The sequence below is a fragment of the Capricornis sumatraensis genome, chromosome 8, assembly GCF_032405125.1.
Source record: "Capricornis sumatraensis isolate serow.1 chromosome 8, serow.2, whole genome shotgun sequence".
NCBI classification, from domain to species: Eukaryota; Metazoa; Chordata; class Mammalia; order Artiodactyla; family Bovidae; genus Capricornis; species Capricornis sumatraensis.
Genome location: NC_091076.1, coordinates 101,912,261 through 101,973,186, shown reverse-complemented (window position 1 = coordinate 101,973,186; position 60,926 = coordinate 101,912,261). Strand labels below are relative to the sequence as shown.

Here is a 60,926-nt window from a genome sequence, read left to right as displayed (position 1 = left end):
GTCGTGTGGTACAGCCAAAAGCTTTTTTTAAAATATAGGTACTTGACTCCAGCTGCTCCACCTTGCCATTCCAAATGAAAAGAACCAAATCATATGAATTCTCAGGTCTGAGAGAAACTCTCCCACCTGTGCTCAAGGTGACATACATGGACAGTCACTGTGGCACTGCGCGTGTTGGAGAAAAATGTGAAACAACCTAAGGCCCATCCACTGGAGCACCGACTGTGGTTTCTTAGTGTAATTGAATTCAGTACACAGTTTAAAAATAGATCAAGTCAATGTATGGCAAAACCAATACAGTATTGTAAAATAAAATTATATTAAAATAAATAAATAAATAAATAAAAATAGATCAAGCTGCATGTATCCATTTGCTAAACCTCAAAAAACAGGCTGAGGGACTTCCTTGGCTATCCAGTGGTTAAGACTTGGGCTATCACTGCCATGGACCCGGATCTGATCTCTGGTGGGGGAACTAAGATCCCACAAGCCACGTGGTATGGCAAAAATAACAAAAAAATAAACAGGCTGAGTGTAGAGCCATGCCCAGTACCACACTGTTTATGGGGTTCCCGGGGACACATGACAAGATGCCCTGTGTAGACACAGTCATATGCATCACGTGGTCCAGAAGTTACCTGCAAGAAGAGAGCAAGGGACAGGACCTGGAGACACCAGAACTGAGCTGTCTCTAACTGCTTGTCCTTAAAAAGGAGACCAGGTACAAAGTGTTAAGATGGGTTGAGTCTGTGTGACTGGTATATGGATATTTTAAATCATTTGAAGGACTTTTTTTAGGATGCTTAAAACAGGCTGCAGGTTAAAAGCATCTTATTTAGATGGATCAGTGAGCTAGTGACTTTGTGCCAGGGCTGGAGGGAGGAGAGGGGCTCAGGTGGGGGCACACCTGTGGAGGTGACTCATTACAAAGCCAGGGAGCATCTGTGGCTGGCAGTCTGGGCAAGGGGTCCTCTGAGGTCCTCTTCCCTTTCATGAGATTTTTTTTTTTTTTACTTTATTTTACTTTACAATACTGTATTGGTTTTGCCATACATTGACATGAATCCACCACGGGTGTACATGCGTTCCTTTCATGAGATATTAACCTCACAGATAAACTGTCTGTTTATGTACATCTGTGCTTTATACGGGCTTCCCAGGTGGCGCTAGTGGTAAGGAACCTGCCTGCCAAAGCAAGAGACGTAAGAGACCTGGGTTCGATCCCTGGGTTGAAGGTCCCCTGTAGGAGGAAACGGCAACCCACTCTAGTACACAGAAGGGTAAGAATTTTTGCTCAAGAATCAATTTTTGACCCCTTGAGGGCTCTGTCACACCTATTAAGAAGACATGTTCTAGATCCATCTGGTTTGTTTTGTCTTTTCAATGAGACAGATTTTTATTTTATTTTTTATTTATTTGGCTGTACCAGGACTTAGCTGTAGCATGCAGGATCTTTAGCTGTAGCATGTGGGATCTAGTGCCCTGACCAGGGATTGAACCTGGGCCCCCTGCACTGGGAGCACAGAGTTTTATCCACTGAACCGCCAGGGAAAGCCCCATCCATCTGGTTTGTAATGTCACCCTCATTCAGTACACCCATTCCCCAGGCCAGGGGCAGCTTCCTGAGATTTAAAGGCAAATCCAGTCTCCTGAATCCAAAAGAAACCCCATTCTGCTTGCTCTGCTCCTGGCTGAGGGATTGACTTGATATCAACAATAAGGATGGACAGCATCCTCCTGCTGGTCTCAGGACACCTGGGCCAGAGCGAGTGTCATGACCTCTCTGAATTGGTCATTTCCTCCCTACTGCTGACTTGGGGAAGAGGGTTTGGACGGAAAGACCTCCTGCACAGGAAGCTGTGTCTCTCTGACCCCAGCCCTCCGTGGCCACCCTTCCCATCCAGGGTGCTGAGGCCGGGCCATGGCGGAGCTGTGCCGCACGGACTCCTCGCTGACCTCCCTGGACGAGGAGGTGCTGTGGGAGATGATGGAGGACCACCGCTGCAGGATTGTACGCAGCATCTGCCCCAGCCGTCTCACCCCCTACCTGCGCCAGGCCAAGGTGCTGGACCAGCTGGACGAGGAGGAGGTGCTGCACAGCCCCAGGTTCAACAACACAGCCATGAGAGTCGGTGAGGACCTGTGTCCCAGCCCACTGCAGAGCCAGCTTGGCGCAGGTGGTGCTGGAAAGGCCTGTGTGAGGGCAGGGAGTGCAGGACCTTGAGGTGACCTGAGGTCAAGTCATGGGACTGGGTTAGTGCTCCAGAAATGCCACCACAGACGACCACAAACTGGGTGGCTTAAAACTGCAGAAACATCTTCTTTCACACTGTGGAGGCCAAAAGCCTGAAATCAAGGTGTCAGAAGGGCTGAACTCCCTCTGAAGGCTCTAAGGGGAAAACCTTTGCCTTTTTCTGCTTCTGTTGGCCCCAGCATCCTTGGTTTGTGGCTACATCATTGCAATCTCCGCCTCTATCATCACATGTCCTTCTTTCTGTCTTTTCCTTTTTTGTCTAAGAATGTTTGTGATTGGATTATGGCCTACCTGCATAACTCAGGAGGACCTCCTCTTGAGATCCTTACCTTAATTACATCTGCAAAGCCTTTTCTGAACAAGGTCCCACTGGCAGCTTCCAAGTGGACATAACTTTGGGGGCCACAACTCAACCCACTCCAGATGTCTTTGGAGCTGATTCTAATTGTCTGACTAGCTGTGTTTATTCGTTCAAAAACAGGAAAGCTTCATCATATGAAGTTGTTAGGAGAATGGAATGAGTTACTCTTTATCAGATACTCATCTCAAAGCCTGGGCCTTCAAAAATAGGCAGTAAGTGGTAGCTATCAATGTGGTACTATTTGTGCCTGTAGCCTAATGACCATTATAGGGGAGAAATTAATTCAAGCTAATTCAAGCTGAGAGTGATAGAATCTAGGTGGGCTTGGAAGGCCTGAGCCTCTCTAGCACCAGACCCTGGGCACTGCTATTTGCTTCTTCCCTCCCACCTGCTTTGTACATGTGTGTCTTCATGTGTCCACAACACACCTGGGAGAGGTCTGGAGAGCAACGATTATCCTTTTGAGTCTTTTATTCTCAACTCTTAACACTTGGGTTGTAGCAGTTCCTCAATAAATATCAGCCTGACCCCTTTCGAGTCTTACCACCATCATGGAAGTAGTAAATCGACCCTGGAAAACTGCTTTGACCTCCTGATTCCTAGATGTGCAAGGATGACCGCCACCCCACTGTACTCTGCTTCCTTCATGGGAAGCCCACCCAGTACCTGGCTAGCTAAGACTGTTCTCTCTCCTAAGGGTACTTGCTGGATTTGCTAAAGACTCGAGGCAAGAATGGGGCCGTTGCCTTCCTGGAGAGCCTCAAGTTCCACAACCCTGATGTCTACACCCTAGTCACGGGGCTGCAGCCCAGCGTGGACTTCACAAACTTCAGTGGTAAGATCTGGGGATATAACCAGGGGTGAGGAGGTGTCCTTCCTTGACTGTAGGCTATTCCAAACTGGGCAGACATTCCTGTCCCTGTGCTCCAACCACACCCTCCAGACTGTAGGGGGTGAGGAGACCCCACACACACACACACACACACACACACTAACCCTAGTGGGGGTGGGTAGGCAAAGCCCATGACCTTGGGTTATAAATGAAAAACTCTGTCCCTAACTATCCAACACCAAGAGCAGACCCCTCACGGGGCATGGATCCTGCATCTGAGAGGCACAGGCAAAGAGGAAGTGTGGCCTTTCTTAGAAAACCTTTACCTTGAGGTGCTTGAGGCAGAAGGAACCGGTTCCTACTCGGTCCTGCCCAGTCCTGCCCAGCTCTGGCTCTTGGGAGGGGCCGACAGCGGGAAAAAGGAGAGGAGCTTCTAAGTAAAGATTTATACCGGCCAGGTGGGAGATGAGGTCTTGTTCATTAACTGAGTCATTTTAGGCTTCCCTGGAGAAGCTGCTGAAAGATTTAGGTATTTGAAGGGGCAGGGCGACATCACTCAAAACTGTGGATAAGAAAGTATTTCAGCCTATTTGTCATCACAGCCCCTATTTATGGGATTCAGGGTTCTGTTATACAGACTCATGTTCTTTGTTATGTTTTCCTTAGGATGACATGAGAATGAACATCGAGCAAGGTTCAGCTGATGGTGGCAGGGAATGGGGAGTTAGGTTTAAACAGCTAGGTCCCACAGGGAAGCCAAGAATGAGGACAAAAATCAGCTGTCGTGCTATTTATTTAACCGAAATATCGAGTCCTATTGAGCCTGGAAGCATTTACGGTGACCCACAAATTAGGGTGGGGGCCCTGCTTGAGAGTGTGGGTGCAGGCAGCAAGACCTTGCAGAATGAGGAGCCCCTGGCCTACCTGCCCTGTCCCTCAGGGCTCATGGAGACATCCAAGCTGACCGAGTGCCTGGCCGGAGCCATCGGGAGCCTGCAGGAGGAGCTGAGCCAGGAAAAGGGGCAGAAGGAGGCACTGCTGCGGCAGTGCCAGCAGCTGCAGGAGCGCCTGGACCAGGCCGAGGCCCGCGCTGAGGGCCTGAGTCAGCTGGAAACCGATCACAGCCGCATGAAGCGCGAGGTCAGCGCCCACTTCCACGAGGTGCTGAAGCTGAAGGATGAGATGCTGAGTCTCTCGCTGCACTACAGCAATGCACTGCAGGAGAAGGAGCTGGCCACCACGCGCTGCCGCAGCTTGCAGGAAGAGGTAACAGCTCAGGGTAACCATTCTGACCAGCTGCTCCCCACTCTGGGCCTTTGCACTTGCTGGCCTATCTCCTGGAACCCCTCTCCCGCTCCCTGCAACACCCCTGCAGGAAACTTCTCCACCAGGGTTCCCTCGAATAAGCTATGTGGCCTCAACCACCTTGCCCTGCAATCGCCTGGTCTGTGAAGTGCCCACGATGGGGAGCCCTCCTCCTCATCCTACCTCTGGCAGACTGGCTATTACGGGAGTGGTGGCTGTTATGGAATAGTGGAACCAGCCAGCCCTGCTCCCCTCCAACTGCATCAGGAACCAAGGGGACTTCTGTTGGCTCCTCCTTTGTCTTTCTCAGCTGGTCCTGGATACAGATGGGAGAACAGGAATGTTACTAGTGAGGCCCCCTCAGACCCCAACAGTCTTTTACTCATATTTCTGTTGGGGATAATTATTGTATCTTATTGATCTACAAGAGTTCTTTATGGAGGATAGTCATTCCTTGTCATTTTGGCATTTGCTTTTAACTATGGCATTGTCTGATTTTAGTTTTCTAAATTTTATTTAGAAAGAATTTTGAATTTACCCAAAAATATACAGATAAAAATACAAATACATCCACATACCTTTTCTTTATTACTGTGCTCTCTCTCTTTCCCTCCCCACGCGTACACACACTTTTTCCTGAACCACTTGAGTTGAACGCATCATGGCCCTTTACCCCCAAACATTTTGATGTATATTTCCTAAAAATAGGAAATTTCTCTTATATAATTGTGGTGCAGTTGTCGACTTCATAAAATTACAGTCATATAATCCTTAAATCTACTGTATGTGTTCCAGTTTTTTTAATTTAAATTGATTTATTTTAATTAGAGGCTAATTACTTTACAATATTGTATTGGTTTTGCCATACATCAACATGAATCCATCACGGGTATACACGTGTTCCCATTCCTGAACCCCCTTCCCTCCTCACTCTCCATACCATCCCTCTGGGTCATCCCAGTGCACCAGCCCCAAGCATCCTGTATCCTGCATCGAACCTAGAATGGCGATTCGTTTCTTATATGATATTATACATATTTCAATGCCATTCTCCCAAAATGTTCCAGTTTTATGTATGTGAAGTCACTCAGTTGTGTCTAACTCTTTGTGACCCCGTGGACTGTAGCCCACCAGGCTCCTCAGTCCATGGAATTCTCCAGGCAAGAATACTGGAGTGGGTTGCCATTTCCTTCTCCAGGGGATCTTTCCAACCCAGGGATCGAACCTGGGTCTCCCACATTGCAGGCAGATGCTTTAACCTCTGAGCAAGTACATTGTTTATGGCATTTTCCCTCCAGTCCAGGATCAGGTATTGTACCAAAATTGCCAAAGTACTCTTACTATTACTCCCTGCAGCTGGTAAGCAATCCGGGGTATGGGAGAGGCGTTTTGCGGCCATCAAGCACCCTAGCTTCATGTTAAAACCTTCCCCTGGACTTAGCCTGACCAGTGATTCTTGCCTGAGCACATCTTTACTCTGGTGGCTGCAAAATAATGAGCCCCATCTCCAGTGCTCCCCATGGTGACCAGTTGGCCCTCAGCATCCTGGCCGTGAGAGAGCCTTTCCTTTCCACACTTGTGCATCTGTTATTGGCACAGATGCGTGGATTCCTATTTCCAGTAATCTGTAACATGTTATTGTCTTTAGTTTGGTGCTCAAGGTGTCCTAGATTTGGCAGTGGGAACCCCTTCAATATGTTGTGTCCTGGGACATGACATGCCATCGAATTTTCTTAGCACTGACTTTCTTTGCATCATCACAGGATATTCCAGGATCATCTCATACTCACCCCACCTCAGCTCCAAAGTCAACCATTTCTTCAAGGGGCCCCAGTTCCTTTTAGTGACCAAGGTCTGGGCTCTAGGTGTGCTCATTGCTACTGGGGTGTCTTTGCTCCTCAGCCGTTTTAGCAGAGAGGGCTAGGAAACATGCACATAGATACACAGGTATACACACATCTACAGATACGCATAGGAACATGGCATGCAGCCATGCGTAGACACACACATGCACATAGTTTAGAAATCACGAGTTCACACCCAAACCTCTAATTCTGGTAGATCCCCTGGGGTTTCTTCTTGCTGCCCCCCACTTCACCTGACATGTTTAGTGGAATGTGGAAAGGCGGAGAAGCAGGGCCATGCTGGAGGAGGCTTAGTGGCTATTCATCCCTGGCTGCACTGGCTGTCAGATCCAAGAGCCGATGGCAAGGGCTCCTTTCTCTGTTCCTGGGGACCCCAGCTCAGTGATTTAACCCCTACACATCCCAGTAAGATAAAGCTAAAATGCTTTTATCATCCTACAGGGACTATTCTTTAGGTAAAACCCTTTATGGATTTTGAAATCTTGGGAGAGGGACCTTTTTGAATATGAAAAGCATCATCACTAAGGAGAAAGGCTGAGGACCACACCCTACTCCTAGTCTAGTGGAGAAACAGCAGTGACCTTCTCCCCCTCCTTCTCCTCTCTGGCAGCTGTATCTGATGAAGCAAGAGCTGCAGCGAGAGAAGATGTCTTCTTCCTGTGAGCGGGAATTTCGAGAGCGGTCCCTGAAGATGGCCAGCGACCTGGAGCCTGGAGATGAGGAGCTGAGCCGCCTGAAGGAGGAGAATGAGAGGCTCCGCTCTCTGACCTTCAGCCTGGTGGGTCCTGGTGCCCCCAAGGTTCACCTCCTGCCCTGGTCTCCCCCCAAGGCTCAGCTTCCTTCCCTGGTGGCCAGCAGGTAGTGTCACTGGCCTTGGCCTGTGGCCTCCACACTGTGGGATTTCTGACAGGTGGTTCCACTGAGGTGTAGCTAAGGTCTGGGTGAGATGAAACTTAGTGACTCATCCTCACCACCCCTTCTCACATCCCTCCTTCCCGTTCTTTCCAGACCCCATATGCTGGAAAAACTGAAAGCTATTGTGCACGTATTGAAAAGTCTTAGCTCGTTTGCTGCTGCTATGTTGTTTTGGAGTAAATGGAGGCTGATTATAACTGATGAGATTAGCTTTAAGGTTGTGGAAGGGGGGAACTTTCTGCCTGCAAAAGTGGGCACGGGGGAGTGGGGAACTGTAAGATGCAGAGAAGTTCGTGTTGCCAGCACCCTGAAATTATGCAAATCATCTGCCTCTCCTCTCCGGTCCCTTTCGATCAATAAATATCTATTTTTGAACTAATCCTTCCACAGACATTCATGGGGTGTGGGTTACCTGGCCTGAACTGTGCCATCGTTCATAAAAGTGAGCGTGAAGAGGGAGTGCCTCACCCCTTGAAATTCGCCCTCCTGGAAGCCTCTGCGTTTGGATCTATTGAGGGAGCAGGCTGAAACTGCCTCAAAGAAGGAGGCGCTATACTACCCTCAGAGGCTTTCAGCTTCCTGTACTTCGTCTCCTAGCCACGCTCACGTGGAGCTGAAATGCATGTTCCCCATTTTGATTGCTGACCTTGCCTTTTTTCCTGCCTGACGTGCAGTAATAAAGCTAAATCCATCCCCACACCAGGACTCGAATCTTCCTGCCTCCTGTCCTGGGGACGAGATGATGGGGATGTTTCCCTGGGGCCTTCGGGGAGGTCAGGGTCCCTGGGCTGACATCTCTTTGTGCCAGGCGGAGAAGGACATTCTGGAGCAGAATCTGGACGAGGCCTTGGAGAGCAGGCAGGAGCTGGTGGACCGCATCCACTCTCTGAGGGAGCGGGCGGTGGCCGCTGAGAGACAGCGAAAGCAGGTGACACTGCTGGGCTGTGCTTAGGGGCTGGGCTGCCTGGATGAGGAAGCAGATTCTTTAATCCACACTGAGCTTAAAACCAACTTTGCCCAAGAAATGCATTGGCCTCTTCACTTATTCCTTTGTCCAACTAGGCTGGGCACCAACTCAGAATCCAATGCTAAAGGCCACGTCCACTTTATGGAGTGATGAGAAAGTAGGTCAGGCAAACAAGCGATAAAAACACAGAGTGATTTTCAGTGCATGGGGGCCCCAGGGTGAGAGCCAGGGATTCATTTAGTTGCTGTAAAAGGCAAGGGGAGGACGAGAGAAAGGAGACCGTGGAAGAGAATGAGGTGGGCAGAGGGAAAATAGGTATGCCCTTTGGGACATGGAATAAACGAAACACAATTTGACATGCAGGACCCATGCATATTTTGATGATCAAACTAAAATATAATCAACACAGCAACTCTAGATGCACCTGAAATCTAGCACTTAAGAAATGAGCATCAATTCACCTTATTTCCTCGCGAGAACCACCTCGCTCACTTCTCCCCGAGGCTCCCCCACCCCCATCCTCAGCCCTACCCTCAGAGTCACTGACCTTCGTGGGCCATGTTTGTCCCCCTCCTTCCAGTACTGGGAAGAGAAGGAGCAGACTCTGCTCCAGTTCCAGAAAACCAAGGTGGACTGTGAAATCTACAAGGAGAAGATGAACGCCCTGCAGAGCCAAGTGGTCGAGCTGCAGAAGGAGCGAGACCAGGTACCCGGGAGGAGTGAGGGGCCGGCCTGGGTGCCAGGCTGAGGGGCTCCAAAGACCGAAGGTACAGTCCTTGAGGGGTCTCAGGAGGGTCGGGAAGGCCACTCTGGGTGTGGCTTATTGCTGGCCAGCCAGGTCACCTGACCTCAGTGGCAGCAGGTTCCAGACTCGGGGTCTCTCTCCTTGGTCCCCAGGATGTTTCTCAGCTCCCCGCCACTGTTACCGGTTGCCATGCCTGCTGTACATCATCTTCCCTCCTTTCATTTCTAGCAGGAGGTGTTTGTGTGCACCCCCTTATTGACTGTTACTGAAACTGTTCACTTTTACATGAATCATAAATGGTGGTAAGCCACGGAACAAGCTGTGTGTGTTGCACACCAGGGGAGTCCAGGGTAAACACAGGCCAGAAACAGGGGCTTTCTCTGGCTGGACTCCTGCGACATGGCCTCTTTATCCTCTGGACATCGGTCCTTCCTGTCTTCCTTCTCGGCTCCCAGGCCTACTCGGCGAGGGATGGAGCCCAGCTGGAGATTTCTCAGAACCTGACTGAGAAGGACGCCCTCCGCAGGAAGGTGTTTGAGCTGATGGACCAGGTCTGTGAGCTGCGCCAGCAGGTCCAGCGGCTGCAGGTGCAGGCCGAGTCATCACCGGGGGTGAGCGCTGCTGGGGGGAGGATGCGGAGTTTCGGGGCAGACCCAAGCCAGCCACATGGGCCCACTGGCACCACCGGATTCAGCTCTGTCCACAGTGCTGGCTCCTGTGAGGTGTAGTGTGATCAAAGGTTGACGGTATCCAGTGGAGCAGGCTGAGTCTGCTTCTGCATCTCTTTTTATGCTAATACTATGCAAGTCACAGAAGGGTTAGCTTGGTGGAAGGTTCTGGAACCTGGAATGTGCGGCACTCAATGAAGAAAGCAAGCATAGGAAGCTGTGCAGGTGGTCACTTGGTCTAGTGGGTGATGTCTTCCTGGGATGCTCGAAAGTAAACTACCTGAGAGCTGAGTGATAGAAACGAAGGAAGCTCCATTCTCAAAAAACTAAAATTACTGTAAAACCTCTAATTATGGTCTTGCCAGCAGCTCCAGCTCCAGACACCCTGCTGGGTGGGTGAGACTTTTCAGAGGTGCCCAGGGACACCTGGGAAGCACAGCCAGACCCGACCCTCCCTAAAGCAGAGGTCCCAGCCGTTCTTCCCTCCCCCACTTGCCACATCAAACGTGTTAAAATATATATACATATGCATGGAAAAGAGACTGAAGAATAGATAACAAACTGCTTGCTGCTCTATTTCTGAGTGTGGGAGGATGGGTCAATTTTACTTTCTTCTCTAATTGGCCTATTCCTCCCCACCAATATTCTTTGTGGACTATGTATAGGTATACATTTAGTATCTATTATTTGTATAACCAGGAGAGAATAACATGTATTATCCAAAGGGGATAAAATGCAGTCACCAAGCTGGTTGCTGCATGTCCCATCAGTGGCCAGCTCCCACAGTGCCAGGTGTCCCAGGCTGGGAGAAGGGGACATAAATGTTTTGCCTTGAAGCCAAGGAAAGGAAACCACTCAGGAAGCTGGAGATACAGGGGTTGCGACTCGGTAGAAACTCTGAGAGCAACCTAGGATATTCCCTGAATTAACCAGCCTGTCTGGGTCTTTGGCAGCCCAAGCAGGAGGTGGGGGCCAGGGAGCCCTGTCCGAAGGGGAAGCAGCGACTGGTGCGTATGTTTGCCCTCTGCCCACGGGATGACAGCGACGGCAGCTCCTCTGAGGTACGGCCAGTGTCTCCATCACTGCTGGGGCTGGACCAGACCTCATCTATCAGGACAGAAGAGGGTCTGGCACGTAGGAGATGCTTAAAGATGCTAAAGAAAGGCTTCTCAAGTGAACGGGGGAGCTACACCTGGATCTGCACATTTCACGTGCATCCTCCAGTCCCACGCTCTGCATCTTGCACGTTTCCACCCCGTCAGCACGTGACCCTCACTAGCCAGTAACTTAGCCTCTCTGGCCTCGGTCGCTTTATATGTAAAGTGGGACAGTGTGTGTTCTCAGATGCTCAGTCACATCTGACTCTCTGTGACCCCCATGGATTGTAGCCCACCAAACCCCTCTGTCTATGGGATTCTCCAGGCAAGAATACTGGAATGGGTTGCCATTTCCTTCTCCAGGGCATCTTCCCGACTCAGGGATCAAACCTGTATCTCTTATGTCTCCTGCATTGGCAGGCAAATTACTTACCACTAGCACCACCTGGGACACCCCAAAGTGGGACGATGCTACCCACCATATAGATTTACCATTAAGAACTAAGTGATACAGGTGACTTCCTTGTTGGTCCAGTGGTTAAGATTCTGCACTTCCACTGCGGGGGGCGTGGACTCAATCGCTAGTCAGGGACTAAGATCCCATATGTGGAAGGGAACTTAAAAAATAAAGAACTAAGCAACATAAAATCTAGAAGTAGCTAATAGAGTACCCAACACATAGTAGGTGCTCAATTAATGTGGCTTGGCTCTTTGCTCCTCCTTCCCCTCCTCTTGCCTCCTCTACCCTGTCAGTGGGAGGCTGTGGCTTATTATCATTACACTCTACACAGTAGAGGCAACAGGGATACTGTCCTAGGGGATCCCCAATAGAGCCCCATGGTGACTTCTGCTGTGTCCTCCCCCAGTCTCAGCTCTGGTCTGACCTGAGTGCCACGTCCAGCCGAGAGCTGGTGGACAGCTTCCGCTCCAGCAGCCCTGCGCCTCCCAGCCAGCAATCCCTGTGCAAGCGGGCCACAGAGGACTTCTGGGAAGACCCCTGGTCTTCCAGGTAGAGTGGGGCTATGGACAGGATCAGGTGGCTCCAACTGCCCATAGCTCCCTGGGACACTGACTTCCATCTTCTTATGCTTTGCAGCGGCTGCCCAGAAATCCTGGAGGTGGACCAGGGAGGCTCCCTGGGTGCTAAGAAGAGCAATGCAGACTTGGATTTTGAGATTGTAGACCGGGCAGGTGAGTGTACCCCCAAACCTCTGCAGCCACCACACCACCCCTGGCTGGGCTGGCAGAGCCAGGAAGAAGACAGGGATTTTCAGGGAGGCAGGTGAGACACCCCAGGGGAGGGGCAGAGAGGAGTGAACCTGATTACTGCCCTGACCTGAGCTCTGGGAACATCCAGACAGCCTGGCAGTTCAAACCAGTGTCCAGATGTGCTGTGTTTACTGAGTCTCCTTTTGTTTTCACCTGGAGGCTAAAGGAGTTGCGTTCACCTCCACGTCCAGCTCAACATAAAGTTCAGATAGCTCCAGACATACACGTCCTCTCTCTGTCCCACGGACACTTGGGCCTCCCAGTGATACCAGAGGGCAACCGGCTTCCATCCTCACTGCTCCTTGCTGAGGCACCTGCTGGGAACATTTCTGCCGCATGCTGGCACCTGAGACATTCCCATTTCTCCTGTGGCTTATTCCCCATATTTGTCACTTAACTGGTCCTGTCTCCTTCTCAAGGCACAGGCCCCTCACGGGCCTTGCCCCCCACCTTGGGCCTTGCACAGAGCAGGAGCTTAGCAACTTGTCTGAATTTCACCTTACAGCCACCAGGGAGTGCGTGTATCCCCACGCTGTCGCCTGGCAGCCCCTTCAGGACTGATGGCCTCAGGCTTTCTGTGGGTCACGTGACCAGAAACCTTGCCTCTTACAAATTCATTGCCACTTTTATTTATAACGGAGGCTCCACCCCAGATATAACCAACCTGGATGTGAGATCACAAACAGGATGAGTCAATGCTCTTTTTTTTTCCTTTTGTCATGATTGTGCATCAAGTCCTTGTTTATTTACTTTTGACCTCAAATACATTGGGAGTGTATAATTTCACTCGGCTTTGAATGTGAGCACGAGTATATGTTTATCTGTGAGCTGGGCACAGGCTGCCTGCAGCTGGTGACCACTAGCTGTCTGAGAGCCCTCTGGTTCTCTGAGCAGCTCAGGAGGCGAGAAGGGCAACCTTACCTGCAGGGAGGCTGACACCTGGGCTGGGAGCAGCCCATCTGCCTCACAGGCTACATATTAAAATATAGGCCTTGGGGAGACTCTGAGGACATCTAGCCCTGCAGATTGCCAACTCAGAGTCCTGCTGTGGCCAGCTGAGCAGCAGAGTGACCCAGGAGTCAGGAGGCAGCCGATGACCAATGCCAGCGGTGGCTGCCACACAGAAATACAGGCCCAGAGTTATGCCAGATTTGATTTCTCAAGTGAAGACAGAAATCCAGATTCCAGATTCCCTATTTTGTAAAATGCTAGCAACTCAAATACTGCAAAAGGACACAATGTAGATTAAACCCTGACAAATGCATCTCCCCACCAGCCTCCCCTATTTTAGCAGTGAATCAAGATTCTGGGCATCAAGGAAGGGAGGAGCAAGAGAAGGTTCAGCCTCAGCAAAACACAGAACAAGTAGGGAGGGTGCCTGCGGCAGGGGCGGGGGTGACACTGAGGTTACATGGGTGAGCCCAAACTCCTTCAGAAGTGGGGTGACCTTGAGGGCTGGCCCAGCTCCATACCTGAGCCCCTGGCTTCCTCCTAGACCTCCCTGAATCTGAGAACAGCCTGCAGCCGTCTTCTGGGGACCTCTATCTCTCCACCAGGTGAGCAGAGGGCTGGGGCCAGCAGGTGGCAGAGCAGAGGGAGGACTGTGTCCTCACTGTCAGCCTGTTTGAGGCCTGGGAAGAATTCCAGAATGCTGGGACTAGAGGGGACCCAGGGGGAGACCCAAGCTCCTGCTCTAGGATGCCTGAGCTTCGGCCCCTTCCTTCCTGCAGCTGCTTCCCAGTGAGGCGGAGGCCAGCCCGCAAAATCCTGAGCCAGGTCACTGTGCTGGCCTTCCAGGGGAATGCGCTGCTGGAGCAGATAAGCGTTATTGGCGGGAACCTCACGGGCATCTTCATTCATCGGGTCACCCCAGGCTCTGCGGCAGATGAGATGGCTTTGCGCCCCGGCACCCAGATTGTCATGGTGAGTGTGGCGCCAGCCCCTCAAGCCCCCAGCATCCTCTTGAGGGTGGGGTCAGCACGAGGGGCAGGTAACCCAGGCAGCCATGGATTCAACTTGACAAAAATGGATTATTGGATTGGTCCATGCTCTTTTCTTGGGCTAACATAAAACAGTAACACAATGATTAGAGAGTCCTGGTGACTCTCATCAAAACCCTGCGCCCTTCTCCACCCTGACATCCTTGAACTCGAGAGTGACCTACAAGCTGTTGAAGGCTGGACTATGCACCAGCTGAGCGAGCTTTGGGGATGAAGCAATCTTGGCCCAGGAATCTTCTGATAGAGATTATGTAAGATTCTGATGTGGGTTGTTTTTTTTAATTGTAATAATCTTACTGTCACTTCATGTGTATGTGTTAAAATACACACAATGAAATTCTCCATTTTAACCTTGGGGACATAAAAAAATTTTTTTTACTATAAAATATCCATTAAACTGCAGAAAACAAAAATGTACAACCTAATTATTATTAAGTGAACGGATGGACAGGGAGGTCACTTTGATGTTACCTAAAAGCATCACTGATTCAATGGACATGAACTTGGGCAAACTCCAGAAGATGGTGAGGGATAGCAAAGCCCAGCGTGCTATAGTCCATGGGGTCACGAAGAGTCAGACACGACTTGGTGACTGAACAGCAGCAACAACATAAGCAGAATTATTAAGCATCAGGCCTTTTAAGATTAGCAGGAAATTTGAAAAACAGGCATCACCAATTCCTTCCAGGGTAGGGGGGTGTAGGGGGCGGCTGTAGGGCTGAGAGAGGGAGGGAGGGGCTGTACCCTCAATCAGGATTTCATGGACCCTACTGCTTCTCCCCACTGTCCATGGGCTGAGCTGAGTTCTCCTCTGTCTCGAATGATCACACACAGAGCTCCTGACGTAAGCATCAGCCCACCCAACACAAAAGCCCTTCGTCACACTTCTAACAGTCCTGGTGAGATTTTCAATTGTCAGCTCACATTGTGGTTAAAGCAACAGAGCCCCTTTATGAGACAGTCCTGATACTTGAATGGGGCCAATTCCATTCTAACAGCATTAAAAACATCTCTGTTTTTCTCATTATAAACATATCTACTCTCCTAAACCAACACAACACTGGGAACAAATGAGTGGAAAAGAGCCCTGTGGATTTCACAGCTGGGGAAGGAGTGACATGAGGGTGCCCTGGCATCTGGTGGGTGGAAGTCAGAGAAGGCGCAAAACCTCCTGCAAGGCCCAGGATGGCCCCAAATGTCAATAGTCCCAAGCTGAGGACTCTGCTCCAGAATGCTCTAGAATGGAGCATGTTGGAGAGCGGAAACTAGGCACCCAGTGGCGATCTAAGTACCTGATCCAGGGTGGGAATGTGTGTAGCCTGGAGACCCTGCATCAAGTTGTCCTGATACACAGGACACAGGTCTCTGATGGGGGTGGATGGGTGTCTGGGAAGCAGTGAGTCTCCTGCAGGGCATATGCCTGCACTCAGACCGCAGCTGCAGAAGCCTGGTCAACAGCAGTAACCCTCATGATCTTCCATCAGGTGGATTACGAGGCAACCGAGCCCTTGTCCAAGGCTGTCCTGGAGGGCATGACCCTGGAGCGGGCCGTCGGACTTCTCCGGAGGGTGAATGGCTTCTGCTGTCTGTCAGTGAAGGTCAACATGGAGGGTACACACTCCCCTACCCTCTCCACCCTCCCCCAGAGGCCTCTGATGCCAACACTCCCAGCCCACTGCAGAGCCAGGCTGCACCCCAAGTCCACAGTGGCCCCCAAAGCAGAACTGTCCTCACGGGGCATCATGGCTCTGGGCTTACCTGTTCCCATGTCCTCTTTGATCAGGTTATAAGAAGCTAGTCCAGGACCTAGAGGCCAAAGTGGCCACATCAGGGGACTCCTTCTACATCCGGGTCAATCTGGCCCTGGAGGGGCGGGCGGAGGAAGAGCTTCAGGTGCACTGCAATGACATCCTGCACGTCACAGACACCCTGTTCCAGGGCAGCAGCTGCTGGCATGCCCACCGTGTTGGCCCCTATAGCACCAAGGGCACCAAGCATGGCACCATCCCCAACTACACCCGGTGAGCAGTCGTCCTGACCTCCCACACCCGAGAGAGAGCCCGGGGATGTGCCCGGGGGAGGGGAGGGGACACTGCCTGGCCTTGCTTAGCCAGGAGGTCCCCTCCTGCCCTAGAGAAACAGCCTTCCCGAGGCTCCCTTCACTGCCCAGGGATATGGGGTGGGGCACCTCCAAGAAGTGGAATCTCCAATGTGCGACCCACCAGGTTTGCTGCTTAGATGGGCTTCCTTTGTGAAAAGGGATGGACCTGAGTCCTAGAGCATTCTAGGGTATGTGGGACCAGTTTCTCATCCTCAGCACTATGGACGTTTGGGACTGGCTCATTGTTTGTCGTGAGAGGCCGTCCTGGGCACTTTGGAATGCGAGCAGCATCTCAGCCTCCACCCACTGGATGCCAGTAGTACCCCGGCGCCACCCTCCCCCAGCTGCCCCTTGTGCTGACAACCTAAAATCTCTCCAGACATTGCCAGTGTCCCCTAGGGGAAGGTGACCCATCGTGCAGGTGTGTCCAGGACTGTCGGAAAGCCCAATGTCCTGGGGAACTCCTTCAGTCCTGGGCCAACTGGGATAGCCAGTCACCCTCCCTGGGAGCAACAGTTCCCCTGCTCAGAATCATGTTCTATAGTAGATCAACCATAAGGCACCAAGCATGGTGTCTTGTCTGGCTCCTCTCAAGCCTCACTGCAAATTCTGCCACCTGGAGATCAGACTCAGCAGATGCAGGAAGAGGCCTGAGACTCTGCATTTCCAGGCCGTCTCTGGGTGATGCCAGGCTGAAATCCTCAGGCCACACTGGGACTAGTGAGGTCGTGGAATGGTGGCCTCCACCCCGCTCAGACTGTGTTGCCTGGACCCTCCCTCAGAACAATTCAATTAGCATCTCCAGTGGGTGGCTGGGGCTCTGCAGGTGTTTAAGAACCTCAGGGGACTACAGGGCTGCTGGGGTGAACGACCATGGTGGGGGCAGTGGGGATGTCCCAGAGCACTGCGCAGGGGCCCACCTCTTCCGTCCAGCCCTCCCTGCAGCTGGGCTGGGGTCCTTCTCCTCCACACAGGGCTCAGCAGCTGCTCATTGCCCTCCTCCAGGACATGGCTCATCAGAGCACCGTGACCCGCAAGGTGAGGTGGGGAGCTCACCCTGTCAGTCCAGGTCCTAGACATGGAGCCCCCTCGGGTGGGCTCTGCCTCTCCCCCTGCTGGCCTTCCTTCTCTCCCAACCCACATCATCCTGAGGGAGGGGCAAAATCACAGCCCTACCGGGGCTGGGCTGGAAAACTGTGGGCATTGACTGAGGGAGAGTGGAGAGTGGAGGCTGCTGACCTGAGGTGGGCTGACCTGGTGTGTCCCTTCCCCGCCGTCCAAACCTTCACTTGGGTCTGCATACCGCCCAGCCTGCAAGATCTGTTGTGTGCAGATATATTGTGTATGCTCCCTGCCTCTTGGTCCCAGGTCACCTCATTTGCCTGCCATGTGTACCCCACTTATTCCCCACTGAGGCTGGGCACCATTAGGTTGCCCTGACATAGAACACTCAGCTGCCCCTGAGCAAGGCACTAGGGCAGCCCCCGGGATCATGGCAGGGCTAGGCTGGGGGACCCTACTCTTCCTTCCTGCCTCCCACTCCCTGCCTTCCCTAGGGAAGGCTCAGCCTGAGGACCCTCTTTGGCCACCTCTCATCTCCCATTCCCTGCCATGGAGCCTGGGCCTCCTGACTGTTCAGTGGGCACAGCCTGGGGCCAGAGATCACCCTGAATTTGGGGGGGCAGGCCCCCAATGCTGTATGACGTTCCTTTTCCCTCATCCAGCAGCCTTCTGGGGGAACCCAGAAGTTGGTCCGCATTGTCAGTATGGACAGAACCAAGGCCAGCCCTCTGTGGTCAAGCTTTGAAGGGAGCCAGTCGGACCTGAGCCGGGTAGAAGGTGAGGTGGGTGGAGCTGGTGGAGGGTCTTCAGGGGCCGCAGTGGTTGGGCAGCTTGGTCAGGATAACACCAATCATCTAGGCCAGAATCTGTTTTAAGAAACATAATTGATGTCTATGTGCCCTTCTGGAAAGCAGTTGTTATACACTCTTAGTGAACTTTAACTGACATTCCTACTTCTGTAACCTACCCCAATAAGATGGTCCGAAGCCACTGGTACAGTCATCTGGACCGTAGTCCCTTTAGAATAGTAAAGTCTAAACACTCTCCAAATGCCCAACACTCCACAAACCAGTGGGCCCTCAGACGGCTGCCGTTTTTAAAAGCCCCAGGGAATATAGCGGCTGGGGTGGGGAGTAGTGGCTGTGACAGAGGCCAGCACAGCACAGACCCCTGCGCAGGTAAAACCGTGTGAAGAGATAAGCAGAAGTGAATTTAGAGAAAGGTAAACTGTTTTGAGTTTATTTTCTTACAAAGTGCTTTGAGTGCCTGTGTCCTTAGAAACTTCAGTCATGTATGACTCTTTGTGACTCTCTGGCCCCCAGGCTCCTCTGTCCATGGGATTCTCCAGGCAAGAAAACTGGAGTGGGTTGCCATGCCTTCTTCCAGGGGATCCTCCCAACCCAACCCACATCTAATATTACCAAAATGACAAGGAGAGGAGGGAGGGAGGGAGGGAGGGAAGGCCTGGGATCATGTGTCCCTGAGGATGAGGCTAAGGAAGAAGACACAGGAAGCTTCCAGACTGGAAGGATAAACTCAGGTTTTCTATCCTCCCTGCGAAACAAACGGGGAAAAGAGTTTAAGCTGCAGCCTATAAAGGTGATCCTAGAGAAGCAGGACATCTAATCAGCAAGTACAAAGAAACCAGCCCAGGCAGGTGTGCAGGCCACGGTGCGTCGTGCAGGAGCCCAGTGTGCCCGTATTACTGCAGGGGCCGAGCTGCAGCAGCGAGCAAAACAGACACAGGCCGTCCTGGGGGCGGGGTCTGCTGCAGCCCGGCACCCGGCCCACTCGCGGCTCCTGTCTCGCACAGACCCCTCCACCGTGTGCTTTTGGGCCGAGAGCTGCTTCACCCTGGTGCCCTACACCCTGGTACACCCCCACAGGCCCAGCCGGCCCCGGCCGGTGCTCTTCGTGCCCCGAGTGGTTGGGAAGATCCTGATTGAGAAGCTGTGCCTCTTCCAAGGGTTTAAGAAATGCCCAGCAGGTACGCTCTCAACTGGGATTCCCACCTGACTGTCAGGTGGTGGGGCGAGGCCTTGGCAGAATGCTGTATCTGCTTTCAAGGGGGTGGATGACAGAGGAGTGGCCGAAACAAAGGACCACAAACCAGGGGGCTTAAAACAGCAGAGATGTATCCTTAGTGTTCTGAAGGCTGGAAGTCTGAAGTTAAGATGTCTCCACAGGCTGCCCTTTCTCCAAAGGCTGCGGTGGAGGGGATCCTTCCTGCCTATGCCTGCTCCGGTGGCTGATGGTGGCCTGTGTCTATAACACTCTGATCTCTGCCTCCTCATCTGTGTGTCCCTCTGCCTTCACATTACTTTCTTATGAGGACCCAGTCATTAAATTTCAGACCACCCTGCTCCAGTACAACCTCCTCTTAACTAACAGCATGTGCAAAGATCTTATTTCCAAATAAGGTGAAAATCTGAGGTTTCAGATGAACATGGATTTGGGACGGGGGAGGGGTGGGGCAAAGTGCAGCTCTGCTGGCAGCTAGTTTTGTACTTCATACAACCAAAGGGCTCCACCCACCTGCCCAAAGCCACTCAATTTAGAGCCATGGAGATGAATTTAGACCCAGTGGGAATCCTGGGTCCCAGTGGCCCTGCTCTGCAGGAAAGGTGGCTCAGCTGGCTGGAGGGCAGGAGTTAGCTCCTTGGCACTTTCTTCTGTCCACCATTCCTGGTTGGTGGCTGCCCCAGAGAGTCAGGCTACAACGTAGGGGTGAACAGGGCCCTGTCCTTCTCTCCTGGAGTTCACAGAGGGGACAGAGGGGAGCAAGTGTGGTCCACACAGTTCCTCCAGTGAACACCTGCTGCGTGTCAGGCTCTGTGCAGAAGGTTACAGGCCCTGGGGGTCTAGTCTGCGCCTCTGGAGACAAACACCTAAACACGTGGCAGGCTGACTTGTCTAAGCTCCACCAGTGGCCCAGAGAGGAATTCTCTGGAGAGGCGTAGGGGTAAGGGTGGGGATGACAGACAGGAGTTTGTGAGCAGAACAAGGCAGTCCAGGCTGAGAAGCAGAATGTGCAAAGTACTGAGGTAGGATGGGGAGGGGGCGGTGGGTGCCTGAAGTGCCGTGGGCTAGGGGATGGGATCAGGCCTGATCTTTGAATGCCTGTTTTGAAAGCAGAATAGAAGACAGATTGGAGAAGCTAAAGACCACTGGAACCCTTGGGGCCAGAGGTGGTACAGCAAAGCCACAGTAGGGAAGAGAGGGTAGTCCCAAGAGCTGTCTGGAAGGTCTGGTGGAGCTCTGGAGGGTGGAAGCTAGCAGGATGGCACGTGCGGTTCTCACTTGGGAGAGTGGGTGCTATTCAGGAAGAAGGGAAAAGTAGGGGTGTGTTCTAACATGTTAATACAGGGCAGGAATTCTCAGCCTGGGCATGACATTTGGGGTCCTTCTCTGTTGTGGGCTGTCCTGTGCATCGCAGATGGGTAACATACCTGGGCCTCAACCCAGTCAATGCCAGGAGCAGAGCCCCTCCCCCAAAGCTGTGACAGTCAGAAATGTCTCCAGACATTGCCAAGTGTCCCTTGGGGGCAAAACTGCCCCTGGTTGAGAACCACTGATTTAAGGGCTTGAAGGGATTTCTGGGTGTAAGTAGCTGCATATGTAAATTTGGGGCTCGGGAAGTGATGGGAGAGGGGTTTATCTACATCTGTCCATCCTTCCTTCTTTCCCTCCATCCATCCACCCACATCCTGGCATTGACGGGGCACCCGCTGTGTCTGAGTTCAGGGTGAATGTGCAGGGCACAGACTCCTCCAAGCAGAGAGAGCAGGGTCAGGTTTATAAAGAGGAAACCCTAGCAAGAGCTTCCCCTAGAGCTCACAGGGGTCTGCAGGGGTGGGGGGTGTTCAGCACAGGCTCTTGAGGGAGCAGCTGGGTGTGTGACATCCCCATCAACTGTCACCTTCAGAGTACTTGAGCCAGGAGGAGTATCACACCTCCAGCCAGAGAGGGGACATCATCCAGGAAAGAGAGGCATCCGGTGGCCTCTACTGTGTCACCCGCAGAGCAGTCGAGTCCCTCATGGGAAAGGTAAGGCGTGGGGTGGGGGCTGGGAGGAACTCCATCTCCAGAGGAGGGTGGGGGGAGAAGGCAGGAAGGGCCAACCTCCAGGGCCCCCGGGAGCACCCAGAATTGGTGCTTAGCTCATCTCTGGCTCCATCACAGAAAGATCAAACCCTGTTTCTGCCATGTGGGGTCCACATGACCTTGAGCAAGACTTAAATTCCCTGAGTCTGTTTCCTTGACACAGGAGATGTTTAATAAACATTTGTTAAATGAATGAATAAAATGGAGATAACACTCCATGTTTTAAGGTTCAGACAAATATATGAAAATCTGAGAATGATAAAATTTTGTTGATACAAAGCAATTAAGAACAGCTGTGAGCCAGAGACACAATGGCCCCATCTCCTTCTAACCCCCAAAGAGGCTGATGGAGCCACCGACTCCTAGGGTTTGAGCTCCACACAAAGCCTCCCGCAATCCCAGTGGCCTCTGATTTCTAGATCAGAAGTGAAAAGTCAAACAGATGGAAACTTTTAAAACTGTACAGCAAGCACGCTCATGTACAAAGGGGCATCCCCAAATTCTTTCCTCATCTCCTTTGCAAACTTCAGTCCTGCCTGTACGCTTCTCTCCATGTTTCCCCTGAGTGTGGGCTCCCCTCATGTACTCTGAGGCTGAGGCTCACTTCTCTCCCCACGCCCCCCAGAACACCCACGCCCTCCTGGACATCCAGCTGGACAGTGTCTGTGTCCTGCACAGGATGGAGATCTTCCCCATCATTATCCATGTCTCCATCAGTGAGAAGGTGGCAAAAAAATTCAAGTAGGTGCACCCCTGGGGGCTGGTGGTGGGGTTTGAACGGGTGCTGGAACTCCCCATGAGGCCCATGGTGAACATGTCCAGAGCCTGTGTCGGGGTTTCCAGGATCTCGCCCTGTGCCAGCCCCCGAGTGTCACAGGGGAGTTCCCCCACAACATCCAGGACAAAGGTCCTGCAGCCAGCCCCCAGGAGTAACCCAGAGGACAGTAAGGTGAGACCTTAGAGCCAGACCTTGGCTAAGGCCACATGTTTCCTGGGGTACAGTTAACAGTCCAACCATGTTAGGTGAGGACAGAGACTGAAAAACACTACTTGGTTCATGACCGGGACAAACCAACCCAGACATCCTGCTGCTCCCTTTACAATTAGAACTGAAGTTGTAAACCAGGCCACCTTCTGTTAGTGCAACACCATCTAGGGCCCCAGTTGTATTTTCTTCATGAGGCGTTGGGTTACCTCGAATCAGGCCACCCATGTCTAGGGCGTCTAGACAGCTGTTGCATCATCAGTCCATCCAGGCCCCTAGAATTCCAAGCTGGCAGCTGATTTCTGGGGCTCTGTGCTGGGAGACAGGTGCAAGACTCTCACTAAGCCACCCCCCCATCTCCGGCCCTGGCAGGAAGGCTCTGCAGCGGCTAGGTACCGCAGAGGACCAGCTCCTGGAGGCTGCCAGGCAAGAGGAGGCTGAGCTGGATAAAGTGCCCTGTCTATATAGCAGCCTGGCCCCTGAAAGCTGGAGTGACCTGGATGCCCTGCTCGGCTGCGTCCGCCTGGCCGTCACGGATGAGCAAAGGAAGGTTGTATGGACAGAGTAGAGGCTTTGTGGATGGCCCCTGTGTCATGAACAAATTCAGAAAATGAACTTTGATATATTTTACTAAAATAAAAACTTTTACAAAATGCTCAGGCCTGTGGCTTCCCTCCCATGTTCCGCAGGATGGAGATGATAGGGGTAGGGAGGGTGACAGGAGCCCATACACTTGAGAGAACGCCCCTTTTCTGGGCTTTCCCAGGCAGAGCTTCTGCTCCGAGGTGGGCGGAGGCAGGGAAGGCCTGAAGCACCCCCTGAGTGCTGTCTGTGCTACAGACTTGTGTTCATCCAGGATTTACCCAGTGAATGGGGCAGTTTCATGCCTTCAGCAGTGGCATCTTCATCCTGGGACCCTCTCAAAAAGAAGGGTAAGCTCTTCCCATACAGACCCCAGGATGAAACCCGTCGCTCAAGCAGCCTGCCAAGAATTAACAGTCTCACGGAAACCCAGCCCAGGGGTTGGGAGCCTGACTATGGGCAAAGTGAAGGGAGAAGAAAACCCAAAGGTCCTTCAGAGGCTCCCTGTCCAGACCAGGATTGACAGATGCTGTCCCCACACTGAGTGTGGGCTGCACCCACTGCCCACCCTCATGGCACATGGAAATCCATCTCCTCTCAGGTGAGGGGCACAAGAACATCTGTGGTTTCCAAAGAACCAAGAGGGTCTTAAGCCCCGTGTCCCAACCCCCTTTTTCCCTGCAGGTCCCCAGACCATCCTCACGTGTCACAGGCTGGGGATCCTGCAGCATCTTGGGTACCCCCCAGGAATTCATGTGCCAAGACACAGCTCAGACTCAGGACAGCGGGCCCCCTGCTATAGGGGTGAGAAGGGCCTCACAGTTCGTTGTGGAGTGGCCGGCACTGGGGAGCCAGCTTCTCCTCCAGCACCCCATCTGGAGCACACACCCAGGGGTCATGGGTCTCCCACTGCCACTTGACCAGCTGGGTCTGCAGCAGTTCCAGAACCTGGGCGTAGCGGGGGTCGGCAGCCAGGTTGTGGGTCTCGTGGGGGTCCTGGCTCCTGTCATAGAGCTCCCAGCGCTCCCGGTAGTAGTAGTGATGCAGATCCTTATACCAGCCCGTGGGCTGGCCAGCTGTGGTGCGATTCAGCAGGTCCTGAAAGGTCGGTGAGACGTAGAAGTCCTGGTCGATGGGGAAGGGCATCTTGAAGTGGAGGTTGTGCACCAGGTGGAAGTTCTGGTGGTGCACGGAGCGCATGGGGTAGGACATGGTGACCTCGTGGTAGCTCTGGCTGCCGAAGACTGTGGTCCAGAGGGGTTCTGCCTCCAGCACTGGGAGGAGGGACCGCCCAGTGAGCTGGACAGTCTTTGTGCCAAAGATGGCATAGCTAGGGTAGGGGATGGAGAACCAATCCAAGATGGTGGGTGTGAGATCTGGAAAGGAGATGGCATCTCAGCAGGGCGGGCCCACCAGGGCACTAGGTCCAGCCCCCTGGAAAGGGTGAATCCAAGCCTCTCTGGAAGCTGGTGGGCCGCCTCGCACATCAAATCACCAACAGGGAGAAGCTGCTATGGGTCAACCCGTTGCTGCTGCATCACCCTCCAGGCTATGATGCCTTCAATATAACAGGAGGCCCCAATTCAGTGATACCCAGAATTCTAAAATCCTTAAGGAAGGCCCCTAGGGACCTATTCCTGCTCTGTGCTGCAGTCCTAACACTCCCTGACCTTGGAGCCAAAGGAAGATGTGAGCCCTGAGCCATGGGGGCCCAAGAATGCTACTGCCCTGACCCCTCAAAGTGGGTTCAAGGCACATCAGAAACACCTGGAAACTTATCAGAAATGCAAATTCTTGGACACCATCCCAGACCTACTGAATCAGACTCTATGCAGTGGGATATTTGGATTCTAGCAAGTGCTCCAGGTGACTGATGCTCCCCAAAGGTCCAGTGGAAAAATGACAGGCGTGAAGGCAGTGAGTGAGACCCAAGCTAGAATCCAAGTTTGGTGCTTACAAGCTGTGTGACCTTGGGCTTCTTACTTCACGCCTCTGAGTCTCATTTTTGCAACTGTAGAATGGGGGTGACCACCCCTTTCTCACTGGAGTGGCAACCACGTAAGGTAGTGGGTAAGGAGCAACATCTGGACATTGTGGTCCCACTAAACATTCACTTCCTCCCCCACCCCCCACAGCCACCCCATCCCTGCTGTATGGGGTGCAGAGTCTTACCTAAGAGGCTCACGTAGGCCTCACTGACCTGGCCCCAGCGTTTCGGATGCTCTGGGGACGATACCAGCATGGGCTCTGCAGTGCCTGGCCAGTACAGGTTGGTCCTGCCGCTGGGGAAGGGGATCCCATTGTCGGACGTGAAGATGACCAGGGTGTCATTCAGGACGCCTGCTCCACGCAGCTCCTGGAGCACGAGTCCAATCCCTGCAGGGTGTGGAGGGGAGAGCAGAGCTCAGACACAGACGCGCAGTCATGGGAATGTGTGCGCACTCCCGCATTTCTTCATCAGGCCCTGCACCATTGATTCCTCCAGTCACCCCTGCCTTCCTTCCCAGCCAGGCCTCCTGCCCAGCAGATCCTAAGTCAAGGATCTCGAGATGACATAATCCTAAAGTACCTAAGCTGTCCTTAAATCAAGTGATGAGTGTCTTTATATAAAGAGAAGGGACAAGAACCAAGGAGAAGACACGGGAGGAAGACATATGATAACAGAGGCAGAGATCAGAGTGAAGCCGCCACAAGCCGAGGAACACCTGGGGCCACAGGAAGCTGGAGGAGGCAAGAGCTCTCCCTCAGAGGCCCCTAAGGAAACACAACCCCGCAACATTGTGACTTCTGGCTTCTGGTCTATAACGGGGGCCTGAGATGTGCCCTATCCCATCGCCTGGGCTCCCTGAACCCACCTTGGTCCATCCGGCCAACGGTGGTGTACTGAGCGGCCAGGTCAGCTCGGGCGGCTGGGGTGTCAGGGACGAAGTAAGGCACCTGGGATGGGGCAGGTGGGTGGGAAGTGAAGGTTAGAACAGATGGGTTGAGGGAGGAGACAGAGTGGTCAGTCCTCAAATTGGGGTGGGAGAGACAGGTGCCAGCCCTGCTCCCAGGACCCGAAATCATCTTCCTTCCTGAATGGATTAATCCAGAAGATCCATGCTTCTGGGGACATCATCCATGTCTTTTCCCTTTTCTCTGCCATCCCATGGATGGGGACCTGGCTCCAATGAGTCCAAGAATCTCTTCTTACACACGTGGCGCCAGGGCTGCAAACCCACTGGAGGGGCACAGGTTCCCCGATTTACAAAGTGGAAGAAGAAAGGTAGTTCTTGGAAACGTGGAGAGGGGCCCTCCTACCTGCACATCCTTTGGGTTGTAGGTCTGGGGGGTCCAGTCTGGAATCCGCCCCATGCCACTCTCCCCATTGCCAAACTTCTCACAGAACGCCCCGTACTGTGGCTGGGCGTGCCCGCAGCGGTGGGGGTCATGGAAGGCAACATAGAGGAAAAAAGGCCTGCAGGTGGAGGGATGGGCTTGAGCGTTGAGGTCAAGGTCAGATGGTTGACCCATCAGCCTACTTCTACCCTGGGGAGCCTCATCCTTCAGGATGGAACACCCCTCAGCTTTGCCTACTCCCCTACAACTAATAACCTGTGATCCATGCCACCTCAGGTTCCCCATGTCTCCTCTTCCTCTGACCAGATCAACTTGAGTATCTGGAATCTTCTCCCCCACCCACAGCCCAGCTGTCTGAGGACTCCAAGAATCCCAACCAAACATTCTGGGAGCCGCATCTAGTATTAACTGCCCAGAGGTCTGGCTAGGGGGCGGGACTCCCTGCGCACCTGTCACCCCGCGTCTGCAGGAATTTCCGGACCAGCAGTTTAATTCTAGTGATGTTCCGCCCGACCTGGAGGACAGAGCCATTCTCCTCCGTGTACGCAAAGTCAAATGGATACACCATCTCTGGCCCCACGTGCTTCTTCCCAATGATGCCTGGAGCCGGGGAGACAGGACTGTTCAGAGCCCCTTTGGTCTCTCATTCCCTTCTGCCCCCTTCTCTACTCCCCAGACCCTGTGTCTTGTATGGCCTCCAGGAGGGCAGCAGAGCCCTTGTTCTCATGTGCCCATATATAGCCCAGTCAGGATCTCTGGGGCAGGATGGGAAATTGCTCTCTTGCCCCTGGGGCCACATGAAGCCCCTCACCTGTGTGAATGCCAGCTCGGCCCAGCAGCAGTGGCAGGCTCTGCACCCGGTCGAAGGAATTGAAGTGGTGGACATCCTGGTGCAGGCCGTACATTCCATTCTGATGCTGCAAGCAGAGATGCTGTGATGCAGGATGCCACCTGGTCCTACCACACCTCCCCTCCGTGCACCCCTGCAACGCTCCCACTCTCCCGGGCTCACCAACCTGGCCCTTCACAGGCCCCTGATTTAGCGTCCTCGGAGAGGTTTTCTCCATCTCTCACTCCCCGCCCAACAGGCCCACAGGTCCTTCCCATGGGACTTTGTATTTCCCAGGAAATACAACAGACTGGGAGGATGTACACCAAAATTAGGAGTAGCCTTTATTTTCTTCTTTTTGCATATCTATACTTTCCAATTTTTCTATCAAGACCACATACTACTGCGTGAAAGCCATCCCAGCAAGCAGTTGTATAGCATGAAAGAAATTGTCACACATGTTACAAACTCAGACTAGAGAGATACAAAAAGGTAAATCCCTGTCCTTATTCCTGCAGCCTACTGTCCAGAGGTGAGCATGGCCTACAGCTGCCTGATTAACCTTTCGGGAAGCTTCTGTGTGCAGGTCACAGTCTCCTCTTTATGCAGGCCTTCTCCTCACTGGCTCAGGCTCTCAGAAAGAAACGTACAGACCACAGCCGTGTTCCCATAAAATAATGTTGTAAGGTAACACATCAAGAGTAAGTGCCCATGTATACCTGGTTCACAGTAGCATTATTCCAACAGCCAAAGGTGGAATCAACCCAAGTGTCCATTAACAGATGAATCGATAAAATATGCTCTATCACACAATGGAACATTACTCAGCCTTGAAAAGCAGTGAGTTAGTGAAACGTGCCACTACTCAGGTGAAGCTTGGGGACATTATGCTGAGTGAAACCAGCCAGTCACAAAAAGGCAAATACTGTGTGATTCCACTTACGTGAGGTGCTGAGAGTAACCAAATTCACAGAGACAGAAAGTTGACTGGTGGTTGCGGCTGGTGGTGCAGTGGGAAGGAATTACTGTTTAATGGGCAAAGAGTTTCAGTTTGGATGGTAAAAACGTCCTGCATGGTGGTGATGGTTACACAACAATGTTAAATGAACTTAATGCCACTGAGCTGTAGCCTTAAAACAGGAAATGTTTAAATTATATATATATATATGTATCGTCTCAATAAAAAAATACAGTAAATGCCTTAAATGGCAGCTTTTACTGTCACACAAGCTCTTGGGACAATATCATGACAAGAATGAACACTGGGCTGAGCAAATACCCGCCAGGCATCTTACTATGAGCTTTACACATAGTGTGTTAACTTGGCCAATCCTATAGTAATCCCAGGAGTGAGCTATTATCATGACCCCATCTTACAGGCGAGGAGACTGAGGCTCACAGAGGTAAGTGATTGCTCACAGTCACAGAGTGGTGGAGCAGGGCTGCACTTGGACTATTTGGCTGGGGGTGAGGGAGGGAAGGTGGACAATGCCCAGGGAGACAAGGGAAGTATTCTCAGCAGCAGAGGCCTTGGGGCACTCCCTCCTCCTGCCGTCCTCACCTGGGGCAGGCCAGTGAGGAGGCTGGCGCGGCTGGGTGAGCAGCTGCTGACAGAGGTGAAGGCATTGCGGAAGACAAGACTCCGGCGGGCCAAGGCGTCCAGGTGAGGGGTAGAGATGGCGCTGTTGTTGTAGGCACCACTCTCAAAGCCTCCGTCGTCCGCTGAGGAAGATGGAAAACAAAGGACACAGTGGGCTGGGCTCAGAAGGAGCAGCATATGGGAGAGAGACCTGGTCCTGCTGCAGTGGCCTGGGCCAGTGATGGCTAGGCGGTTATGATACCTGGGCAGGTGTGATACCTAGCAGGTGTGATTCCCAGATGGGCATGATATTCAGCAGGCCTGTTACGTGAGTAAGAGTGCCACCAGACATGTATGAAAAGTGGGTGAACATGTTAGGAGGCAGAGAAACAACTCAGGTAGGCCTGAGATCCAGGCAGGTATGCCCGTGCAGTCCTGGGCTCTGAAGACATGCATGAGGATATGGATCCACGCGCAGATTCTCTGCCCTTGCCCGTAAGAGTGGGGGAGCTGAAGGGAGTCCCTCAGTGCAGGGCTGTTTGTGTTACAATTAGCTGAAGGGCCTGCCCAAGACCACAATGTTAATCAGAAAGCAAGACCTGGCAGACAGCCAGACCTCAAAAGAGGAAAGAATTGGATTGTCTTGTGAGAGCTGGGCCCTGGTTACCCAAACAGGAAGTCTCGTGAACAGCCGGGTGCTAGAGGAACTTCGGGTTTCAGGGTGGTGGGGGCCAGTGGAGAAGGTGGGTTGGGGGGCTGCTCTCTTCAGCCAGGAGGAGGAGAGCTGAGCTACAGCGCTCTGGGGTCCAAAAAAGGAAGGGCAAACAGGGGGTTATCACTGCTGGGAGAAGATGAGAGCCCGAGGGCACCCTGGCTGGTCTTTGGGGCCTTGGGCACCAGCCCCTCTTCTGGCATCCGCTCCATAATCTCTGGAAAACCGCCCAGCCTCCCATGCGGAGGCGGAGACCACAGAGCTAGCCTGGGCTGCTCCGGGGTACAGGGTCAGAACCCGGGTCAGGAGAGGAGTGTGAATGCTGGTGCCAATACCTCCAGACCCTCCAGTGGGCGGGGCCGCCTCTGCCTGCCTCTCCAAGGAGCTGACCACCAACAGTCTGGGGCAGCAAAGAAATGAGACGGGGACTGAATGGAAATGGGGGCTGCAGGGCACTGGGAATTAGCACTGGGCGCTTCTGGGAGAGCCAACCGGCGGCGATGGAGGGCAGTACCCGGGGTGCCAGCGGGTCAACACTTACCAAGGATCAGAAGCACGTTCCGGGGGCGCGCCCGATGCACACAACAGAGACCCACGGAGATCAGCAGCACCCAGCAGACCTGCCCAGAGCTTCGCATGGTGGCGGCTCCAGCCTGGCCCCCCACCCCGGCTCCCGGCCCCGCGGTCACGTGAGCACCAGGGCCGCCCCGCCCCGCCTTCGGTCACGTGTACACCAGGCCCGCCCAGGCCCCGCCCCCGCTCCCGCTCCCCCTCCCTCTCCGGTTTCTGCAGACCCGCTGCGGAGACGACGGGAAACCCGGAGCTGCAGAGACAACCGGAGATCTGGAGCAGTGGCGTCCGGTGAGTGCGCGGCGGACGGCGGCGGGGCCTGGGACCGGGACCGGGTGAGCGAGCCGCCCGGGTACCGGCCGAGATCGCTGGTGGGCTGCCGAGTCGGGGGGAGAAGTGGGGTCCGAGAGTGCGGGCGCCTCCCGCGGGGACCCCGCTCCCACCCACTTCATCCCCACCAGGTCCCCTACACCCTCCGTCTTGCTGGGGCTAGCAGGCCACAGACGGTCAGCCGGCTTGGAATCCCCACGCCTTAGACCCCAGCGTCCGGGGCAAGAGGCTTTGGGGGTGGGAGGCAGGTTGTGTCCGTAACATCCTCGCGGGGACCGGGAGTAGGGGGTGTGCTGAGACGGGCTTTGCGTCAGGGGCGCCAGGACGGGCTTTGCGCTCCAGGGGCTCCAGAGAATGCGCGACCCGAATTAGTGGGGGACCCGCTGACGTTCGTTCAGAACCGACTAGAATACCTAGGACGCCACTAAAGATGAAACGCCACAGGTGGGGGTTGGGGTGAGGCGCAGCCTTGGGATGGGAGCCCCCCCACTACAGCGCCGCAGTCTGCCGTAGTGGGTGGAGCCTTCCATGGTGCGCACTTGGAAAATCTCAGGACGCTCGCACGTCCAGTCACCCTCCCACTCGCCGGACAGCTATGGCTGTCACCGTGGACGTGCTTTTCTCTGCACTGCTCCCCGTTAAATTTTCCAGGGAGGGGGGAAATAAAAAAGGAAATAAATTTTCCTGGAAAGTGAAACCTTGAGTTTCATTAGTATTTAGGCTTCTCATTGAGAAATCTTTTTTTTCCCCCCTGGGCCAGAGTTGATGGCGGAAGGGAAGGCACCTAGGGTCTGGGCAGGTGGGGTTCAGGGAGAGCAGTCGGTGAGGAGTAGGCACTGCGCCTTCGACTGGGGGCTCCTCTACCTAAGGTGTTAGTTTCCTGTCTCAGATCTGCAAGGTGTGGGAGAGATTTAACCCGTCTGGCTCCACCCCCCTACGTGGGAGTAAACCAATGACGCATCTCTTGATGTCTCTGGGCAACCCCCTCCCCCCTTATTGCTGGGTTTTATGAAGCCCAGACACTGATTGCTGGTCTGTGTCCTACCCCCGCTCCAGACATGTCGCCTCCTATGTCTCCTATGAAGCCACCCAAGGGCTTTGCCCCTATGTCCTGCTGCTGGTCCACTGAGACCATGCAGAAGTGGCTACCTTTCCTGGGCTGGCTGCCTGACTACACCTGGTATGCCCTGAAGATGGACTTCATCGCTGGGATCTCAGTCGGGCTCACAGTCATTCCCCAGGCGCTGGCCTATGCCGAGGTGGCTGGACTCCCTCCCCAGGTGAGATGGCTGCCCCTGCTGCCCCCCACCTCCTTTCCCCTCAGCCTGACCCCACTCCAGACCTTACTGCTCGTCCAGGAGCAGAGTAGAAATGCATAGTATCCCCTCCAGACAAGGGGGCACCCTGGGCTCCAGTCCAACAAAGCCTTATTTTATAACCTAGAGCATGTGATGGCCTTTGGGCAGACACATGCCCCTGTAACCATTCTTGTCACAGTTGTCACACACAGGCACCAAGCTAGTTCTGGATGGCCTGATGGGGCCAGGGAGATGACTCACCCTGGCTTTAAGAACCTTTTCTCAGACTCTCGGACTCAGACACAAGAACACTAGGCCCCAGGTGGGTGTGGGTAGAAAAGAGGCCCCTAATCACTGTAGGTCCACAACCTTGGGTAACAGAGGGTAAGCATTTTGCCCTGCCTGTATACACTGCTGTGCCCAGAATACACAACAGACAACACAGATTCCTCTGCTCAGTCAGCTACGCCAGGGACCCATCGGGGTGTGCCATGAGCCTCCTGGGTATTCATTGCTCTCTCTGCCCAACAGTACGGCCTCTACTCTGCCTTCATGGGGTGCTTCGTATATTTCTTTCTGGGCACCTCCCGAGATGTGACTCTGGGCCCCACGGCCATCATGTCCCTCCTGGTCTCCTTCTACACCTTCCACGAGCCTGCGTACGCTGTGCTGCTGGCTTTTCTGTCAGGCTGCATCCAGTTAGGCATGGGGTTCCTGCGCTTAGGTAAGATTCTCAGGCTTTCCTGCTATGAGGGTGGGGGGCTACAGTTCTCCTCCTGGGGATGCCATGCCTTCTGCAGTTCCTTCTTTGTATTTCAAGGGCTATCCGTGTGTGTGTGTGTGTGTGTGTGTCTGTGTGTCTCTGTGTGTGTGTGTGTGTGTGTGTGTCTAAGGAAGGATGACTCTCAGCCCTTCCCTATTATGCTCAGCCAGGACACTTGGAGAAGTGCCCAGGGGCTCAGTCCATAGTCTCCCTTGCTCTCCAAACCAGCCCAAACAGGGCATGCCCTCCACTGGTCTTTAGCTCCAGTCCAGCCCTCACCTCTCCCAGCCCACGCTGAGCCAGTAGGGCTGGGACCAGCGTGGTGTTCCCTCTTGGCTGTGCAGGGCTCCTGCTGGACTTCATCTCCTGTCCCGTCATTAAAGGTTTCACCTCGGCTGCTGCCATCATCATCGGCTTCGGGCAGATCAAGGTAGGCACACTAGTTGGCCCTGGGGCACCTACCGGCTAACAGGACTGAGGCCGTGTCCTGATACGTGTGGGCCTGTCAAACTCCTGCTCTTTGAGGGTCCAGAGCCTGTGGTGCTGACCAAGTCTCCATTAATAAAACCGTCCTTTGGGGGAGATCTTGAATGATGGCCAAGTTCTACCACAGGTAATTTGGGGAACCAGTAATGGCAGCCCCACACTTGTCAGAGTTTTCATGCCTAAGTGCTTGGTTCACCTCACAGAGTTCTGCAGCCTCAAATACACACTCAGCCAGCAGGTCTTCACAGGTCACAAGCATACTGCCAAAATTTTGACAAGCAGATTGCTCCCCCAAGCTAATTTAGCTAGGTGATTTCATTTTTATGTCTCCCCACCCCCAACTTCTCATTCAGTGTTTTCAACTATCATGTTCCTTTATGTTTTCATTTAAATGTCTGTGGCAAGTATTAGAATCAGTAATCACTGGTCATCTGAGGATATCATTTGTTCTCCTTCCACTGGGTTCTGAGTGCCTGGAGGGCAGGGACTGTTTTGTTTCCAATGTGGCTGTCCCGAGCTGTGCTGAGCAGAATGAAACTGAGCTGAATTGTAGAGATTCAGGGGAACAGACACATGCTCACACCAGGCTCTCCATGGTGTGATTCCCACAGTCAGGCTCCGCTTCAGCCTGGCCGGTGACAGTCTTCAAGGATGGAGGCCAAGTAAGAAAGTGAGAACACAAAGCCCCAGAGGGGTACATGTGAGAGAGACTAGGGTAGCTGACCCATTTGGGTGTGGGACTGAATGCACCCTGCATTTAGTTCTCACGAGTCCTCTGGGAGGTAAGCTTATCATTATCTCCATTTATAGGGGAGGAAACAGCCTAGAACAATGTGGGTAAATTCAAAGAATAGATTATGTACACACATATGTCAGGGTAAGCTTGGCAAATGCTGTTTCGTGGGATGCTGTGTCCTTTATTCTGGAAACATTATCCTTCATTTTTAGAGTCAAGGATGTTTTTTTTTCATAACACAGTGAGAGGGTAGCTGCTTTACGCATTCCTATTCGACAACCCTAGGCCCTGTCTTCAAAACCTTGACTACGTCATGACAGCCCTCTGAGAGCCTTTAGGCTGGGTAGGGTGGGGTTCCTCTTGACCTGCCCGAACAGGAGTCCCCTGCCCAGGACAGAGACCCCTCTCTGTGTCTGCCCTCCTCAGTGTCCTTCCCCTTCAATGGCTGTGTGCACAGCGGGTTTTGGGGTCCTTGGAGACTGACCACCCTGGGAGTCTGGCCTCGACTGCCCCTTCTGATCCCAGCCAGATAAAGAACTAAAGCACAGAGCGGCGCCCCTTCTCACTGACGAGGACTGCTGATTTGGTGGGGGCCCTGCGGCGCCACCCGCGCGGTTCTGCCTGCCTGCGCAGATTTTTCCTTCCGATAGGGGGCGGTGCCCGGCAGGCAGGCCTCCGAGTGACGGACGCGGTCTCGGGCCAATGGCGGCGGGGCCTGTGCTGTGGCGGGCGGGCCGCTAGGTGATGGACGAGGCCGCCGGCTCAGGCAGCCGGGTCTGCGCGGGCGGGTTGGGGCCCCAGGACTCCGGACCCCGGACTCTTAACCAGGGCACTTGTTGAACCAGTTTCCTTGGCTTGAGGTCGCCTATGCTGATTTTCCTAGGACAGGAAAATAACTTGCAAAGCCCTGAAACACGTGAACATTGTGACATGCCCTCTGCATCCCCTCTTCCTTGGGGAGGGATGACTTTCATCTGCCCGTGGGGGGCTTTGGGAATGGACTTAGATAAGCCCGGTAGAGCCAGCAAGTGTTTTCCCTCAGGAAGGGCACTTGGGGGTAGGGGACTCCAGTTTTAGAACCCATGCTGCAAGGGAGAGGCCTCAGGGTTTATGTTCCAGAAGGTTGTCTAACCACAATCTCTGTTTGAACAGAATCTGCTGGGACTGCAGCACATCCCCAGGCAGTTTTTCCTGCAAGTGTATTACACTTTCCACAACATCGGAGAGACCAGGTACCCGGGCGGCTGAGTTTCTCCCCCCTGTATTAGGAAGCTCTTCCTTGTACACCCCCTTCCCATCCCCTCCCCATTTCCACTCCCAGGTGGCATTTATTCCACTCCTCTGGGGCCCTGCTGCTTAAACAGGGGCCCCATGTGCAGTACCATTGGCATCACCTGGCAGCTGGTAAGATATACACACTCTGGCCGGCCCAGACCTGCTGAACTGATCAGGTTGACGAGAGCCCCAGATGATTGGCCAGCATATTGATTGAAGCTTGAGAAGCTCTGCTCCAGTCAGTCCAGTGCCCCGGTCAGCATGACCCCATGCGGGACTTTCTCAGATGGTCGAAGTAAGAAGAGACCACAAAAGGGAAGGGCACGCAGTCTGTCACTCAAAGAATTCATAGTTCAGCCAAGAGGAGGACGTAGGGCAGGGAGATACGCAGGTGCCCAAGGGGTGGACGGCAGGTAGAGGCGGTTCCCTCAGCAAGCGCCTCCCTCAGATGGAGCTGCATCTCCCAGAGGGCCAGTGAGTTAAAGGAACAAATAGGAGATGCTCTTGGCCACAGGTCAGGACCCTTCTCTGACTGGAGAGGCAAGAGGAAGAAATGACCTGGAGGGAGCTGTAGGGGGCGCTACTTGGAGGGAGTCGGGGAGAAACCCTGTGACCCTCGTCTTCTTCCCATCTGCTGCTGAGGTTCCCGGCCCATAGGATATAGCTGGTGGGGGTCACAGAGGGCAGTGGAAATGGAGATGGCCGGGTCAGAAGTGAGTCTTCTGGAACCAGCGAGGCATTTGTAGCCCAGAGAGCTACAAACTGAAACTGTGAGTGGCAGTGCACCTCCCACTGTGATCTGGCCCTCAACCCCTAGGGCCTGCATACCTACTAAGTTTTGAATAAAGATTTGACGTGGAATAGGGACACAGATTTCTTAGGAAAACGCAAAAAGAGCATTCAAGAGAGAAAACATTCCGGCAGCCAAAGGCCAGAAGGCCAGCGCTGTTTGTGGGGTTGGGCGGTGACCAGTGTCTGTCTGCAGGGTGGGTGATGCAGTGCTGGGACTGGTCTGCATGGTGCTGCTGCTGGTGCTGAAGCTGATGCGGGACCACGTGCCTCCTGTCCATCCCGAGATGCCCACCGGAGTGCGGCTCAGCCACGGGCTGGTTTGGACTGCCACCACAGGTGAGGACGGCTTCCGGCCGAGGGAGCACTTCCACAGCTGTCTTGTATAACCTGGACTCACATTGTAGTCACCCCAGGAACTGGAATCCCACCCCTTGAGATCTCACGTCACTCACTAGGTGGTTCGGATATGCAGCCAGCCTGGAAACTGCTTTAGCAGCAGAAGTTCTCAGCCAGGAATGACTTTGTACATCATGCCCCTGACCCCCACCTGTGGGACTTTTGCCAACGTCCAGAGACATTTTTGGTTAGCCCTGTGGGGCAAAGCTGTTTCTGGCATGCGATGGGTGGAGAGCAGGGACATCGCTAAACATCCTGCAATGTATAGTCGCTTGTGGCAAAGAATGATCTGACCGAAAACAGCAGTGTGAAGGCTGAGAAACCCTGGCAGGTCTCTGGGGGAGAAAACTAGTTCCACTGAGACAAACTGATCCCTCTGCAGTTGCAGAGGGTAAGGGCTTTCCTAATAGCCCAGTTGGTAAAGAATCCACCTGCAGTGCAGGAGACCCCGGTTTGATTCCTGGGTCAGGAAGATCTGCTGGAAAAGGGATAGGCTACCCACTGCAGTATTCTTGGGCTTCTCTTGTGGCTCATCTGGAAAGAATCTGCCTGCAATGTGGGAGACCTGGGTTCGATCCCTGGGTTGGGAAGATTCCCTGGAGAAGGGAAAGGCTACCCACTCCAGTATTCTGGCCTGGAGAATTCCATGGACTGTATAGGCCATGGGGTCACAAAGAGACACGACTGAGTGATTTTCACTTTTCACCTCAGAGGGTAAAGCTTTTCCTTTGGGCCTGGAATCAACCAGAGGATCTATAAAGAAAGGCTGAGATGAAAGGCTGCCAGATGAGGAGAGTTCACGAGACCATTGGCTGGTTGAAGGGCCATCTGTGGGTAGGGGGGTGAGGGATGGGAGTGGGATGTCAACAGAAATCTCTCCACTGAGCTACCAGTAGATGACACCGAGATAGAATGGCAAGTATAACAAAGCAAGAAGTGCTGATATCAGTGGGCCTTCCCCAGAGCTGAGGGGAATAGAAATCACCCCACTTGGACCTACTCCTTGGCAGCCATGAAATCCAGCCACATGTGAGAAGAAGGGGTGGCTAGATTCTTAGCCCTTGAGTCACTTCCAGATTCTCCAGCTGGTTCTTGGTCCCTAGAGTCACTCACCAGACCCTATTCTGCAGCCTGAAGGCCATGGTTAAATGTTTAGCACTCCAGATGGGGAGGGTGGAAGAGCACTGGGTTTATAGTGGAAATTCCTGGGGACTTATCTGGTGATTCAGTGGAAACTGCAGGGCGCACAGGTACGGTTCCTGATCCGGCAACTATGACCTCGCATGCTGCAAGGTGTGGCCGTATTCCTCCAGCCATCTATAGGTAACTTAAAAAAAAAAAGCTGTTTAAGAAAAAAGAAAAACTCCTGGCTTCAAGTCCTAGCTTAGCCACTTGGCACTTGCATGAGTTGTTTTCAAAATTTTATGCACTTTAGTATAGTCATCTATAAGATAATGAAAACAGGTTCTGTTGTCCAAAAGTTTTACAAAGTGTGGGCTCAGAGCAGCTTGGAAACTTGTTGGAAATGCAGACTCTGAGGAAGCACTTCACAAACATCACTTCTTTTGATTCTCATCACAGCCTTGAGGATAGGATATTATTTTCCCTGTTTTGCCAGTGAGGGAAGTAAGGCTCTGAAAGATAAAACAGACAAACCAAATAAGACTTCTCAAGGTCACATAGGAAGGATGAGGCAGAGTGAGGACTTGCTCCCAGGTCACTTGCCCTTTTTCCTTATCAACTGACCTAGAAGTTTATTGGTTTCGTTTATCTCACGGAACTTTTGATTCTCTCTCTTCTCTCAACATTGATCTCTCCGTTGCTTTCGTCTAGTTCATTGATTCTGCTCTGATATTTATTATTTCTTTGCATTGGCTGATCTTAAGTTTACCTTTCCTTTTCAAAATCTTAAGACAGAAACTGAGGTCTTTGAGTCCTGCCTTCTTCTCTGATACAGTGTTCAGGATAATAAATTTCCCTGTTCAGCACTGGTTTAGCTGCAGCCCACAATTTTGATAGGTTATAGTTTCACTTTCATTTAGTTCTAAATGCTTTCTAATTTCCATTTTGGCATCTCCTTTGAATTGTGGATTATTTAAGAGTGGATTATTTCTTTTCTTTGAACCAGGAGCCTTTTAGGAGTTAGTTTCCAAATATTTGGTGATTTTCTAATTAGTATTTTGCTACTGATTTCTAATGTAACTCCGTTATTATCAGAGAACAGATTTTGTATGTACATACATATGTAGGATTATAATTTTCTCTGGAGATGACCCTCCTTATCCTGCTAATGTCCTTCATTCTCACCGTCTATCCTAGCTCGCAACGCCCTGGTGGTCTCCTTTGCTGCCTTGGTCGCATACTCCTTCCAGGTGACCGGATACCAGCCTTTTGTTCTAACTGGGAAGACACCTGAGGGACTCCCTGATGCCCACATCCCTCCCTTCTCAGTGACCACTGCCAATGGGACAGTCTCCTTCACCGAGATGGTACAGGTGGGTAGAGACAGAACCCGGCCAGTTTGGCCAAGGCTGCAGTGCCCCTGGCCCTGGTTCTATCTCCTGATGCAACAGCTTAGTGACAGGCGGTTCTGACCTCAGCTCGGACTGCTGCCTCCTCAGGAAGGTGCATCTCTGGTACAGAGACAGGTGTGAATGAATTCCTGATTAGTCACAGCCTCAAGGGACACCACGGGTATTTTTTCCGCCTTGAGCCCAGGGGTGTTTCTGCCATCATGGACGCTGGCAGAGCAGGAATTTGTTGTGTTCTGCTCTGTGTCTTGTTCCTTGCAGTGTGAGCTCACAGCCCTGCTGCTAGAGTTATGTTTGCTTCCGTCAGACATAGACAAGCCAGTGCTTGCCTTATTGGGTCACTGCCTGGTCAGACCTGTTCTGTCCTTCCCCGGAGGGTCACTCACCACCCCTCTCTCCTCTCTCAGGGAATGGGGGCCGGGCTGGTCGTGGTACCCCTGATGGGTCTCCTGGAGAGCATCGCAGTGGCCAAATCCTTTGGTAAGATGCTCACCACCCACGCCCTCCCTGGCACCTCAACCCGGAGCTCAGCCTGCCTTGCTTGCCTGCTCTCCTGCTTGCTTTTATCTGCTCTGATTTTTAAAACTTTGAATTTTTATCCAAGTAGCACATGTTTATGTTTTTTGAAAAAAATTAGTGAAAATGGATTGTCAATGAAAAACCTCTTCCAGTAGCTGAAAATATTTGACAGTCCCCTCTCTGGACATAAAAGGTCCTGCATTGAGCCTTTGCCAGTTGAACTTTCTGTGTGTGGTGTACACCCTTCCGCTGCCAGTTAATTTCAAGCTGAATGTGGAGTCTGAACATTCAGGTCTTGTGATGAGATATGAAATAGCCACTATCCATTGTATGCATACAGCTAAGTAATTTCATTGGTCATAATGAAAGGTAGTAAAGTATATTAAGAACGGACACATTTTAAGTATTATCTTTGTTTTTAATGTAATTGATTTAATTGAAAGTTTTCATTTAATTGGTAATAATGGCTGTATTTGACAACCTGTTAGCAAAATTCCTAAAAATTTAACAAGGTACCCTTTCCAGGTGTCTGAACACAGCTGGTCTGTCCCCTCCTCACCCCGTCAGAGGTTGGGAAACGTTAATCTACTTATGTGTTCGCCGCTCAATACTGATTCCCTCTGCCTGAGCTGGGGCTGCCAAACCCTTCACGTGTCCCCGCGTCTGTCTTAGGTCCTTGGACTTGTGCTCTGTGTTGTCCATGAGGATGACGTGCTGTTTCTGTTCTATAACAGGGTTAAGTCTTTGTTTGGATCTAATCTGACTCTAAAGGTTAAAATTCAAGTATATGATATGTTTGTTATTATGACTACCTAATCTGTGTTTACTGCTCAGCCCAGGTTGTGCCAGGATTCTGTTTCTTTCCCTGAAGTTCCAGCATCTGGATCCTTAGACCATTCCAAGGAGACTCTAAAGCAGTTCATTCTAAGGGGTTTTCCTTTGCAAACACCAACAATCGCAAAAGACCACACTACATTTCAGTTTGCAACCTGTTCAGCTCACATCTTTCTTGTTTAATTTTTCTGAACCTTTTTTTTTAATCTGGAGGGGCATATCTTAGAATCTGCATGTGACAACTGTTACTCATCTTGTTTATTACTTAGAAAACTCTCTGTTTTCTTTTCAAGTCCACTGACTTCTGTGCTCATTTGCAAAGCTTGTTGCACTTTTAAATCAAGGCTTAGTAAACCATGGCCGGCTGCCCATTACCTAAGAATGGCTTTTGCGTTTTAAATGTTTGAAAAAAATATCTAAAGAAGATTAGGATTTGGGGACACTTGAAAAGTATATGAAATTCCTATTTGAGTTCACAAATAAGGTTTTATTTTAAGGTGGTCTCTTGCTCAGTTGTTTCATGGTTTGTGGCTACTTTGTGTTACAGTGGGGAGCAGAGCAGTGTGACAGAGGATGTGATCCTCAAAACCTAGAGCATTAAAAAATGCTTTTGATTAAAAAAAAGAAAAAAAACGTAAAGTATTGAGGACTTCGCTGGTGGTCCAGTGGTTAAAAATCCGCCTTGCAATACAGGGGACATGAGTTCAATCCCTGGGTGGGGAACTAAGACCCCACATGCCACAGGGTAACTAAACCCACACTCTGCAACTAGAGATTCTGTGCACTGCAACAGAAGATCCCATGTGCCACAACTAAGACCTGATGTTGCTAAATAAGTAAATATTAAAACAGAACTGAAGTACTGATGGTCTGGCACTTTACCGAAAGTTTGCCAACTGCTGTCTTAAGATTCATGCTCCTCCATGGTTTCCCCCTAAATCTTCCTGCTCATCTCTCTAGGCCTACATCTGAGACTCTCTAGTCATTGTAACCTATAACCAGAGAGCTTTTCATTTAAAACATCCTTCCCTTATAAAAGCAATATATGTTGCACAAAGTATTGGAAGTTCAGAAATTGATAAAGAAAAGATGAATCACTTATAATTTCCCTCACTACCCCAATTAACTGCTGGTAACATTTCACTCTATGTCTTTCTACTCTCTTTTGTTTTTTTTTTTGTAAACACACAGAGACACATATACCTTTGCATATACGGATATATTTTATCTGTGTTTATACCTTATATTTATGAAATACAGTGCTATAAGGAGAAACTGGTATCCTGTTTTATTGTTTCACAAACAGTTTCCCGATGATATATATCTAGTAACAATGTTTTGTCCGTTCTCTTTAGCGTCTCAAAATAATTACCGAATTAACTCCAACCAGGAGCTGCTGGCCATCGGTAAGACTCAAGCAGCGGGCGCTCTGGGGGTCTGGGTGGTGGTGGTGCTGACACGCAGGGTGCACAGCTGGCCCAAGTGGGGCCCTAGACCCACCTCAGGTGGCTCAGTTTAATCACTAGGAGTAGGGTACTGACATCTGGTGTCCAATCTGACTGAGGCTCGTTGAGCACCTGCTGTGTACCTGACCCTGAGGGCTGTGGCCTGTTCTCGGTCGAGAAACACCTGGAATGTTCCTCTTGGGCTGGGGTTGGGGCTTTCCAGGGCGAGGATCAGATGGCTGAGGAATGTGGCCAGGTAAGATCTCAGGTGAGCCTGCTGATCCTACAGGATCTTGGCTGCCTTTGCCCCACCCTGTGGATGAGTTAGGACTCAAGTTGGCCCCAGGATTCCTGACTGGAGGTCTGTATCATGAGTGTCATCTGCGCTCTCTTGAGAGTAGGCCTTGAACCTACGGACTGGCTGTGGGTTTTGCGGAACCAAGGAGACTGAGGTCATCTTTGTGAAGGCCACTGACTGAAGGGCTGCTGACAATCCAGTGGTGATGAATGTGGTCTGATTAACTCCATTCTGGGTTCCCAGCCAGGCTCCAGGCATGGGTGTGCCCAGTACAGATTAATCAAAGACTTCATTTTGGCTGGTCATCTCAGGAAAGGAGTGTGGCTTCGAAGGAATTCAGACCATGAGGGACCCCAGAAGGACTGGGCACTTTGGGCCTGTGCGCACTTGCCCTGTTCAGCCACCGCCCCACTTCTGGGCAATGGGATTCTTTGTTCTGTTATACACAGGAAAAGGCATATCTAACTCACATAGGCAAGGCCGGGGTCAGAACTGCTCCATAGCTGGAGGCAACCTCAGCACACTGGCAGAGATCCTGGTTTGTTTTGTCCTTCCTAGAGGGAGGGATGACCTGATACAAGGTGCCCCCTGTGAAGAGCCTCTCCCCTCCTGTCTTCTGGTTGTTTGGTTTCTGTGTCTTTCCTTTACATCTCCTTTTCTGCTCTGTTTCATGGTCCTTCCCCTGCAAGAACCTTTTCCTTCTGTTTTCTCCCTAGGCTTAACCAACATCCTGGGCTCCCTCTTCTCCTCCTACCCGGTCACAGGCAGCTTTGGACGGTGAGTGACCACATGCTCCCTCTCTGTGTCTCCAGAGAGGTCCCAGCCTGGGACTAAAGGTCTTCTTCCGACTTGAAGAACCGGCTCCCCTGCGGGGTCCTTCCCATGTCCTGAGGCCATTATCATGGTTCTCCCTATCCGTCTTCTCCCCCTCGGTCAGCTCTGACAGAGTTCACACAGACGCAGGACGGGGGCGCTCCATCTGCTTCCCACCTCTTTGACTGATTTTCTTTTACAACAGTATACAGTGTTGCAGGCTTCCCAGGTGACAGCTAGGGGTAAAGAACCTGCCTGCCAGTGCAGGAGACATAAGAGACCTGGGTTCAATCCTGGGTCTGGAAGATCTCCTGAAGGAGGGCATGGCAGCCCACTCCAGTGTTCCTTGCCTGGAGAATCCCATGGACAGAGAAGCCTCGTGGGCTACAGTCCATAGGGTCGCAAAGGGTCGGCACGACTGAAGTGACTGAGCATGCTCACACAGTGTTGCAGTTTAACATTAAAAAGATGCCCATGCATGGAAATGTTCCTGGCATCTTGTTGCTTGAGTTAACTCCTGAAAGATAGTGGGGGCGGGAAAGACTGCAGCTCTGCCTGAAGAAGGGGCAGACTGTCAGGTGGGGTCACCATACGGACCCCCCAAAAGCAGGAGGGCAGGGTGGGAGGGAGGCCCATGGCTGGAAAGAGAAGAGAAGGCATCAGTGCCCAGCCCTCAGGCCAAGTCCTGGAACCCAGCCCAACCCAATCTGAGCACTAAACCTTCCTGACACCCCAAAGCACCATGTTGAGGGGGTGCAGGGCATGTGGCCCGACCTCCCACATCTCAACCTCTCTGTCTGTAGAGTCATGACAGGCCTGTCTGCCTCAGAAAATTATTTAGGGAGTTTAAAGAAAATCTCTGGTCACTTGGTGGGTGCTATACTAGCATTCGTGAAGTAAAACCTCTAACCAGTTTTCAAGTTAATTTTTTATATGCTCTCGTTGGCATAACTGGGTTGCAAACCTGTTTAGTTAAGGTCGTATTTTGTGTCCCCTGATATCTAGCACAATTACAGTGTTGGACATCTGGATTTATAACTAGGCCTGTCTCAGACATGCTGATCTGTTATTTGGGGTTGAGAAGGCCCAGGAGTCCCCCTTGGTGAGAGGACCCAGTGCGCCAGTGTCTTAAGTCTCTCCACTAGGTGGTGACATTGGTGAGGGCTCCCGTTTCCCCCACCCCCACCCCTCCCACCATGGGAGCCCCCATTCCTGGAGACTAGCCATAGCTGTGTGGACCTCCGCTGCTCTCCCGGTCCAACTGACAGCCACTAATGGGTTTCTCTCACCTTCCAGGACGGCTGTGAATGCCCAGTCTGGAGTGTGCACCCCAGCGGGGGGCCTGATGACAGGTGAGCACCCCTCGAGCACACACACCGTGTTCTCCCGTGTCCACGACAGTGAGATGGGAGGAAAGGAGAGGAAGGAGCCCGGGGTGCGGGTGGCGCCCAGCTCTGTGCCCCAGAGGGGCTCCTTTCTGAGTGGGAGTCGGGGCGGCAGGGCCACAAGGTCACGGCGCCCCCACACCCCCACAGGAGCTCTGGTGCTGCTGTCGCTGGACTACCTGACCTCGCTCTTCTACTATATCCCCAAGTCTGCCCTGGCTGCCGTCATTATCATGGCCGTGGTCCCCCTGTTTGACACCAAGATCGTGAGGACGCTCTGGCGAGTGAAGAGTATGTGTCTCCTATCTGTCAGCCCTGCGGTTTATCAATGATCCTGCCCCTGCTGTTGGCCGCTGCCCACACCAGCCCAGCTGGGGCAAGGCGGGGTCTTTGGGGTGACCAGCAGGGCCCACGTCACAGCCTCCCTTCTCCACCATCATGAACCTGCAGTTCATTTACTATAACAAGTTTTTACTCCGTTTAGTTTCTCAAAGGAGTTGAGGGATTTATGTGACTTCTGCATCCCTTTATCCTTGGTCCCCTGAGAAGTGCCCACTGTGGCCTCGTTCCAGGGGCCGGGGGCCAGGTCAGCCAGACAGGGAGGGACTTCCTGCCTCTGACACCCTTGAGCTGGCATGGCCTGTCAGCAGCATCAGTCCCCAAGTCCCTGGGCGGGTGGGGGCGGTCCCTCGGGGGGCTGCATGGGGTCCAAGACACCTTTACTCGTTACATGAAAGCCAAACATGAGGCGTCCTCATCGGAGGGCTCAGGTAGCTAGGAGCTGAGCTCGCCGAGGAGGGTCCCCCTCTCAGCTGGACCCCCTCTCTCAGGGCTGGACCTGTTGCCCCTCTGTGTGACGTTCCTGCTCTGCTTCTGGGAAGTCCAGTACGGGATCCTGGCAGGCACCCTGGTGTCTGTGCTGATTCTCCTGCACTCCGTGGCCAGACCCAAAATACAGGTAGCCCATCTGCCTCCCTGAGGGGGCCCCACCGGCCTCAGGGGGCCCAGTGGGGTGAAGTATGCCATGGGGTGTACCCTTTGATCCCACTGTCTTACACTTTGGCTCTCAGCGTGGTTGTGGCCTGAGGTACTGCCAAGTGACCTTTCACCTGGTGGATGGTGTGACCTTCCTGCATTAACCGCACGCTGTTCTCCTGTGGTGCATGGGGCCGTGGGTGGGGCCATGGGTGAGGGCTCCCGCCAGCTCTGCACTCTGCATCCACCCTAAGCCTGGCAGAGCTGCCCTGTTGAATTGGCCTCTGGGGCTCACTGGCTTTCCCCTGCTGTCCCCAGGTGTCAGAGGGTCCAATGCTAGTCCTGCAGCCGGCGAGTGGCCTGCACTTCCCTGCAATTGAGACCCTCCGAGAGGCATTGCTGAGCCGGGCTCTGGAAAGTACGTGGCCACGTGGGCTGTGGTCATCCCCAGCTCCCCACCACCTTCTCTGCACCCAGCCTGGCTCCTGCTGAACCCCAGATCTTGCCCTCGAGTGTCAGGAAGGAGCTTGCCTGCCCTTGGGTCCAGGGGCTCTCGCATATCAGAGTTGTGTCCAGTGAAACCCCCACCCCCGCTGTCTGCATGCATTAAGGGTGGCAGGTCCCCACCATGTGTCCCTAAGGGCACACTGCTTCTGGGAGTTGATATTTAGGGAAGAAAGGGGCTTGTTTGTCTGCCCAGTGAAGGAAACAGTTGCTGCTGTCCCCAAACAGCTAATGGCTCGGGTCCTTGTCCTTTCCCTTTCCCATTCACACTGGGGAGGTGCTCCTGATGGCCTCGCATGGCCCCAGGCCCCTGGCCAGGGCCTCCTGTGGTGGCCTGCACCCGGTGTGACCTCTCCTCTCCCCCCAGCATCCCCGCCGCGCTCCGTGGCCCTGGACTGCACCCACATCTGCAGCATCGACTACACGGTGGTGCTGGGGCTTGGGGAACTCCTGGAGGACTTCCACAAGCGGGGTGCCACCCTTGCCCTCATCGGCCTGCAGGTGGGTGTTGGCACCTGCTCTGGAAGTAGCCTGGTGAGGGCTGTGTTGTCACCTTCCCCATGTCAAGATGAGGCTACCGAGGCTCAAAGAAGCTGAGTGACTTGCCCAGCGACACACAGTGATGAAGGCAGCTGGTCTCCTGTCTCGTGGCCTCAGGCTGCAGACCTCTGCTCGCACTTCCGTTATAACCCGTGCTTGCAGAGCACTCGTCTTGTTGCCCCCAGAGAGGATTCCCTTAAGACACGGCCCTCTCGCGGAGCTGTGAGGCAGCCCGTGGCGCGGTGTGCTGGGGCGGCAGCGCTCCCACCTGGAGTCAGCGCTCGTCTGCCCCGCAGGTCCCTGTCCTCCGTGTCCTGCTGTCTGCTGACCTGAAGGGAGTCCTGTACTTCTGCACCCTGGAAGAAGCAGGTGAGCGCAGCCAGTCAGCATAGAGCCGCAGCAGCCCAACTGCCCATGCCTTGGGGGCCAGGACAACAGGACTGCAACCCTGAGAGAGGGGGGTCAGGGCTGGAGTCCGAGAGTGGGGCGCACTCTGACGAGGGTGAGACAGTGGTCAGGCTGTTGGGGGGCCTTTCTGCTCTGGGGTTTTATCTTTTACGATTGTATGTGAGGCATAGTTCACAAACAGTGAAATGCAGAGATGCTAAGTGTGAGTTTGAGTCCTGACAGATGAATGTGGTGGGTGTCCAGTTAGGGTGGAGATCATCTCCATCATTCCAGAAATTTCCCTCATTCCCCTGACTGCCACTGGGAGTAAGTGCTGCTCTGATTTCTCCTACCGTCAGTCAGCGTAGCCTGTCCTAGAACTTGGTGTAGTGGGATCAGAAGGATTCTGTGTCTAGCTTCCTTAGCTCAGCCTGGTATCTGTGAGATCCATCCATGTGGCTGCTGGAAGCAGCCAGAAGCTGATCCGCAGGAGCTGGATAAGCAGGTTGGGCCCAGCCATGCCAAGGAACCCACCCGGCAATAAGGAGGGTTATCATGGCACCGAGAGTGGTGAGGATGATGATGGAGACTTAGGTGAAACCAGCCCAGGGCTGGGGGCACCAGCCCAGAGACCTTAACTCTCTGCACTCAAGGTCCCCCAAAATGCCAGCCTTTAATCCCATTCCCTGAACTGACCCATCCTCACTTCGCTTTTTTAGTGTTTGAAAACCTTGTGTTTTCTGCAGAGAAATACCTGAAGCAAGAACCAGGGACCCAGCCCTATAATGGCAGCGAAGACTCTGTTCCGGAACACAAGATTGCCCTGCTGAAGGCCTGAGTAGGCTGCCAAGGGGTGCCCGACATCAGAGGGTCTCCCGGAAGGTTCTTGTCACTGTGATGCCAGATGCCGCCTTGCAGATGGATCTGAGAAACCTGAGCAGGTGACCCGGAGGAGGGGGAGGGCAATGGTGTGGAGTCCACAGGTGGGACTCACCCCTTCCTCTGAGGTGACCGAAAAGGTACCCCCCTGCTCTTCCCTGTATGTGAACTCTTTTTTTTAAAAGAGTGGTTAGGAGAGAGCCTTCTAGAATGGCAGACCAGGTGAGAAAGGAAAGGGTGGGGATTTCAGCGTGGTCTAGGAGACGGCCCTCTTCTCGCCCCAGCGCCTTCCTGGATTTCGGGGGAAACGGGGAGGGCAGGCATCTCTCAGGTGGGTTCCCTTCTTGATGGCGGCGGCTGTGCTGTTGTTGAGAGGAAAACCAAGGTTTGCCAAAAGACTTAAAAGTGTCTATGAGTAACTTTGTTGTGTTTTCTAAATTAAAAAAAACTGATAGCTTTGGTGTTTTTGTAAAATCCATACATGCTTATTGTAAAAACTACCGGAAATCTTTCCCTCCCCCATCCACTTTGGCGATAGCTCCCGACCTCCGACCTCCACTGTACACGTACATGTGTGTACTTAGCATGTGGATGTGTGTTTACAGTCATGTAAATGGGATCATTTCATCCGTGGTGCTCTGTGACCCACATTTTCATGCGGTCATTGCTGTGAATTATTCGTTGTGATAATAAATAGAGAAGACATGATGATCAATGGCTCCGTGGTATCTTATTCCATAGATGCATCATAATTTACTTAGCAGACCCTCTAGACACGGACTTGCCTGTTTGGAATTTGACTTCCATCATTTTTAGCGGTAAATCCCAGCTGAAGGAGGTATGCCCCTGGACTCTGTTTGAGAAAGAACTCACTGTGAGATGGCCCTGGATGGGGTGCCCTAGAGCCACCAGTGTTCTGCCCAGGCCATCGTGGCCAGTATCTGAGCAGAGTGAGGGTCCAGGCCTGCTCATAGTACACAGGTCTTTTCAGATTCCTTGTCCTCCATCTTCTGGTGTCTCTCCTTCTAGGCCCCTGACCAGCCAGCTAAATGGTTGCTCCCAGCCACACATCACCTTTCCTTACCTTAGGCAGTTTCTCTTTCTCTACAAGGCCTGCTGTCTTTAAAAACAACAACAACAACAACAAGACTTATTTTGTATTGGGGAATAGCTGATTAACAAACAATGTGATAGTTTCGGGTAAACAGCGAAGGGACTCAGCCACGTATATACATGTATCCATTCTCCCCCAACCTCTCCCGTCTAGGGTAAGGCAAGCGTGTCTTGAAGCTGCCCACTGGACCACATTTGCCCAGAGCTGGGATGGAGGTGTGGTCCCTTTTGGACCTGTTCCCACATACTGAGCCCGGGCGTTCTGGAACCCAGAGATCATCCACTTCACAGGGCTGGGCAAATTGATACACTTGGGTGGAAACAATTTCATTGGAAACCCTCACCATCTGTGACTCAGCAGCTCCAGTTCTCAGAAGCCTGGAGTAGGAAATGGCAACCCACTCCAGTATTCTTGCCAGGAGAATCCCCACAGACAGAGGATCCTGGCAGGCTACAGTCCATGGGGTCGCAGAGTCAGATGCAACTGAACAACTAAGCACAGCACACTGAAAATTATAATAAAAATTAATTTTAGAAGAGAGGTATGGAGAGAATTTGATGTCAGAAGATGCAGGGCTGGGTTCCATCATCCCAGCTCATCAGCTAGATAAGCTCTCTGAGCCATGTGACTGTTCTGATGACACAGTTGATTAAGCCCTTCCTCACTGGGCTTCCCTGGTAGCTCAGATGGTAAAGCGTCTGCCTACAATGCAGGAGATCTGGGTTCAATCCCTGGTTTGGGAAGATCCCCTGGAGAAGGAAATGGCAACCCATTCCAGGACTCTTGCCTGGAAAATCCCATGGACTGAGGAGCCTGGTAGGCTACAGTCCATGGGGTTGCAAAGAGTTGGACACGACTGAGTGACTTCACTTCACTGTTGACAGGATTCCCTAGTGGCTCAAATGGTAAAGAGTCTGCCTGCATTGCAGGAGACCCGCCTTCGATCCTTGGGTCGGGAGGATCCCCTGGAGAATGAAATGGCAACCCACTCCAGTATTCTTGCCTGGAAAGCCCATGGCCAGAGGAGCCTGGTGGGCTACAGTCCATGGGGTTGCAAAGAGTCTGACACGATTGAGCGACTTCACTTTGACTTTCACCGTTGACTGGTGTGGTGACATCACCAACACCACTGCAGTTTCCTGCCTCACCTGTAGTGAGTGTGGCCACGTGACTAAGATCAAGTCAATAGTGTCTGTTGTGGGTTGAACTCTGTCCCCTGCCTCACAAAATTCACTTCGTGTCCTAACCCCCAGTACCCAGGATGGGACCTTATTTGGAAATGAGCTGTACTGTGTGTTCAGTTGTGTCCGACTCTTTGCAAGCCCATCAACTGTAGCCCACCAGGCTCCTCTTGTACCTGGAATTTTTCAGGCAAAAATACTGGGATGGGTGCCCTTTACTCCTCCAGGGGATCTTCCTGACCCAAGAATGGGAACTACATCTCTTGTGTCTCTTGCATTGATGGGCGCATTCTTTACCACTAGTGCCACCTGGGAAGCCCTTACTTGGAAATAGGGTCATTGCAAATGTATTTAGTTAAAATGAGTTCATACTTGCAGTAGGGTGGGCTCCAGTCCAATATGGCTGTGTCCTTAAAAAAAAGGGAGGGTGGCCTAGTGGATAGGATTCCGGACTTTCACCACTGTGGCTCAGGTTTGATTCCTGGTCAGGGAACTGAGATCCTGCAAACCGTGCAGCACGGCTAAAGAAAACAGGGGTGGGGAGGTTTGGTACAGACATGCATACACAGGGACACCACAATGTGAACATGAAGGCAGAGACTGGGGTGGTGGTTCTACAAGCCAAGAATGCCAGCCATCACCAAAGCACCAGTTTCCAGGCGGCAGGCCTAGAATAGATTCTTCCTGTTGACACCTTGATCTCAGACTTCTGACCCCATAGACTGTGAGACAGTCAAGTTCTGTTGTGTAAGCTGCTCCAGGACTTCCTGGCTGTCCGCTGGTTAAGACTTCATGCTTCCAAAGCAAGGGCTGCTGGTTCTATCCCTGGTTGGAGAACTAAGATGCCACATGCTGTGCAGCGTGGCCAAGATAATATATTGAAAAAAACAAAACAACTGTCCCGTTTGTGGCACTTTGGCACAGCAGCCCTAGCAGACCAACACAGTTCATGGGGAGTGTGTGTGCCATTTCAACCTGGCCTGCCATTCTCCCTCCTGCAAGCAGTTTCCCTGTTTCTGGCTGGCTGGCATGGAGATGATCTTCTAGGGGCCCTGTGGAAGCCATATATTGTGAGTGGCAGAGTTTCAGTCAATGGAGTGAAGGAGGGCACCCAGCTGAGCTGAGCCGAGCCCCAGCCAGCTCTGTTACGTGGGCCAGAAATAGGGTCTGAATGCCTGCTTGTTACAGTAGCTGGTGGGGCCCTGACTACACAGATGACGGTGATGTAGGACAGCGCGGTCCAACAGACTATGCCATAGAGTGAAGTGAAGCCCCCATGTGAGCCACCTGGGCCATTTTAACATTTCAAGCAGCCATACTAAAACATGTAAAAACAAGCAGGTGAAATTAAATACTTATTTATCTAAAATAAATATTTCCAACATGCTCAGACACTCAGTAGTGTCTCCTTGTGATCCCATGGACTGTAGCCCACCAGGTTTCTCTGTCCATGGGATTCTCCCAGCAAGAATACTGGAAAGGAATGCCATTCCCTCCTCCAGGGGATCGTCCTGACCCAGAGACCGAACCTGCATCTTTTACGTCTCCTGCATTGGCAGGCTGGTTCTTTACCACTAGTGCCCTAGTGCCACATGAAATCTATGTAAAATTTACCAATGAAATATTTTATATTACTTTTCTCATACTAAATCTTTGAAACCTGGTGTGACCTGTACCCTCACAGCACATCTCAGCTCGAACCAGCCACATGTGGAGTGCTCAATGCCACCTGACCGGTGTATCAGATAATGTGGATTTAGAATGTTCAAATCTAAAATGGTTAGAAAGCCTCACATTCTCCCGAGCCTGTACCTATGTCTGTCTCTACTGGAACTCTGCAGATAATGGCAAGAAACTCTGAAAGTCACGGCTGAGGAGGCAGCATGGTGTGGGCAGGCACAAAGAGTACTTACTGACTTTGAGCCCAGGCTCTCCTGATTTCTCAATGCATGACTTTGGGTAACTTGTCTACTCTCTCTGATCCTTCATTTCCACATCTTCCAAAGGCTTGTTGCACAGGTTAAACTGAAGAGGAGAGTGGAGGCTTGGGGTATATGTGTAATAGGCAATTAAGAAGTAGTCGCTGCTGTCATGAAATCGAACCTACTCAAATTCTATTTGCTTGACCCTCTGTTTTCACCCTCTCCCACATGAACTGAGTGTCTAATGCAGGTCAAGCAGAGCTCACCCTCAAGGTCTGGCTTTATTAAAAATTCAGTTTTGGAATTTGTTAAAAAACAAATTCAGTTATGGGGGAATTGACCTCAGAAGGAAGCTGCTTGATGCAGGACTCTGATGATGGAGGGAAGTTGGACAGGAGAAAGAATGAGAATGATTTAGGACTCAGGCTGCAATGCCAGCAATCGCATCTTGCCCAAGCCCCAGTAATTCATTTACTCAAAGATGAAACGATGCTGGGGATCTGGTGTGACTGGTCTGTCATGCCCACTCTACAGCCTCATGGTGTTCAGGAGCAATGCTCTCAGTGCCACCAGCCCCAAACGGTGGCAGCTGAGGGCTCTGTAGCCATATCCCTGCAGGCCCCACACCCAGTGGGGAGGGGATGTTGAGGGTGCTCTGTGAGCTAATAGGGGTTGGGAGCAGTGGGCTTCCCCATTAGTGCTGGAGTGGGGCAGGGGCCTCTGTCTTTTTTGAGATAAAATCTACCTGGGAATTCCTTGGCAGTCCAGTACCTAGGACTTGATGCTTTCACTGCCATGACCTGGGTTCAATCCCTGGTCAGGAAACTGGGATCCTGTAGGCCTCCCAGAGAGGAAAAAAAAAAAAAAAGATCAAGTCAACCTGGAGCAGAGCTAACCTGGGCTAACCCAGGATTGAATAGCAAACGCTTTGCTGCCTAAAGTATGATTATTTTTATAAAATATGTTTTGCATCAATTTATCTACCTTTGTAAATTCTGCTGCTGACTTTGGCAAAGAGTCTGTTTCTCCCTCCCCACCTTTTAAAATAATTTTAATCCTCTGAAAGGACCCAAGTTCATCTAAATCTTTGAATCTTTGTGCAGTGCTGATGGCTGAATCTTCTAGAGACTTCTAGTAAAGCCTGTGGAGCTGGTGCCTGTAGGGTACTGAATTGTGTCCCCTACAAAGAGTTACATTCTTGATCATAGGCACCTGTGACTGTGACCTTATTTGGAAATAGGATCTTTGCTGATGTAATTAACTAAGTTCAGATGATGTCATACTGGACTTGAGTGGTGTCCTAATAAGAAAAGACAGAGACACAGGTACAGGGAGGTGCCGTCATGGGAGCCATGAAGTTATTTCGTTATGTTCCTCTTACTTCTGCCCTTCCTGCCTCCCTACATAAGAAAGGAACCACGGTTCCTTATGGGCTGTTCTTCTGTCTGGGCAGGCCTGCCAGCCCAAGGTGGGTGAACTAATTTGCTGACCCAGAACCAAATTTTTGGGCCTCACTGTTTTAACTTGGGAAACACCTGACCCTAGGACAGCTTTTACTCCACGGGGTCCAAAGAGCATGCTCCTCAGGCAAGAATATCCAGGCCCGGAAAACTGACTTTCATTGGTCAAACTTTGCCTTAACCAAGCGGAACTCTAAAGCCTGTTTCGTGAGAAACTTAACTGCAGATCTCGCTCCTGTCTTTCCATGGGGAAAACAGCTGAAAGGAACATCTGAAGGCAGGCTGGGAAATAGATGCAAAATGAAACCAGGAAATACAAGCCCCTATTGTTCTGCATGGCTCTGGATTTACTGTGGGCATTATGTTCAGCCTGCTCAGTCACACAGGCCCTGCTTTGAGACGTCTGGACGTTCTCATCTGGAGCAGGGCCACGGAGCTGTGTGGCTCAGCGGGGCAGAACCACGTCCCTGGCCTACCTTCCCCCACAAGGTCCCTTGTTCCAGCCTCTTACCACACTTACCTTCACAGCAAACTGTGCCCTGGAGAGCATCCTGCCTACAAACAACCCCAGGATTATCAGAAAAGCAGGCAAGGAGCAAGAGCAGCCCCAAAGCGTGTTTGGGGCCCAACCGAATTCATTCTACAAACGCTGGTGGTTACAAGATTGAGGAAATTTCAAATGATCCAATATCTAAGGGATCAGGAAGATACTCTACACTGGGTTTTGCCAGGTGGGCTGTGGGGCTAAGTCCAAGGGCTCCCCTGTCATGCAGCTGACCTGGGGAATAATGACTAGCAGACTTTCCACAGGGAAATCTTCTGTGTGGAGGAGCCAGTCCCTTTGTGAACACTGGACCAGAAGGGGAAGATGTCCAGATTGAAGCCAGCAATGTCCAGAGCACCATCTTTTAGGGACAAAGTGGGAGGTGATGCCATCTGAAACTGTTCATCAAGTACTCTGGATTCCTCATCCCCTTCTTCCTTCATCCTACCACCCCACCATCCTCCTCTACCCAGTTGATCTCTGTCTATGCCTGCCTCAGCCCCACAAAATAAATTGCACCTACCACTGTTCTCATATTCTGTTAACTTTTATCTTATTTTCTGGGCTTCCCTGGTGGTTCAGTGGTAAAGAATCCACTTGCCAGTGCAGAAGATATGGGTTTGATTCCTGTATCAGGAAGATCCCCTGGAGAAGGAAATGGCAACCCACTCCAATAGAGTTGCCTGGGAAATCCCATGGACAGAGAAGCCTAGCAGGCTACAGTCCGTGGGGTCACAAAAGAGTTGGACATGGCTTAGCGACTAAACAACAACAATCTTATTTTCAAATTTCGTTAAATCATATATTGCACGTTGTTTAATGTTATATTATTTCTTTATTTTAAAAAACTGTACAGGATTTCCCTGGTGGTCCAGTGGTTGAGAATCTGCCTTCCAACGCAGTAGTTAAAAAACTGCCTTCCAATGCAGGGGACATGGGTTTGATCCCTGGTCAGTTTAGTTGAGGTCAGTCGCTCAGTCATGTCCGACTCTGCAACCTCATGAACCACAGCACGCCAGGCCTCCTTGTCCATCACCAACTCCTGGAGTCCGTCCAAACCCATGTCCATTGAGTCAGTGATGTCATCCAACCATCTCATCCTGTCATCCCCTTCTCCTCCTGCCCTCAATCTTTCCCAGCATCAGGGTCTTTTCAAATGAGTCAGCTCTTAGCATCAGGCGGCCAAAGTATTGGAGTTTCAGCTTTAGCATCAGTCCTTCCAATGAACACCCAGGACTGATCTCCTTAGGATGGACTGGTTGGATCTCCTTGCAGTCCAAGGGACTCTCAAGAGCCTTCTCCAACACCACAGTTCAACAGGGAACTAAAATCCCACATGCCTCAGGGCAACTAAGCCCACACACTGCAACTGAGACTGCACACCACACCCAAACTAAGACCCGATGCAGCCAAAAAAAAATCCTGTGCATGTTTCAATGCCTACATTTATTGCATCGATACAGACTAGGGAATGTGAAGGGTTTTCTCTGTGAGTATTCAAGATGGGCTCCTAACACCTGGCTTTTCCATCTTTTCTGTCTTTATTTGATTCGGTTTATATGTTTTGACTTGGTTCTTTGGGTTGTTAACCATCATTCTGGTTTAGCTGACACATTGACAGGGCTACTTCCCACTAGGTCCTCAGCACCTGGACGGGGCCAGTGTCCAGAACCTCGATCTACTTTGGAACACCTGCAAGACAGAACGTCCATACTGACCACTCTGCACGCTGACTTCTCAGAAAGTAGGAAGCCGAGGCCTCCTGCTATAAGTGGCTTCCTGCATTGGAGAGATTAGTGTTCTGATGTTACTCTGAACTCTATGCCTGGCAGCACCCTGAGCAGCCAGGCTAACACTGGACTGTCCAGGCTGAAAGAAGACTCATTAGAGGAGGTGACCTGACACTCCACCTGGTTTGTCCCACATTTATCTTGAACCACAAACTAAATTGAAGGCAGAACAGTGGACCACCCCTCCCCTATTTCTCCAAGGATGGATTTTTAAAAATCCCTTTACTGTTTCATGGTTCCTGTAGGGAATGGACAAGGACATGGAGAAGAGGGTGGAGGGAAGATGACTCTGAGGGCTTTCAAATGGCCTAAAGGCACCTCCTTTGTAGGGCTTGGTCTCTCACTGGAAGAATTCAAATTTCTTAAGGCTGTGTTGCGTTTTATTTTCTTATATTTTTGGTCACTCTACATGTTGTGTAAGGGTCTTAGATCTCTGACTAGGAATTGAACTCCTGACCCCTGCAAGTGGAAGCACGGGATCATAACCACTGGATCGCCAGGGAAGTCCCTGAGTTGGGTTTTAAAACTAAAGATGCTGCATCTGGCAGGTAAATGTGTTTTCTCAGGCCACATGATGTGTTCCTTCTAACCTCACCTGGTGTGGTATCCTGCCAGTGGAGCCCACTCTGTTGGTCCTTTAGCAACGCCCTGGATCACCTCGGGGCTGCCCTAGGATTCTGATATGGGCACCAGCAGGGTTCACAGGTCCCCATATGACAGGTCCAACCAAGCTCTGCTGGCCTCCCCCAAATCCTTAACCACAGCTTGAGCTCAGACAAAGATGTTGGGGTTCAATGGCCGGGAGAAGCCAACCTTGCAAGAGGTAAGCACTGCAGGAGGGGAACCCCAGAAAGGACAGAGCTTGCTGTTCTCAGCCCAGAGGAAGGACAGTGTCTGGTGGGTGTGGGAAAGGAGAAGATGGGTGGGAACCTTGGGCCCCCTTTTTTAAATTAAAAAAATTTTTTAAATTTTAATTAAAGGACGAGTGCTTTACAATGCATATGAACTGATGGGACCGGATGCCATGATCTTCGTTTTCTGAATGTTGAGCTTTAAGCCAACTTTCACTCTCCTCTTTCACTTTCATCAAGAGGCTTTTTCATTCCTCTTCACTTTCTGCCATAAGGGTGGTGTCATCTGCATATCTAAGGTTATTGATATTTCTCCTGGCAATCTTGATTCTAGCTTGTGCTTCTTCCAGCTCCGTGTTTTTCATGATGTACTCTGCATAGAAGTTAAATAAGCAGGGTGACAATATACAGCCTTGATGTACTCCTTTTCCTATTTGGAACCAGTCTGTTATTCCATGTCCAGTTCTAACTGTTGCTTCCTGACCTGCATACAGATTTCTCAAGAGGCAGTTCAGGGGGTCTGGTATTCCCATCTCTTGAAGAATTTTCCACAGTTTATTGTGATCCATACAGTCAAAGGCTTTGGCATAGTCAATAAAGCAGAAATAGATGTTTTTCTGGAACTCACTTGCTTTTTCCATGATCCAGCAGATGTTGGCAATTTGATCTCTGGTTCCTCTGCTTTTTCTAAAACCAGCTTGAACATCAGGAAGTTCACGGTTCACGTATTGCTGAAGCCTGGCTTGGAGAATTTTGAGCATTACTTTACTAGCGTGTGAGATGAGTGCAATTGTGCAGTAGTTTGAGCATTCTTTGGCATTGCCTTTCTTTGGGACTGGAATGAAAATAGACCTTTTCCAGTCCTGTGGCCACTGCTGAGTTTTCCAAATTTGCTGGCATATTGAGTGCAGCACTTTCACAGCATCATCTTTCAGGATTTGAAATAGCTCAACTGGAATTCCATCACCTCCACTAGCTTTGTTCGTAGTGATGCTTTCTAATGCCCACTTGACTTCACATTCCAGGATGTCTGGCTCTAGGTGAGTGATCACACCATTGTGATTATCTGGGTCGTGAAGATTTTTTTTGTACAGTTCTTCTCTGTATTCTTGCCACCTCTTTTTAATATGTTCTGCTTCTGTTAGATCCATACCATTTCTGTCCTTTATCGAGCCCATCTTTGCATGAAATGTTCCCTTGGTATCTCAAATTTTCTTGATGAGATCTCTAGTCTTCTCCATTCTGTTGTTTTCCTCTATTTCTTTGCATTGATCACTGAAGAAGGCTTTCTTATCTCTCCTGCTATTCTTTGGAACTCTGCATTCAGATGCTTATATCTTTCCTTTTCTCCTTTGCTTTTCACCTCTCTTCTTTTCACAGCTATTTGTAAGGCCTCCCCAGACAGCCATTTTGCTCTTTTGCATTTCTTTTCCATGGGGATGGTCTTGATCCCTGTCTCCTGTACAGTGTCACGAACCTCATTCCATAGTTCATCAGGCACTCTATCTATCAGATCTAGGCCCTTAAATCTATTTCTTACTTCCACTGTATCATCATAAAGGATTTGATTTAGGTCATACCTGAATGGTCTAGCAGTTTTCCCTACTTTCTTCAATTTAAGTCTGAATTTGGCAATAAGGAGCTCATGATCTGAGCCACAGTCAGCTCCCGGTCTTGTTTTTGCTGACTGTGTAGAGCTTCTCCATCTTTGGCTGCAAAGAATATAATCAGTCTGATTTCGGTGTTGACCATCTGATGATGTCCATGTGTAGAGTCTTCTCTTGTGTTGTTGGAAGAGGGTATTTGCTGTGACCAGTGCGTTCTCTTGGCAAAACTCTATTAGCCTTTGCCCTGCTTCATTCCGTATTCCAAGGCCAAATTAGCCTGTTAGTCCAGGTGTTTCTTGACTTACTAGTTTTGCATTCCAGTCCCCTATAATGAAAAGGACATCTTTTTGGGATTTTAGTTCTAAAAGGTCTTGTAGGTCTTCACAGAACCGTTCAACTTCAGCTTCTTCAGCATTACTGGTTGGGGCATAGACTTGGATTACTGTGATACTGAATGGTTTGTCTTGGAAATGAACAGGGATCATTCTGTCGTTTTTGAGATGACATCCAAGTACTGCATTTAGGACTTTTGTTGACCATGATGGTTACTCCATTTCTTCTGAGGGATTCCTGCCTACAGTAGTAGATATAATGGTCATCTGAGTTAAATTCACCCATTCCAGTCCATTTTAGTTGGCTGATTCCTAGAATGTCGACGTTCACTCTTGCCATCTCCTGTTTGACCATTTCCAATTTACCTTGATTCATGGACCTCACATTCCAGGTTCCTATGCAATAGTGCTCTTTACAGCATCGGACCTTCCTTCTATCACTAGTCACACCCATAACTGGGTATTGTTTTTGCTTTGGCTCCATCCCGTCATTCTTTCTGGAGTTATTTCTCCATTGATCTCCAATAGCAACACTGGGCACCTACTGACCTGGGGAGTTCCTCTTTCAGCATCCTATCATTTTGCTTTTTCATACTGTTCATGGGGTTCTCAAGGCAAGAATACTGAAGTGGTTTGCCATTTCCTTCTCCAGTGGACCACATTCTGTCAGACCTCTCTACCGTGACCCATCCGTCTTGGGTGGCCCCATAGGGCATGGCTTAGTTTTATTGGGTTAGGCAAGGCTGTGGTCCTAGTGTGATTAGATTGACTAGTTTTCTGTGATTATGGTTTCAGTGTGTCTGCCCTCTGATGCCCTCTTGCAACACCTACTGTCTTACTTGGGTTTCTCTTACCTTGGGGTATCTCTTCACCGCTGCCCCTCCTGACCTTGATCGTGGAGTAGTAGCTCCTCTAAGCCCTCCTGCGCCCGCGCAGCCACTGCTCCTTGAACCTCGGGCGTTGGGTAGCTCCTGCTGGCAGCCGCCCTGACCTCGGTCGACGGTTGGCTCCTCCAGGCCTCCGCCCCTGGCCTCGGACGCGGGGTAGCTCCTCTCCGCCGCGCTTATGCGCCAAGACAGTCTGTTGCTGCTGCTGCTGCTGCTGCCAAGTCGCTTCAGTCTTGTCCGACTCTGCGATCCCGTAGATGGCAGCCCACCAGGCTCCCCTGTCCCTGGGATTCTCCAGGCAAGAACACAGGAGTGGGTTGCCATTTCCTTCTCCAGTGCATGAAAATGAAAAGTGAAAGTGAAGTCGCTCGGTCGTGTCCGACTCTTAGCGACCTCATGGACTGCAGCCTACCAGGCTCCTCCGTCCATGGGATTTTCCAGGCAAGAGGACTGGAGTGGGTTGCCATTGCCTTCTCCTCCAAGACAGTCTGTGGGGTCGCTAAAAGAACACGACTGAGCGTCTGAACTGAACAGGGCCTGGCTCCGGGTCCACTGGAGGGCGCCACTCGACCGGGGATTCCGGCCACACCCACGTGAGCTCCGCAGAGCCTGCCGAAGCGGGAGGGGCGGGACCCAGGACTGGAGAAACGAAACCTTGCCTACAGGCGGCAGAGTGGGCTCGGGAGCCGCCAAGGTGAGAGCTAGCGGGCCGGGCTGGGGTGCACAGTTGCAGGGCCCGGGCGCGGGTACCTTGGACGGAGGTCTCGAGGGGGCGGAATGCGGCTTTACAGGGAGGGATGCCGGGTCCCGTGAGTGCAGGGCGCAAGTTACCCTGGTTACGGGCTGTCCCACTGGTCAGAGTGCCATTCCCCTAGGTGCGAGAGGGTCCCATGGATCAGGGTTCCCGCCGAGTCTGGTCCTGGGTCGCGGTGGCCTGGCCCGAGGCGCTGCCGGGGAGCGGCGCTTGCGTCCCAAAGCGTCGCGTCCGGCCGGCCCCCTCCTCTACGGGCGGCAAGTTTCGGTTTCTCTGCGGGTTCCCGGTCCATCCCGGCCCCGCGGGGCAGTGTTGACCCTGCTCTCAGGCCGCGCGCAGCAGGTGGGCTCGGCGGGGCCCGAGCGCTTTCCCCGGTCCCCAGCGAAGTTCCCAGGGGCCCAGCCTCGGGTTAGACTTCCCGCGGGGAAGTGCTGGACTCCGACTTTGAACCCAAAAGCACCCTACCCTGGGAGGGGGCGCGGCGGGGGCTGATAGCTGATGGGAACCGCCAGACCCGGGGGCCTCTGCCTCTACCCTGAACTGAATCCTGGGCTTTCACTAATTGCAACAATGAGAAAGTGATGTGAAAAATGCGTTATCTTTTATTTCACAGTAACTTTTAGGAGACCAGGATCACTGCCCACATAACCAGGCCATCCAGGGGCAGGGTGCTCCTGACTTATCAGGGTTGTCTGACTCATCAGAGTTGTCTGTGGCCAGGGGCTGAAGGCCAAGTTGGCACCTCCCCAGTGATGGCCTTGACAGCTGATAGTGGGCCGTGGCCCTGGGAGAAGCCAGGGAGGGCTGAAAATGGGGGAGTGGAGGTGCGGGCCTCCACATGGTTTTCTTTGGTGGTGCTTGGGGGGATGTGGCTGGGAAAAGGGAGAAGGAAAAAAGTCAGGTAACTGAGAGGAAATGTTGGTACCTGCCATAACCCATAAGCCCCTGGTGCTGGGGACGAACAACAGGACACTTGAGTGAGGAATTCTGATCACTTCTGTGAGTTTTCTGGCCTGTGTGGAAGCAGAGCTTTGGACAGAGGGAATGCACCTTAGGAGAGAGGACTGGGCCCTGGGGAGTCATTGAGAATCTGTTAGTGAGAGAGTGCCCAGGCTACAGAGGTGGTTGTTTCACGGGGCGTTCGGAGGGGGAAAAGG

The 60,926-nt window shown here is 51.9% G+C and overlaps 3 protein-coding genes across 4 annotated transcripts; 2 read left to right on the top strand and 1 right to left on the bottom strand.

Moving 5' to 3' along the window:
- Nucleotides 1-1,921: 1,921 nt before the first annotated feature.
- Nucleotides 1,922-23,098, top strand: CARD14 (caspase recruitment domain family member 14). The gene is made up of 20 exons (XM_068976844.1): nucleotides 1,922-2,132; nucleotides 3,313-3,450; nucleotides 4,388-4,713; nucleotides 7,228-7,395; nucleotides 8,341-8,460; nucleotides 9,080-9,205; nucleotides 9,700-9,864; nucleotides 10,872-10,973; nucleotides 11,876-12,018; nucleotides 12,106-12,200; nucleotides 13,774-13,834; nucleotides 14,009-14,201; nucleotides 15,763-15,889; nucleotides 16,062-16,299; nucleotides 17,354-17,417; nucleotides 18,104-18,227; nucleotides 19,255-19,428; nucleotides 21,367-21,488; nucleotides 22,171-22,286; nucleotides 22,903-23,098. Exons 1-20 carry the CDS (start codon nucleotides 1,922-1,924, stop codon nucleotides 23,096-23,098), a joined length of 3,009 nt encoding a protein of 1,002 aa, XP_068832945.1.
- A 101-nt stretch (nucleotides 23,099-23,199) lies between these two features.
- Nucleotides 23,200-30,232, bottom strand: SGSH (N-sulfoglucosamine sulfohydrolase). 2 transcript variants are annotated; one of them, XM_068976845.1, is made up of 8 exons: nucleotides 30,113-30,232; nucleotides 28,842-29,002; nucleotides 27,263-27,368; nucleotides 26,901-27,051; nucleotides 26,413-26,569; nucleotides 25,968-26,049; nucleotides 25,285-25,488; nucleotides 23,200-24,488 (listed from the first exon to the last, which is right to left on the bottom strand). In XM_068976845.1, the coding sequence occupies exons 1-8, from the start codon at nucleotides 30,207-30,209 to the stop codon at nucleotides 23,929-23,931; spliced, it is 1,518 nt and encodes a 505-aa protein (XP_068832946.1). In that variant the 5' UTR covers nucleotides 30,210-30,232; the 3' UTR covers nucleotides 23,200-23,928. The 2 variants fall into 2 exon arrangements, with proteins under 2 accessions (XP_068832946.1, XP_068832947.1); XM_068976846.1 differs by having other exon boundaries at nucleotides 24,079-24,442.
- A 160-nt stretch (nucleotides 30,233-30,392) lies between these two features.
- SLC26A11 (solute carrier family 26 member 11) lies at nucleotides 30,393-47,949 on the top strand. Its single transcript, XM_068977993.1, has 17 exons — nucleotides 30,393-30,432; nucleotides 31,528-31,751; nucleotides 32,301-32,493; nucleotides 32,877-32,962; nucleotides 34,907-34,986; nucleotides 36,015-36,157; nucleotides 38,537-38,712; nucleotides 39,156-39,228; nucleotides 41,457-41,507; nucleotides 42,561-42,621; nucleotides 43,954-44,009; nucleotides 44,193-44,333; nucleotides 44,873-45,000; nucleotides 45,336-45,435; nucleotides 45,889-46,022; nucleotides 46,358-46,430; nucleotides 47,195-47,949. Exons 2-17 carry the CDS (start codon nucleotides 31,530-31,532, stop codon nucleotides 47,284-47,286), a joined length of 1,809 nt encoding a protein of 602 aa, XP_068834094.1. The 5' UTR covers nucleotides 30,393-30,432; nucleotides 31,528-31,529; the 3' UTR covers nucleotides 47,287-47,949.
- The last annotated feature ends 12,977 nt before the right edge of the window (nucleotides 47,950-60,926 follow it).

Coding starts and splice junctions, on each gene's coding strand:
- SGSH (XM_068976845.1), bottom strand. CDS start 30,209: ATGCGAAGCTCTGGGCAGGTCTGCTGGGTGCTGCTGATCTCCGTGGGT. Junction 29,003..30,112: donor GAACGTGCTTCTGATCCTTG/GTAAGTGTTGAC, acceptor CATCTTCCTCAG/CGGACGACGGAGGCTTTGAG. Junction 27,052..27,262: donor CCGAGCTGGCATTCACACAG/GTGAGGGGCTTC, acceptor CCCCGGCTCCAG/GCATCATTGGGAAGAAGCAC.
- SLC26A11 (XM_068977993.1), top strand. CDS start 31,530: ATGTCGCCTCCTATGTCTCCTATGAAGCCACCCAAGGGCTTTGCCCCT. Junction 32,494..32,876: donor CATGGGGTTCCTGCGCTTAG/GTAAGATTCTCA, acceptor TTGGCTGTGCAG/GGCTCCTGCTGGACTTCATC. Junction 45,001..45,335: donor TGGCCAGACCCAAAATACAG/GTAGCCCATCTG, acceptor TGCTGTCCCCAG/GTGTCAGAGGGTCCAATGCT.
- CARD14 (XM_068976844.1), top strand. CDS start 1,922: ATGGCGGAGCTGTGCCGCACGGACTCCTCGCTGACCTCCCTGGACGAG. Junction 7,396..8,340: donor GCTCTCTGACCTTCAGCCTG/GTGGGTCCTGGT, acceptor TCTTTGTGCCAG/GCGGAGAAGGACATTCTGGA. Junction 12,201..13,773: donor TGAGATTGTAGACCGGGCAG/GTGAGTGTACCC, acceptor GCTTCCTCCTAG/ACCTCCCTGAATCTGAGAAC.